Below are 72089 nucleotides of genomic sequence, written 5' to 3'. Positions count from 1 at the left end.
TAAATCCTAGTGCATACCACAATCCTAGTGCATGTCAGGTATGTTTGCATTGTATTGTTTATCTTGTCATATCTTATTCATGCCTTGCATTCTGTTTGAGGAACTGCTTATTTTATCCCCCATACTTTCTCTTGTTTTCTTGAGAAACATCTGCAGATATTTTTTTGGGGATGACAGTTAAAGCACGTCAAGTGGCTGCTTTTCTGTCTTGGTATTTCTAAACCTCTCTCCATGAGGACAGGTTTGGCTTTACCTTACATGCTAGGAATATATGTTATTTCCTTTTCGATAAGCATGTCTTTGTTGTTTTTTTTGTCTCATTTTTCAACAAAAAAAAAAAAAAAAAAAAATTGGGGAGAAGATGCGGAACTTTTTTTTTTTTTTTTTTTTTTTCTTTTGATAGCTTTTCAAATATTGCATGTATTTTTGCCTGATATCTCAGTTCGTTGTGCATTGATTAAATATGCTTATATATGATTGAGAGTTTATGCATGATATCTGCTAAGTTTTTGGCATTTTAATGATAGATAATTACTTTCCTCATGCGATGAAAATGTGCACTATCCAAGGCTCCCCTAAGGTACATCATTTTCCTCTCTGACTTCTTGCTTCTAGAAATTCTAATGAGAGAGATGTCTTTGATTAAGATGGTCAAATTGACCACATGCTAGTTGAACCTAGAGCCTAAAAATTCTAGCACTCTCTAGGTTGCAGCATCACTAGAATCAAGCAGTAACTCTTCAGTTTTTTGTGCTATATGCTTACTTTCACTGCTTCTGTGCTGAAATAAGCCTTGTCCGTCATGGTGCAAGTAAAATTTTACCTTGTCCTTCATGGTACAAATAAAACAATTAGGTGCTGCATCTTATGGGGAGTGTATCAGATGAGGGTGGCTAGGCCCTAGTAAGATAAGGTTTGACTTTTGGCTGATCTTTCATTGATTTTCTCTCTTGTTTGGAAAATCTGGTTGTTTTTTGTCATATTAGTGAATTTCATACCTTATTGGGAAAAGTCTTCACACACACACACGCATTGCATGAGTTGAGTAATCTATTTAAAATTTCTATCTGCAGGGAAATTTGTGCTTATTGAATACTTAACTCTTATTTATATCTTTGCATATTTTTGCAATGCTATTTGACTGTTTTATCAGTTGATTGTACATGCGTGTTTTGAAACTAACTTTTGGCAAAAATATTTTTCTGCAAATTTTCCTCAAGTTTTAGATTTTTAGTGTGAAGCGTTCAGACGGACCTATTCCTACGTCCAGATGAGCGCAGTCTTGCCATACGCTGTCCTAGCAGTAGCCGTTCGGACGGTTTTGTGACATGTCCGGACGGGATCTCTACAAGTTTAAGACTTGCGTCTCTTTCTCTGCCATACACACATATTTGCATTCTTATTGATTTATCATGACATGTTGTATGTTTTTTCTCGGGGATTTCTCCCGATATTTTAGCATTCTTTGCACATCTCTTCTCATCCCATGATCTTCATTGTGTCTTCCATTATTCTTTTGAGTTTTTGTGCTTTTAGAATATTGGAATATTTATTGATAGGGATATTTTCTTGAGATAGTGTGCATGAAAATCCTATTATGTCTATGTGTTGGGTTGATATTGATCAGCTGGATTGCGATCTTTATTTTTGTAATACTTGGGCATTCAATTGACAGCTGTCATAATACCACTTTCTTTTTGGGACTAACAGGATCTAATATTTATTTGTGGTGTTATTTTTGAAAATATTTATGTTTAAATCTTTTCAGGAATATTTTGTCCAACAGCTCCCAGCACAATATCTAACAGATGGATCCTTTGAAAAACTAACCATTGTTGATGTCGATTATTCAAATTCCAAAGGTCTCAGGATTAAGATGAGCTTTTTCCCCTAACTCATGTAGACCATTCCGTAGCATTCCCTCAGATCTTTATCAATTAGAGGTTCAGTGGTGAATCTCCTCATTTATCTTGCAAACCAGTTGCTTAGAGGATGTCAATCTACAGATAACTAGTTTCAGGCTTTGCAAAATCAAGAGATTGAAGGTTTTCAGTCCATGGTTCCCGGCTTCCTGAGATAGAAGCGAAAGTAGTACAAATCCAGCTTTTTATACGGATTTCTCTCCATTACTTGATTTCAGTGGATCAGCAGGATTTGATACTTGGAGGATTCTTGTTTCTCTCTTTTAGGCCACTTGCAGACACGTCTCCAGTTTCTTATTGATTAGGATTTTAGAACGTTGTTGTCTATGGATATTATTACTCTGTTTACCCTTGTACTTCTGAGACATTAGGGGGAGTAATTGTTGTGTGGTTTTTCTCATTACTCTGTTTTACCCTTTGTCCCTTTGTGACAAAAAAGGGGAGTAATTTTTTATTTGGACCAGGATTGTATTTTTAACCGGTCAAGTGATTTTTGTCTCAGAATGGCCAAATGGGGAGTTTGTTAGTTTTTGTGTTGGCTGCATTTTGTTGGACAAAATCACTTCTATGTAATGTTGCTGCTTTCACAAGGATGCTGCTTTATCCAGAGTCTACTCTTCAGCTATGTTCTTCAAGAAGATTCTGTGAAGTTTTCAAGGAAGTTTATTTCAGTTCCCTATCAGCCATCCGGACGACGTGGTATTCCGTCCGAATGTTCATCGGTCAGCAACATCTGTCTGGACGCCCATCAGTGTCTAGAAGCTTCGACCAGTTCAAGGTTGCATCCGTCCAGACGTAATGGCAAATTGTCCGGACGCTCTTCAAAGTTCGAGAAGATCCCAGTGTTCCAATGAATCCGTCCGGACGACGTGGCTATACCGTCCGGACGCCATTCAGTGTTTAACAAGCATTAGGGTTTCTGCCTCAAGACACAGTTATGGGAAGACAGCTACAACCGTCCCGACGATGTGTGATCCCGTCTGGACGATGTCCTCTATAAGGCAATTCGTGCAAACAAAGTTAAACCGTCCGGACGTCTGTCTTCATGGTCCGGACGACCAAGCATCTTATATGGAAATTGCGTGTACTAGTTCAACCGTCCGAACATCAGCCTTTAGGATCCGGACGCTCAAAGCCTTATTATGGTAATTACGTGCAGCCGAAGTGCAACCGTCCAGACGCTAGGGCAACAACGTCCGGACAAGGCCTTGTTATGGAAGCTTTCAGAAAAGGCGGTTGCAGTTGATCGTCCGGACGCTCGGTCAAGCCGTCCGGACACCCTCCGGTATTTTGGTCATAACTTTTTACTCAAATATCAAATTGGGACAAAATTGGCGTCGTTGGAAAGCTAACAAAAACTTATGTAAATTTATGATCCGAACGGCCATTAGAACTATCTGGATGGTCCCCATCCGGATGGAATCATCAAGCGTTCGGATAGTCCTGTAGAATTTTCCAGAATTGCTTTTCGGACACGGAAACAGTAGCCCGTCCAGATGGCCAAGGCTACTGTCTGGACGAGCATGCCAGATACTCTGTTTTTTACTCGAATTAGGGCTTCTAAAGCCTATAAATAAGGGGTTCTAGGCATTCATTCAATACAGAATTCAGTAGTGAATTCCTTACAGCTTAGAGAGGGGGTTTAGGGAGATATTGAAGATCTGTTAGCTTTCTAGCTTTTACCAGTGTGTGATTTGATCAGATGTGAAGTCTATCTTAGGGGTTGACCCTAAGGTAAAGGATTCCTTTAAAGACCCCTTCAGGTAGGAGACCTGGTTGTGAGGCGTTCGTGTTGGGTTACACGTTAGAGTTCAAGGTACGACCACTACATCAGAGGTATATGAGTGCTACTACTTTATAACTAGCTTTGTCTTCTGAATAGTGGATATCCTGGGTTTGGCTGCCCCGGAGTGGTTTTTCTCTTAATTGAGTTTTCACTTCTTCAACAAAATATTTGTCTCCTTTAATTCCGCATTTAATATTTTGTTGCACGCTATTCACACACACTTGTTAAAATTAGAAGTCCATTTAATTTTTCAAATTCCTTTATGGTTTTAAAGGTGGTGGCAAGTTCATAGTCATGTTACTGAGATCATCGCTGAAGAAGTTCAAGAAGCTATAAGATATTTCTCCATTGTCAAGAAGTTAACCCAGCAAGAAGCCCTGTTGCCAAACCACCTCACAATTTGAAGAAAATTGTCTAAGCATAATTAACCGAATCCATATAAAAAAAATGGCATTCAAAGGTTAAGATTAAGATTCAAGATTTTGAGTTATCTGTAGTTGTATTAATTGTTATAGGTGCAGATCTAAACTGTATACAAGAAGGACTAGTTTCTACAAAGTATTACAGTAAGTCAAAAGAAACTTTGTGTTCTGCTAATGCCAGCAAAATGCAAATTACTTTTGAGATAAGCAAAGCCCATGTTTGCCAAGACAATGTTTGTTTCAAAACAACATTTGTCCTGGTTAAGAATATGACTGATAAAGTCATATTAGGATTACCTTTCATCACCCTGTTGTATCCATTTACAACAGACCATGATGGTTTAATTACCTATCCTACGGATGAAAAGGTTAAGTTTAAATTCTTAATAAGTCCATAAATAAGTCAATTGAATGCTTATAAAAGCAATTCAATTTCTAAGTCTATTAACTTAATCAAGTCAAAAACTCAACAGATAGAGTTTTTACAAGAAAAAATCAAGGTCAAAAGAATTGAAGAACAACTAAGTCAAAAGACCCTCCAACAAAAGATCCAACCCTTTGAAGATAGGATCAAAAGTGAAGTTTGTTCTGATCTCCCTACTGCCTTCTGGCATAGGAAGAAACATACAGTAAGTCTTCCTTATGTCAAAGACTTTGACGAAGGAAAAATCACTACTAAGGCCAGACCAATCCAGATGAGCCAAGAGACTATGGAATTTTGTCAGAATGAAATATAAGATCTATTGTGCAAAGGCATAATTAGTAAAAGCAAGTCTCCTTGGTGTTGCTCAGCCTTCTATGTTCAGAAAAATGCTGAACTAGAAAAGGATCCCCAAGATTAGTCATCAATTATAAGCCCCTTAACAAAGTCTTGGAATGGATTAGATAGCCAATCCCAAACAAAAGAGACCTAATCAATAAGTTAAGTGGATATGTTATCTTAAGTAATTAGGACTAAAGCCCTGAAGTAAGCTTAAGTAACACAGTCACTATTTATGAATAGTATCCTGTCTAGTAGGTGACAAAACACTGCTCACTTATTTGTCTTTTTGTGCTGACAGGTGTGGGCATTGTGGGCTTCAAAAATCATACCCATCGTAAGGGTCTTGAGCATCTTGGAACGGATCTATCTGACTTAGGTGAATGGAAGATTTTGCTATAGAGCCTTCTTCTTCATCTTCTTCGTCGTCATTGGCTTTAATAAATTGCTGCATAAAGTTGTAAATAATTTGCTTGAGGTCTTTCTTAGAGGGCTTCTTTCCTTTAGAGGAGGTAGAAGATTCTGGCTTAAGAACTTGAGGAGACTTTTCAATGGGCTCGGGAGGCTAAGCCTGAACTTGGGTCACTGGAGCTTGAACTTGAGCTATAGGAATAGCTTCTGACTTCATTGGAAACTCAGCATTTAGGCGGGCACGAATTCTAGAGAAGTCGAACTTATCCCACCATTTAATAGATGACTGTCTAGAAATACAGCTCTGGCTTAGAACATATTGTCATTTCAGAATCCACGAAACTTTGTAATGGGCAAAGAAATGGAGTGTTATTGGCAACAGGGCTTCTTGTTGGGTTAACTTCTTGACAGTGGAGAAATATCTTATAGCTTCTTGAACTTCCTTAGGGATGATCTCATTAACGGGACTATGAACTTGCCACCACTTGTGAAACCGTAAAGGAATTGCTCCTTTAAAGTTCTTATCAAAATTAATGAACCAGGAATGGGTATGGGTGTCATTCTGGTGCAGGAGAACCTTGTACCAGGCTTCAATATAATAATGGTAACAGAACTGAATTATATATATATATATATATATATAAACATGTGTTAATGTTTTGATTTTTTTTGGCAGACATACATGTCTAGCACTGCTCCTACTCGAGCACAAGCGTATATAAAGACGTACACAAGGAGAGATGGAATCTACCCAAATGAGCTAACAAGGGAGAGATGTGTAAGTATATTAACTTTTATGTATTTATAAGTTATGTGTGTGATAACTTATTGACTAGAAACATTTGTCTGATGCACTAACATTTAATAAAACATACAGGAGAGGATGGCTGAGCTAATACTGAATGACCCTGCAACACAATATAGTGTGACTCAAGGCACAGTGCGATGAGCACCAAAAGACGAATACGATCAAGCGCCCGAGTAAGCAGGCAGGGTTCGGCAAGTTGGGCCGAATGTTTTGCTTGTGCGGGGGACCACCCAGTCATACTACACACCTTCACAGCCACGAGCATCCAGGCCAACGCAGACCACCTTCACAGAAGAGTATTTTGTTGGAACAATCCAGGATGAGCGAGCAACACGTATGGCATTGGAGGCCCGTATTCGCCAGCTTGAGTCATTACTTTAGGATATGGGCCCTCCACGCCCCAGGCCACTGAGCAAACAAAATCGCCATGTCATAGTTGTCTAGCAACGTGGCAAATTGCCATGTCACTAGTTTCTGGTGACGTGGTGATTTTGCCACGCCATTACAGTCTGGCAACGTGGCAAATTGCCACATCACTATTCGGTGATGTGGCATCAAAGCAACACGTCATTATTGGAACTTACTGACCTCATTCTCAATGACGTGTTGTTCACGTCACCAATGACCCGTCAGCAGCCTTTCGTGACGTGTTAGAGGCTCTGACACGTCACGAACTTCGAGTCAAGATTTTTTTTTTTTGGTGGTGAATGCTAGCGTCTGATGCAGAATCCTAATTCATTAGCAGCGCAAATACTCAAAGAGAAATATTATCCACATACCTCTATAATGGGGGCCACTTTGGGGACGAAGCCGTCCTTTGCATGGAGGAGTTTGATGTCCGCTTCTGAGGTACTTCACCATGAACTTGTGTGGCGAGTTGGAGATGGGATAGATATCCACATCTGGGGTGACAAATGGCTTCCAACCCCAACAACTTTTGCTATCCAATCCCCAAGAAGATTATTGTCGGAGGATGCAAGGGTTATTGAGCTAATTGACCAAGACTCCAACTGGTGGAATTTACCTCTTAAGTCTCTTATCCAAGAAATCTTTCATGAAGAGGAAGCCCACATCATCTGTAAAATTCCGTTAAGCCTTCTGCAATCAAAGGATGTACTAATCTGGCATGGCACCAAGAATTGAGAGTTTTCAATTTGGGGTGCATATCTCATGGAAAAAGAATTGCACAACACAAGGCAAAGTGGGAGTTCTAGGTAGAGGGTAGAAAATAAAGTGTGGAAGATGCTATGGAATCTAAAGTTTCAAATGTGGTCAAAATGTTCATGTGGAGAGCGTGTCATGATATTCTTCCCACTAAAAAGAATCTCCTACGATGAGGTGTGGTATCTGATGCCTTCTATTCGATTTGTGAACGTAAAGAAGAAACTGTCTAGCACATCCTATGGAATTGTCCTTTAGCACAAGATGTGTGGGGATGTGACCCAAAAAGTTTTCAGAAATGCAGAAGTGGGGGAGCGAATTTTGTTCAAATGGTTGAGATATTAAAGGGGAGGTGTGAAATTTCGAAGATGACGGCGGTGGTGGCACTCAAAATATGGCTACAAATTATATTTGTGGTATTGTAGGCAGGGATTTTCATGTCCCTAGCTGAATTGATGTTTTTCTAATAAAAGTTCGAGGTAATTAGCTTTTCCCCCCATGAACTACCAACTTTTACAGATACCCCCACGAACTACCAACTTGACCAAAATAGAGCATTCAACTACCACAGTTACATACTTTGCCCCCTTCCGTCAGTTAGAGTGGTTAAAATAGACAGTCAACGGGTCATGTGCGGTTCACATGCCGTCCAAGCATTTTTCATGCCCTTTTTGCCCTCGGATGTTGAGGTTAAACGATTGTGAATAATAAGCTCATGTAACCTAGCCTAGGGTTTTATTCTTATTCTTTCGAGTTCTTAAAATGTTTACATCATTGTGATAATATAAGGTATTGTACTCTTCAATTTAAATTCTCATCTTTTAGGTAGAATTTATGTATATATTTAGCTTTCAAATCTGTGATATGGGGGATTATAGCTTAAGGTAGCACAAATTGCATTCATAAGCAAATTCTCATAGACTTTGCTAAACAAATGAAGGTATGTTTAAATGTAAGGTGCAAAGTTGATGGGTGTCTTGACTTTAGAAGGTATGATTTTGTTGAATTTTTTCAAAACTGAAAAACTAACCCTTGTTTATATGGCCTCTAATTTGAATAGGCTGGTCGCTTGTGCAGATTCTTCCAATGGAAAGATACTGAGATGTGCGACCATGCGAAACGAGTGTTGGATCGTCTGCAACACAGGGATGCGAGGCTGAACAAAGAGGTTGCAGAATTAAAGGCCAAGCTAGAGATTGAAGCAATTCGATATTGAAAAATTGAAATTGACTTCTAAGTGTGTGTGTGTGTTCACAAAGTGTTAACAAAATAATAACAGTGCGGAATTTAAATAACACAAGAATTTTTGTTAACGAAGTGAAAAACTCAATATGAGAAAAACCACTCCGGGGCAGGCAAACCCAGGATATCCACTATTCAGAAGACAAGACTAGTTACAAAGTAGTAGCACTCATATACCCCTGATGTAGTGGTCATACCTTGCACTCTAACGTGTAACCCAACACGAACGCCTCCCAATCAAGTCTCCTACCTGAAAGGGTCTTCAATGGAATCCTTTACCTTAGGGCCAACCCCTAAGATAGACTTTCGATTAAGTGCAGCAACAACACACATAGCAACGGCTTCAAAGAGATCAACTCAGCTCAATAATCTCACAATATAGCTCTTTAAGCACTAATGGAATTCAATACCAAATTCTTGTTGTTCTCAAGCCTAGGGACCTCTATTTATAGGCTGACGGTTCAAATGAGCGTCTTGCTTGATAAAAATTAGGCGCCATCCGGACGGTAGTCATGAGCCGTTTGGATGGACAACTGTGTGATCAATTGTCCGAGAATTTCGCTGAAATTCTTTCCTGTTTTTGAGCCGCGTCCAGACGGTCGCACTTCCGTTGCAAGTAATTTCCATATAAAGGCTTCACGCGTCTGGACCAAGGGGATGATCGTCCGGACGGTTGATTTGATGCACGCAATTTCCATATCTGATGCACGCTCATCCAAACCATAAGGACCATCGTCCGGACGTTTGGATTTGAATTGCGATACTTGCCTTATGGATGAGCGCGTCCGGACGGGAATCCATGTCGTTCAGACGGCTGCAGCGATCTTCCCATTACTGTGCTTTGGAAAGAAATCCTGAAGCTTGTCGAACACTGAGAATCGTCCGGACGTGCTGCTGAAACATCATGACGGATGCAAGCTGGAGCAGTTCAAAACTTCTCGACACAGTGGAAGGTCCGGACGGAAAGTTCTCGTTGTCCGGATGGATGATGCTTTAGACAGATGGGCATCCGGACGATATGACACGTTGTCCGGACAGCTGGCACTTTGGATATATGGGTGTCCGGACGGTATGACACGTCGTCTGGACGGCTGACAGGGAACCGAATTTTCTGACTTGCAAACTGTGTAGAATCTTCTAGAAGTACTTCTGAATAACGGAATCCCTGTTAAAAAGCATCTTTACAAAGAAGTGATTTTGTCCAACAGAATGTGGCCAATTACAAACTAACAAACTCGCCCTTTGGCCATTCTAGGACAAAAATCACTTGACCGGTTAAAAATACAATCCCGGCCCAAATAAAAATTACTCCCCCTTATTGTCACAAATGGACAAAGGGTAAAATAGAGTAATAAGAAAAACACACAAAAATTACTCCCCCTAAAGGTCTCAGAAGGACTAGGGTAAACAGAGTAATAAAATATCCAGGAGTTTAAAATGTAGCAGATTATCAAGAAGATAAAACAAATGTCTAAAAAGAGTAAAACAACAACAAAATAAAATAAGCTCAAGTAGCCTCGGCCATCGGCGCATCACCCTCATTATCACTGCTGGACGGGTGGTGGAACTTGAGACACTCCCGGAGATCAATCTGATTTTGCTCCACACAGAGGTTGATTGAATGAACCTCCTGCTGCATGGCTAAGATGGACTGCTGCATGGATGACATGGAGAGCTGCATAGAACTCATGCCCCCTGAATAGCGGCCAATGCCTCCATAATCTATGAATAGCTGACATCCGGCTGTGGTGGCCCTACAGTCTAGGAAGAAGACGCCACATCTGGAATGCCGACAGGAATAGGAGGAGGCGGGGGCACATCATCATCCTGCTCATCGCGTCACAGCTGAGCATTTGGCTTCATCAGAGTCTACTTGCTAAGGGGATCCTAGATCTTCATCTTGGCTCGCCAGCAATACTGATGTCTGACTGCAGAATAATCTGTGTGAGTAGGCAGCCAAATGGAAGACTGGCATTGCCCTCATCACGGGCCTCCAAAATAACACCCAAAATATGCTTGCATAGGCAGAACGGCAAGCGAAGACTGATAGCATAGACAAACTGGGCTCTCTTCAAAATCAGGTCACTGTGCCTGACAACAGGCCATAGGTTGTGCTGAACAATCTTGGCCAACATGCAGTGAGGAGCAGATAAGGCACCGATCCTGATGGTGGTGGCGCGCTCTTCTCCCTGGGGAACGACATGAAAGAATTCTCGAAGATCATCCAGAGAAAAAGGTATGACCACCTCATTATATGGGCTGCCATGGATCTGGAGAACAAGGACTCCTATGAATTGACCGATGATCTGGGGATCAATAGTGATAGTATGCTCTCCAACAGTGGACTGAAGCACCAACCCGTGGTCATCATCCTATACCACCTCAAGGTTGGTATGGAACAGCCTGACTAGCCTGGTGTACACAACGCAAGCACATGAGTGTAGATATCCCCAATGATAAGTCTGGATAATGTCGTGGATACTATCCAGAAGAGCCACCATGATATCGGACTGACCACATTCCTTTAGGCAATGACTGGTCGGTCCATAATTTTGGCTCTGGCAGACCCTGCATTTTGGACTGCCTACAGACATGATTCTGCAAAAAGAAACCAACAAGATTTGCCAAGAATAATCCAAAGGAAATAATCTTGTTAATGCACATAGAAAATTCGGCATTATAACAGCAGTAAAAGGGACTGTTCCAAAAATTACAGACAGAAAATATCACAATATAGTCCACAGTAATACTGAACCAGATAATCCCACACAGCATAAAGTTAGAAGAATACCTGGAATGTGAGAGATTGGCACAAAAAGACAAAAGAGAGAGAGATAATGCAAAAACTCGCGAGAAATCGATCACTAGAAGCCAAAGGAGAGATTTTGTGGGGTAGGGAGAAAATGCGGTGGCCATGTTTTATAAAGGCTGTGGGGTCCCTGTCCGGACGGATCATTAACCCCGTCTGGACGCGTGTTGCCTAGTAAACATGCGGACAGGTCACTCGCGTCTGGACGTGTAGCCTTACCATCCGGCGTCAGAGCTGCGCGCGTCCGGTCGTGTAACAGGATTGTCCAGACGACTGAGCCACACCCGTCCGGACGCAAGAAGAGGCCGTCCGGACGCTTCACACTGAAAAGACAAAAACTGAGGAAAAATTTGCAGAAATTATTTTTCCTAAGGTCAACTTCAGAACATGCATGTATAATCAACTGATAAAACAATCAAATAGCATCTTAAAACCAAGCAGAGATATAAAAGAGAGTTCAGAGTTCAATCAGTACAAAGATTTTCCTGTAGACAGAAAATTTAAATAGACAACTCAACTCATGCAATGCGTGTGTGTCTGAAGACTTTTCCCACAAGGTCTGACTTTCACTGATATAACAAAAAGCAACCAGATTTTCTAGACAAGAGAGAAAATCAATGAAAGATTAGTCAAAAGTCAAACCTTATTCAGTACTAGGGCCTAGCCACCCTCATCTGATACACTTCCCTTAAGATGCAGCATCCAATTGATTTACTTGTACCATGAAGGACAAGGTAAATATTTTACTTGCACCATGAAGGACAAGACATTTTGCAAATTTAGCACATAAGTAGAAAATATGCATATATAGTGCAGAATTCATAATAGTAACTGCTTAATTCTTTTGATGCTGCAACCTAAAGAAAATGCCAGAGTTTTTAGGTTCTAGGTTCAACTAGCATTTGGTCAATTTGGCCGTCTTATCAAAAACCTCTTCTCTTATCCAGAATTTCTAGAAACAAATAGTCAGAGAATGAAAGATGTACCTTTAGGGGAGTCTTGGATAGTGTACATTTTCATCGCATGAGGAAAGAAGCTATCCAACTATTGCATATACAGGACAAACACTTGGCAGATATAATCATAAACTCTCAATCATATCTAAGCAAAGTAGATTAATGCATAAAGAATTGAGATATCAGGTGAAAACACATGCAATATCTGATATGCCAAGAAAAGGAAATAATCCTGCAATTTCTCCCCTTTTTTTTTTTAATTAAAAAAAATGCTATATGGAAATGACATCATATGCAAGGCATGATCAAACCTGTGTAAGCTCGATGATGCCAATACAGAAAAACAGTCGCTCGACCTGTTTTTTCTGTCTTCCCCAACAAGTACATACAATGCTCTCTCAAGAGAAATAGGGGGCAAAACAAAACTAGTTCCTAGATTGCATACAAAATATAACAAGTAAAAGTCAAGCAATCAAACCTGATGCCTTAGGATTAGGAACCGAATCCTAGGCATGAACACCTTCTCCTGCTAGGTGTGTCCATTCCCCCTCATGGGGTGAATGTTATTCTTCTTCTTGACCCAAGCTTGCCTTCCAGTGGGTGGTTGCTGGCAGGACTTCATCTGCTGACCCATTCACTCCATCATGCTTTGCATCCAAATAGGGGGCTCTCTGTAGTATTGATCATCTTCCACCTTCTGCGACCTTTTAGAGTGCTTGGATTTGATCTTGGATTTACCACTGTGATTGGCAGGTACAAATCGCTGCTGTGGTCGCTAATGCTTAGATGCCTGGTGCCAAGGTGCATGAGACCAAAAGGCTTGATATCGATGAGCTTGATGCCTTGGTGCTTGCCTCCATGGAGCTTGGTAAAGAGCTTGATACCATGGAGTCTGATGCTGGGTCAGAGGTCTAGTGCCATGATTAGCTTGTCTGGGCACTTCTTTCTTGAGCTTTGCTTTCTGTGCTTTCAAAAAGGAGCACTGAGGTCGGACATGCCCACTTAAACCCCAGTGGTGACATATAGGAGATCTTCTGATGGAAGGGGGCTTTTGAGTGCCCGGAACATCTCCATTGAGCTTGTCCTTCCCTTTATCTTCAACAGTGGGGGGAGGATCTGAGACTACAAGGCTTAACAAAGACAGTCCTGGAGGTAGAGGGAGTGTCAGTAGGAGGAGCTACATACCCGAGACTAGTCTTGTCGGTTGGGCTCTTTTGAATTGATAGCATGTGAGTCAGCTTTTCATGAGTGACTCTCTCTAATTGGAGCTATGTCTCTAGTAACTTCTCCTCTAACTCTTGTATTTTCCGCAGCAAGGAACTCTTCTCAGTCTGCAAACTGTTCATATCATGAAGATGCTGCTTACGTCCGTCCCTCAGTTTTTCATACTCTACATAGAGAGTTTTATACGCCTCCTTGAGTTCATCCCCATTATCGCTGTGCTCTGAGTAATAAGAATCCTCATCTTCAACAAGTGGAGCTACAAAGGCTAGAAATTTTTCTGACTCAGGAGCTTCTTCTTCTTCTGACTCATCACTAAGAGTCACATTGTATGCCTTCCCTTTGCCCTTCTTGAGGTTCCCACAATCAGCTCGTACATGCCCAAATCCTGAGCACTCAAAGCATCTCGGACCTCTGGGATCTTTCTTCTCTGCTTCCTCAGGTTTAGCTTCTTTGGGAGCATTCTTCATCTTTTCAGAAAACTTCTTTTTGAATTGGTCATCTCTTATTAGTCTTTTGAAATTTTTTGGCCAGCCTAGCCACAACTTTTTCTTCCTCCTCAGAGTCATCTTCAGATGAGGCTTCTACCTTTTTCTTGGAAGCCTTCAAGGCAATGGTCTTTAGTTTTTTGACCAGGGGCAAGGATAGCTCATAAGTTTGAAGATATCCCACCAACTCTTAAATCTTCATTTCTTCTAGATCTTTGCTTTCTTCAATTGTAGTCACCTTGATCCTGAAACGCTCAGGCAAAGATCTTAGAATTTTTCGGATGAGTTTTACATCCGAGACGGGCTTCCCAAGACTCACCATGGAGTTTCTTAACTCACTCATTTTGGAGTAAAACTCTCTAAATGTCTCTTCTTCCAACATCTTTATTTCTTCAAATTTGGAAACATGGGCAGCTGTGGGCTTCCCTGCCTGTGAAACACAGGATGAGTTAGTAATTCAAAGTCTATTTACCTATAAGGGTATATGTGTAAAGCTGTATTTACTTACAGCTGTTTGGTTTCCTTTAGGTGATGCCCGAGTATGCACTGAGGGAGCTAGAGTTGTCTTACACCTTTTGGTAGAAGCATGCTACATATGCAACATAAAACAATTAGAAATAACACATATATTTGTAATAAAAAAAAGTTACTGATACCTACAATAAGAGCAGTAGATGCATGTCTTTTTTTGGGCCTTGAAATAGGCTGTGCAAGTGCAGACGACTGTGTAGGCTGTGAATCATCAGGAACTGGCTGAGAAGGAATCTGCAACATAAAACAAACAAAGTTAGTAAAATCATTAACTCGGTTGGCAATGGCATTTTATTATAAACATATATTTAAGAAATAGACTTACATCATCAAATGTCAACTCTGTCAACTCAGTTGCAGTGCTTGTGGGTATACTTGCCCGCGAACTGCTTCGAGTGGACACTTTTTTCCTCCTAGGCAAGTCCTAGCGTTGTGGCCAACCGCTTTGCACTTCGAGCATCTCATTATTACACCACACTTCCTCATGCAATGTGGATTTCTTGGCTCGTCTGGACCCCTTCTCCTAACCTTCTTCGGCCTACCTGGTGTAGCTCTAACAGTAGGTGGATCCACTTCATCTTTGCCGGTTCTTACCCATTGGTCTTCGCTTGGCACTAGGTATATCATTGGGTCGTAAGCCTTCTTGTAACTCTCAACACTATAATACCGATGCAAATACTGTTCAAGTTTGGCGGAATGATATAATATGGTAGAGATGGCATGTGGGCATGGGATGTCAGTCATGTCCCATTGCATGCACCCACAAGTACGATGCATCAGGTCAACGACAAATGCGCCCTTACTACACTCCACTTCAAATAGTCCCTCCCCAGCATACTGAGCAGTGCACTCTCCAGCATCCTTTCCATATTCTTCCAACTTTGCCAATATCTTGAGGCACCATTCCCTAATATACTCCCTTATTCCCTACCTTTTCTTTTGGTACCGCCGCATCAACTTCTTACTAATCATCTCTAGCATGGTAATGATTGGCTTGTCCCAGGCTTTGATAATGTACGAATTGAAGCACTCACATAGGTTGTTCATTATTAAATCGCACTCTGGGGTTGTGTCGAAAAAAGCCCTAGCCCAGATATGTGAGTCAATCTTCTCCACATAATCATGAGCAGCTGGACTCAATTTCTTCAACTCCTCCATTTCCCTGTTGAATCCATTAACGGTGTAGGCAGCAACTGCCTTCCACAACTTGTCCTTCAGCACCAATCCTTTGTGCCCATCACCCCTAAAGTTCGGATACATATGTCTCATGCATATGCGATGCGGGGCACTTGGTAGCACTGCCTCGAAACTTGGAATCAAACCCTAGGCACAAAACAACATAAGACAAATAATTAAAAAAACAACATAGTTAATTACAACCACGAATGTCAATGCACAAGTGAAAATGTATGTAGAAACAACAATAATTTAATATTCAAACTTAACAAACAAACATACCTTCTGCCTATTTAAGATGAATGTCCACCCAATAGATCCATTTGGACCAAGGTCAGCCACTAATGTCTCTAGAAACTAACTCCAACTATCCTTCGTTTCAGCTTCAACTACAGCCATTGCAATGGGATAAATGTTGTCATTCGAATCTCTCCCAACAGCAGCCAACAGTTGCCCCCCATAACGTCCCTTAAGAAAGCAGCCATCAACACCTATCACAGGCCTACAAGCCTGTCTAAAACCGTCCTTGCATACTGCCAAGGACATATACAACCATTGAAAAGTGGGTGAGACATCTAAAGTAGGCCTTTCAACTTTCATCAACATTGTACTTCCTCTATTAGTTTGCCTCACAATTGCACAATAGTCCCATAACCGCTTGTACTGTTCTTTTTGCTTACCTTCTATTTGTTTTTTGGCCTTCTCCTTTGCCTTATACAGTTGTCTAAAACTGACTTCCACATTCCATCTCCTTTTCACATCCTCACAGAGAGCTGTAAATGGATAGTTTGGCTGTGTTTTTTAATTTGTGGACCATCCTATCCGCAATCCACCTAGAATTTACAATCGAAGACTTGTAACATCTTGTACACCGGTGGTTAGGGTTCAGTGACTTAAGCAAAAAAGTCATCTCGCCCAATACAGATGCACCATAAACTTTCCAAGGACAACTCATGGCCCTATTCCTACAAACTCCAATCACCCGGTCCCCATCATTTTTTGTAAACTCAACATCCTTCCCCCTAAACAAATTGTATTCCCTCACAGTTTTCCTGAACTGACCTGCTGAACCAAATGACATGCCCACCTCCAAATGCGGGTCTTCCATGTCCACATCTTGAAACTGAGAAGTCCTAGTAACATACTTAGCCCCATTAATCGCCTCATACTCCTCATCACTTTTAGGAGGAGTTACGAAAATATCACTTCTGGCCAACTTAGAGGATACCTCATCCTCTTCATCATCATCCAATAATTGGGCCGCCAAAGTAGCCAGACCACTTGAGCCACCAACATGAGTGGTCTCTAGTTGAGCTGCCTCCCTATGGGCACCCTCCTCATCACCACTATCTCCATCATTCTCACCAACAGCCTCCTCATCAAACTCAATAAAATCATGCCAATCATCTCCAAATGTGGAAATTTCACCTCCATGGGTTGATGTACCAGCTATTGGTTCATCAACAGTATTCCACGCATCGTCATCATCACTGCCTTCCAGTATGGGTCATTTAAAACCTTACTCGTCATTTCCTCATTTCCACTATTCTCACCCTCTTCACCCTCACCCACATTTGGGCATACTACTTCATCACCAACATTTGCAAAAGAAACCATGTAAAGCATAACAAGTTTTTCACCTAAAAAGGCATCAACCATTTTGATGACATCCTCGTCAGATGTTAATAGAACCAACCCATCTTCTAATTCTTTATAGGGTTCACGATAGTAAACTAGGTCACCTGGTTGGTATCCAAACTTTTTAACTACTGTTTCAATCTCAATAAAAGACAAACGATCCAGGTCATAAGACTATTCGTACAACCCTACATTCCCTCCAACATATGTGCACCTATATCGCCGATCAAACCGACCCCCATAATGAACCCTAAAGATCACTTCATTGTTTGCCATTGTATATGCCGATTGCTTGACACTACACATATAACATATAAACTAATAGAGTACTTGTGAAGATAACTTAATCAAAAATAGAGAAACAATAATAGTAATAAAAATGGAGAAACTATTAAGATCACACTCCATGGTCAATTTTAAGATGATTGCCTTCCTATAGAAACTCAAGTATTGCAAATTACTAAATTCAAAGAGATCATTTGTTGACAAAAAAAAACTTAGAAATAAAATACACTTATTTTCCTGTGTCTAGGTGAGTATCCAAATTGAAGATAGGTTTTCATATCATTTTCAAAAAAAAAAAAAAAAAAATGAATAAAGAATAGTTAATATTTTATTTTTGGTGTATGCATGGAATCCATGAAATGCCAAGGTTTTAATTCATCTTAATTTCTTATTAACTAACATATCAAATGAAGTTGGTTCGTTATTGACTAACTTTATTGTTTTAATATCACAATTAATTAAATAGAGGTCCCACTTAAGTAACTACATATTCAGCATACTTTGTTGCCTAATTTGATGTCATATTCTAGGCAACAGAATCAGTGGCACATTAACCAGTGACTAACTTTACCAGGGTGTCACAAAAACATTCAGCATACTTTGTTGCCTCATTTGATGTCATTTTCTAGGTAACATAATCAATGGCACATTAATCGAACAAGTAAACACTTATGGTTCTTATAGTAGTTATCAGCTGAATTTGTATTATTTACGGTTCTAAGTTACATCTGAACTAGAAACCCACCATGTACTAGAAGTGTTCAAGTTTAAGGTTACTAAATACCTAGTTGATGCTGACAAAAGCAAATTTTAGTCTTTTTTTTTTCCTTTTCTTTTGGCTATCTTCATGAAACAATTAATTAAATAAAGATCCCACTTAAATAACTACATATTTAATCATGTTCTTTGACGAAGAGTTGTTAATAAAATATACAAAAATAGTTGCAGACAATAATGCAAAACTTGTTGAATTACATCTACGTTAGGTCAGAGTGTATACAATAACCCACCATATCCATGTACATTTAGGACCACTTAAGAGAAAAAATTAATCACAAACAAACAAATGTGTACCATCGATAAATAATCACAAACAACCGTGTGGGACCACTGGAGAGAGAAAAAAAAAAAAAAAAAAAAAAAAAAAAAGCAATAAACAATCAACAAACCCATCAACTTTATCGCACAAAACAACAACAACCACACATAATGTCGGAGTGAAATTTTGCTTTCACTTCAACAAGAAAAAACACATTTTTTAATTTAGTAAAAAAGTGAAAGTTGGAAATTACCTAAAACAAGTGCGACCTTTTAGTGCAAATCTTGGTTTGTTTCGAATTTTTAGTGTGACCACGAAGTGTGAATCTTTGGTTCTAGAAGATTTCTAGGGTTTCTGAGAGTGTAGAGGACGTTTTTTTTCTTCTAAGCATGTAGAAGACGAGTTGTGTGGCTCAATGGGTGATTAGGATTCTCTTAGGTTTTCACGGGGCATTCCAGACATTTTAGATGATAAAGTAAGGGCATATATGTAAATCAACATGATTGTATTTTTCAAATTCGTACGTTTTTTAACTGAGGGTATTTTCGTCTTTTCAAAACCACAGCTGAGGGCAAAAGGGGCGTGAAAAATGCTTGGACAGCACGTGAACCGCACATGACCCATTGACCGTCTATTTTAAACACTCTGACTGACGAAAGGGGGCAAAGTATCTAATTGTGGTAGTTGAATGCTCTATTTTGGTCAAGTTGGTAGTTCGTGGGGGATATCTGCAAAAGTTGGTAGTTCATAGGGGGAAAAGGTAATTACCCCTAAAAGTTCCGACTTCTATTGTTAAAAAAAAAAAGAATAACGTCGCTTATAGCCCAAAAAACTAAGGGTGAAAATGCAGTTATCACTTTTAGGTATTCGCATCTGCATTATACGATTTGTAATGACCGGTCAAACGACACAATATTGTCCGCTTTTAGCTCCCCTAAACTAGACTTTCGAAGAGGTCACCCATCCTGGTACTACCTCACAAAAGCACACTTAATTGCGGAGTTCTGATAGATTCATGGCCATCACGGCTTTAAAATGCGTTGTGTCAAGAATGATGTGTTTATACATATAAATACATCCACATTCGCAAGCGATGTGGGATGTCACAATCATCCCCTCTTAGGTCCCGGCGTCCCCGTTGGTGATCCTCATGAGATCACCCAATTCTTTGCATCCCAACGAGTGCCTCCCTAGCGACCCTTATAGGCTTGTGCACGTTCCCCCATCTTAGGCTGGACAATAATTCTGATACCATTTGTAACGACCCACCCCAAACGACAAAATATTATTCACTTTTGGCTCCCCTGAACCAAACGTCCCAAAGGTCACCCATCATGGTACTAGTCTCGCAGAAGCACGCTTAACTGTGGAGTTCTGATAGGTTTATGACCATCATGACTTTAAAATGTATTGTGTCAAGAATGATGTGTTTATACATATAAGCAAGTTTTCATTCCCAGGCGATGTGGGACATCATACAATTACTATCCGCATCCGCATGGACATTCAAACAACACTAATTTAAAAATTAGTGTCTTTTGAACAGTAAACGACGTTATCTAAAGTCGTTTTGTCTAAACGACACTAACAAAAAGGCTTCTAAATTGCCCCCTTTTTTTTTAGTGAATACACGCGAGATGAACGCCATTAAGCAAAAAAATATATATTTTTAATTATTTTTTCTTCCAAAATTCACGATTTAAACTTTTTTTTTTCTTAAAAAAAAAAAAAAAATTTGGCCAATTTAATTAGTTTATCAAGATTTTAAACTTGAAGTTCTCACCATCAATCAATCTCATCTGTATAAAAGGAGACAACCCGCTGGTTAATGGCAGTTTTATTCTATAACCTTTTTGGTACCAGCGAAAAGAGGGAACACAAATTAAATTAATATTAAAAAAATTCAAGAAATAATCATTGTACATCTATCATACATTTTTTTTTTAAAATTAATGAGATTTGTAACATCAACGAGAATTCATACGTGAATCATACAGATTAAATGATTAATTTTTTTTAAAAAATATATATACAAAAAATGTACATATAACATGTCTCAAAAATTATTTTATTTGCGCACACCTACCTATTTTGTACACGTATTGTAGATTGTACACACTCATATGATACGGAGAAAAATGATATTTACATAATAAATTTACATAATATTTAGTTGGTTCGGACGTATATGGAGTGGGATTAATGTGAGTGAAACCCACTAAATAGGTTCCATTTCATGTGAATGTGTTGTATAAAAATGGTAAAAATCTGGTTGTGCAAGAACAACCCTAAAATGGGTCACGTGCATAAGTTCCTGTGTGTACAAAATTTGTGGACAAATATCATTTTCCTTACATAAAACCCATAAGGAACTCAAAATACATTTAAAACCGTTAAACCAGCAGCCATTTCCTTTTCTGAGCGACAGAGCGAGAGAGATTGAATACACCAAGTTAGGGTTTTGTTCACAGAGAAGAAACGGAGAGAGAGAGAGAGAGAGAGAGAGAGAGAGTTAATGGACCGTCTTCGTCCAAGAGAAAGGCACGTCTTTTCTGGCTTTACAAAGGCTGAGGTAATCCAGGCCTGTTCTTTTCCTTTTATTTATTTTTATTTTTATAGTGTAAATGTAGCTGATCTTGTTTATTTGTATTATTTCTTTATGTGGGTATTGATTGTTTTCTGTGATTATGCACAAATATATCTGGAGATTGTATATTTATTGAAGATTGTATGTTATACAATGGTTTTATTTATTTATTTTTTTCATTTTTAACAAAAACAATTTGTTTTAATTTTTGTTTTTTACACTTAAGAAAGTGTTAGGGAGAATATCTTTCAGGAATTGTGTTCGTAATGTCATATATTGTGGACTCTAACACAAATTGCTCCTAATTTAAAACCTGAGAATCCTCCTTGTTATCACACAACACGGGTATTATGGGTGAACCATTATTTAGTTTTCATGGATCTGGCTGAAAGTTTACGAGAATCCTATATTCCTACGTGGGTTCTGATGCAAAATAAATCAATTTGAAAGATTATAATTGTCTGATTGGCAGTAAAACGTGGGTATTGATTGATTACCCTAGTCTTGTGGTACAAACATGAAAGTTAAGCTTATAAGTTGAAGTTAAGTCTCTTGGGTTCAGTTAAAACCGAATCCAAATACTTATATATATATATATAAAAAAAAAAAAAAACGAATCCCAATCGTAGAATTACATGTGCTGGCCGTCTGTGATCGTGATGTCTTAAACTCTAGGTTCTGTTTTACAGCAAACTTGCAGATATTGAGTCATTACCCGCATCCTATGGAATCTATAATTAGCTTGGCAGACTTGACTTAGCATCTCATGTATGTGGATAAATGCATTGAAATAATGATCTTTTAAGTCATGTACAAAACATTTGCCTATAATGCTAAAAAATTTCTCACTTTGTGATTGTGGTCTGAATTCTACCTTCTTTTTCGATGAAAATATTGAAATTTATCCTTATTGTGAACAAGTTCAAAGCATTTCTATGAATTTCAGCTAGTTATCCTCTGGATTTCTCTTAAAATTATCAGAATGATAGAAATAGATAATGTTCTTATGATATTGTGTTTTAATGTGATTTTGAAGTCCCAGCGCTTGAGTTGTGCACTTTGATTAGCTAGTTCATGTTCAACATTGTTTTCTATTGTATTATATTTTCTGTCGCTGCAATGATTTCTAGTCATGATTTTCTATGATGGTTATTTTCTCTAGATTTAATAATTTTTTTTTTTTAAAAAAATAAAATTGTTGTAGGCTTTTACGCTTCTTTTACTTTATTTATGTTTTCTTATATTAATTATTATATTTTTATTTTTTGCTGCTTTTATGATTTTCAGTTTTTTCTTCTAGTTTCTTCTAGGTTATATATATTATGTTTGGTCATATGTGTTACTTTCTTCTTTACTTGCGTTTCTGTCATATCTTTCTCTATTTTCAGATGCAACTTCATGCAGTATCCTGTTTTCTAAACTGATACTCTTATCTGGTTTTGAACTTTTCCTGTCACTTTTTTATAGTATGTTAATTTATATAAGAAACAGTTTCTTCTCTTCGATTGCTTAGTAGCTTTATTGAGAGGGAAAGGCATCATTATTGGAGTATGTGCTTATGGTCTTGTAGGGCATGCGCAAGACCTAGCCCCCCTGAGGAGCTGCATGTTGTTTCATATCATGATTTATGATTAGTTTTTTCCAATTGAAAAGCTAAGAAGGTGTGCCTTCAAAATGCACACATATTTGGTGTGATTTTTATTGTCTCATCTTCATCATGATTATGGGAAAGAAAATCCACTTTGACTTCAGAAATGAATTCAGCGACACAATATCCATTGGGGTGCTTAATTGGTTTGGTGAAAGGCTTTTTGAACCCTTTGTAGTTTTTTTTTTCCCCCCTCTTTTTCCCATAGGTGGAAGAAGATGTCTGGAACTTTATGATCTTTTTCCTACCAAGGCACACAAACTCCCATCGTGTCCATATCACATTGTAGAAAAAAATTGGTTGAAATTTGGATATAATCTAGTTTTTTACCCACTAGATCTCCCAAACTGACGTCCCATTGAGCTCTCTCCTCTCTCCTCTCTCCTCTCTCCTCTCAACTCTCATATTCCTTTTTCTCTCGCCACCCTAGCGGTGGCATGTGAAAGTGTGTCAAGCTAGGGGTTTGCTACGTTTTGTCATCCAGGAGCTCGGTTGTTGTGTGGGGTCAGAGTTTGTGCAACAGAGGTGTGCTTTTAGGTTGCTCTGGTTAGATCGTGAAGGGGCTTTGGTTGGTGGGTTTTGCGACTAAGTGGTTTCCTTCTCCGGCGATGGTACAAGTTTCTTCTGGGTTGACCGTTTAAGTTTGGGTATGGAGAATCGAATCTTCATAGAGGCGAAATCTTTTGCCTTCTAGGTGGATACAGGTACGACAGAGCTCTTGCTACTAGAAAGGAGGAAAAGCTATGCTGGGGCTGTCTCCTTTGGCCCGAGGTGTGTGGCTTGGCTGATAGAGATAGTGGAAGAGGTGTTGAGGCATACTGGAGTCGTCACCGTCAAGAGGCGAGGTAACTGGGCCAGTCGTTTTCTGGAGGTGGTGGTTCAGTTTGAGGGGGGCTGGAGAGGGTTTATCATGCTGCCAGAAGGTCGTGAAGGGCGAGGATAGGGTAGATTCTCCTGGAGTGAGCAAGGTTTTGGCTCTTTTGGAAGCCATGAAAGGTCCTCCCTTTTCTAGCCTTGGTCTTGGGGTGGAGCTATCTTTTGAACCTCCGGTGAAGAAGGCTCCCTCACAGAATCCGTTTCAACAATTAGTTGTAGACAACAGAGAGGTAGATGGTCATGCGGCAACCATTCCTTTAAAAGCTATTGAGGAGGGGGCTAGGGTGATTCAAATCAAGAAGGCACTGCTCTCTCTCCTGTGGGTGTGGAAGGGAAAATTCAAGAAGTTTTTAGGGGAATTGGACCGGATCATGGCTTCATTTTGGGCTGGCCTGGTAAGGTTTGGGCCGCAGTTTGGGCTGGGTTGGGCGCGCAAGCCCGTTACCATTCGCAAGCCTTGCTGGGCTGTTTCCAAACGGACTTGTAAGCCCAATCCCAACATCACGGATGGGTCTAACTCGGATGGGTCTGAGCTGAAGGAGTTGTCAAAGCTTTCAGATCAGGTTCCGAGAACACCAGAGGCGTCGGCAGAGGATTTGTCGAAGGTGTTTCTAATGGTAGGTGTAGTTCCGGTAAATCTGGAGGGGGATTTTAATGGGTCTGGTCCGTTGAGGTTCGATGGTGTCGATGGAGCCACCTCATCGTCGGTTTTCATCCAGACAACACCGGAATCTCAGGTCTCAGTCTTTCCTTTACAGTTATGGCGAGACTCAGTGACAAGGGTATACACATACTGGTAAGTACTTTCCGGCGAGGCTTTCTTAAATCTTAGCAGCCAGTAGTTATGGGTAAAGCTCCAGGTATGGCTTCTTCCTCTGTCCACTCAAATTTTTCTGGGTTGGTTCTGGAAGCTACGGACCCAAGCAAGGCCGTAGATACCTCCCCATCCGTAGTTGGGAATTCTAACACAGTGTAAGCATAGGCTGTGAGTACCCCTCAGAAGGTAAAGGGTGAATGGGAGATTCAAAAGTTGGATTGCTCCGTCAACTATGATTCTAAGGGTGCATCCAATAGGCGGGGGGAAAGGCAAATCTCTGAAACTATTTAGCATCGAGGGCTTTGGTTGTTTTTTTTTGGGCTTTGCTATTTTGTGGGGTTTGGGTTTGAGGGTTTGTGGGGCTTTGGTTGGAGGGCTTGGGTTTTCCGCTCGTTTTGGAGCCTCTTGTATTCAGGGGTGCCTTTCTCTTTTAATAAATTATTATTCATAAAAAAAAGAAAAAAAAAAGAATTTGGATATATAATTGGTTGAATTTATTTATTTATTTATTTATTTTTATTTTTATTTTTATTTTTTATTTTTTATTTTTTATTGTCTATCCTAATGCTACGTTAAAAGCATTGTAGAAAAAAAATGGGGAAATTGCAAAAGCAATCAGGAGAACAATAAAAGTTGATAATAAATGTGCATTGAACTAAATGGACAATATGAGTGGCTTAAGTACATGTGAAAAAAAAGGATGAATGGCTTACTGTATGAAATATGGCAGAAAAATGTCTGTTCAACTTAATATGGTCAACAAGTGAACTACTGGCATGATTGCTCTGCCATGTCAGTTGAAACATTTAAAAGTTATGCATAGCCAATGCTATGGTAAAATGTTTAGGCTATTGTTGAAGAATCTTTTTTGTTTTGTTTGGTATTGTTTTTAACTTTTCTCAAAATTTCAAATACCGAGGAAAGAAGTGTAGAAATTGTGTGGGGGTGGTTTAAAGAATAGTATACCCAAACATGAATTTACAAAAAAATAAAAAAACAATTGAAAAGAGGAGGACACCCAAACATCCTTTGTTTCCAATTTCTCGAATGGTTTCAATTCTGTCTTTCAGGCATTTTCAAAAGCTGCATGGTCCTTACTTTCAGGATTTTTTTGTTGTTGAGATTATTCTCATTACATATTTTTATTTGGTTAATGGTGTGTGCTAAGAAGCATGGTATCCTTGCCACTATCCTTGCAAACAGATTGAGAAAATGGAGAAATTGCTAAAGGAATCGGGAGAACAGTTGCTGAACCGGGAATTTTGTCAAAAAATTGCACAAAGTTTTAAGTGAGTCCTCTTACTTGCCTTGGTTGAATTGTATTATTTGGTTGGAACTCCAATAATGTGATGATTATTGTTTAGAGTTGCTTGTTCAGATGCTAAGCCTTTCACTTTGGCTTGTTATTTCTCTGCAGTCGCTCATCTGGTCGTGCTGGGAAACCTATTGTTAAATGGACTGAGGTGTTTACAGTTTCTATTCTTTATTTTTTTTTGTTTTTCCCATTTATTTATGTCTACTCAAGGATAGGATTATTACTATTTTGTTGCTACAATTAAGACGTGTTCTCTCTGTTTTGTGAACCGCTTCTTTGTTTTGATCACACCTTAAGGTACATAGTTGGTTCCAAAATCAGCAGCAAGATGCACAAGATGCCTCTAAAAATATGCATGTGCTCCCAAAAGCTTGCCCTCCAAACAGGATGGACGGACTTTCGCAGATGCCCCAAGGTCCATCACATAAGTGCTTACTACTTGGTGTTTTGTCTATAGTGTTATATATTAAAACCAAAGGTTTTTATTTTTTACATAGACTTTTACAACTCTGTGGCTGTGTGGACTGTGGAGATAACATGTCAAATCTCCTGGCTTTTGGTTTGTTTACTTATGAGTAAATGGTTTTTGGAAAGCATGGGGGACCCATTGTTATTGAATTCATGGTGCCTTGGTATCTTAAAATATACTGTTGTTACATAAAGCAATGCATCTGTGAATGCAGGAATTGATGGAAAATATTAGAGATAATAAATGCACATTGAAGCAAATGGACAATATGAGTGGCTCAAGTACATGTGAAAAAAAAGGATGAATGGCTTAATGTATGAAATATGGCGGAAAAATGTCTATTCAACTTAATATGGTCAACAAGTGAACTACTGGCATGATTGCTCTGCCATGTCATTTGAAAAATTTGAAATTATGCATAGCCAATGCTATGGTAAAATGTTTATGCTATTGTTGAAGAATCTTTATGCTATTTAGTTGCTTCACTATGTTGTAGAAGATATGTATTTTATGTGGATGAGGGTCTTTTATCGAGCTTCAAAGTGGGGTCTAGGAGTGGTGGTGCTATCAACATTTTTCACCTTTTGTTTGCGGATGACACCTTGATTTTTTGTGAGGCAAATTCTGAACACTTGGGGCATTTTGCGAAGTTTGTTTTTATGCTTTGAAGTGTTTCTGGTCTGAGGATTAATTTGACTAAATTAGACGGATGGCAATGTTATGAACGTTGAAGGTTTGGCTAGCATCTTGGGCTGCAGGGTATCTTCCTTAAGCATGAAGTATCTAGGTTTGCCCTTGGGAGCATCATTTAAAGCCAAGTCTATTTGGGATGACATCATTGAGAAGGTAGAGTGTCGTTTGGCTGAATGGAAGATGATGTAAGGGTGGGAGAGTTACCTTGATTAAAAGTACTTTAACTAATCTTCTTACGTATTTCATGTCCCTTTTCCCCCTTCCTATTGGTGTAGTCAAGCGCCTAGAGAAATTGCAGTGGGATTTTTTGTGGAGTGGTATGGGTGAAGAGTTCAAATTTCACTTGGTCAACTAGCAGAAGGAAGGTTGGGGGTTAGGAATTTACTTTTCTTCAACCGAGCTCTCTTGGGGAAGTGGTTGTGGCACTATGCTCATGAGAGAGAGGCTTTATGGAGGGTGGTTGTGGATTCTAAATATGGCAATGCTTGGGGTGGGTGGTGTTCTAATGAGGTTCATGGGCCGCATGGGGTGGGGCTCTGGAAGAATATTAGAAGGGGTTGGGGGGAGCTGTCTAACCACACTAGATTTGAGATGGGGGATGGCTCCAAACTTCTTTTTTGGCATGATGTTTGGTGTGGGGCTCAAACTCTCAAGATATCTTTTTTCAAACTTGCTTAGCATTGCCCGTTTTAAGGACGCTGCTGTGGCAGACCATTTGGAGCTTTCTAGTGCCTTCTCTCACTTCCTGCATCTAGTGATGGAAGTTTGCTTTAATCATATATGGAAAATTAACTTTCTTAGAGCGGCTCATGATTGGGAGATGAATCACTTTTCCTCGCTCTTCACCTTGTTGTATTCCATTAGAGTGAGACGGGACGATGATGATAGACTTCGTTGGGTTCCTTCCAAGTTAGGGTTATTTGATGTTAAATCTACTATAAGGTTCTTGTTCCCCATGATATCACTCATTTCCCTTGGAGGAGTATTTAGTGGAATAAGGCTCCTTTAAGAGTGGCTTTCTTTGTGTAGTCGGCCTCCTTAGGGAAAATCTTAACCATGGACAATCAAAGGAAACAACATATTATTGTGGTTCAGTGGTGTTGCATGTGCAAAAAGAATGGGGAGTCAGTAGACCAACTTCTTCTCCATTGTGAGATCACAAGTGCTCTTTGGAATACTGTCTTTAGTAGTGTAGGGCTGGTTTGTGTTATGTCGAGAAGGGTGGTAAATATCTTTGCTTGTTGGAGAGTGCCAGGGGCTAGTTTTCAGCTTGATACAATTCTAAAGATGATTCCGCCTTATCTAATGTGATGTCTTTGGAGGGAAAGAAACGGATATAGTTTTGAGGACCACGCAAGGACCTTAGTGGAATCAAAGGATCCTTTAAGACTCTTTCTTTGGCTTGCTACCTTAGATTGTAGTTTTTTAAATTCTCATGCTTTTTTAGATTTCTTCTCCGCTATATGCTAGATTTCTCTCTTGTATACTTTCTGTGTACATGGGTTGCGCTTTTGCGTTTTTTAATGAATTTGCAATTACTTATCACTAAAACAAGTATTTATGTGTTGTCTTCTTTCTTTATTTTATTTTATTTTTTATGTTTTACTTTTTTATTTTTAATGTTGCCATCAACATAATTTTATAAATATTTGTAAAACTTGGTCTATGCTATAAGATGGCAATTTGAAACATGATCATTAAATGATTGTAATTGAATTGAGGATGTCTGAATTGCAGGAACTCAGGACAGTGCTCATGACTGGCTTTTGCTTATTAGATAACTTCTAATTGGTAGTCATCTTGTTTTTGAAAATGGACCTTTGCCTTTTCATATACCTCTTCTTATAACTGATAGTTATCTTATTATGTAAACAAGTATGAGCTTGTGAGTTACTAAAGGTTTGCATTTTCGACTCTGTTTCTACTTTCTAACCACCTAAATGACATATCAAGTAGCCCTTTCTTTTCTAGCTTTGCAGACTTTCTAAACTTGTGTTCTTTTTCTCCATAGTTAGGGTTTTTCTTGTAAATTTCCTGTGTAATTGGGTTGCGCGCATATGCGCTTTTTAATGAAATCGATTTACTTATTTAAAAATAAAATGACATATCAAGTTCACTTTCATGAAACTAAACTGGTTCACTGTAATCTTCTGTAGAAGATAGTTCAAAAGCGGGAGAAAGGATCCCAGAATTGTCAGAGTTGGAATTTGAGGCAAAGTCATCAAAGGATGCGGCGTGGTAAGCCTAATAGTACTTCTGCCATTACTTAATAGTTAGAAGCTTTCGGTTGTCATTTACGATTTTAAGATTACTTTGTTGGATGCATTGACATATAGTTGATTACAGTCTTTCTGTCTGCTGCCAGCGTTGTTAAAGGTCAAAACATGATACAGGGTGTTTTTATCACTGCAAAGACTTGTGGCATAAGCTTTTTATATATTTAGTGATAAATGTTAAAATAAATGCAGGGGGAATATACATTAAGGATAAATGGAGAATAATATTTAGTTGCAGAATTAAATGAAGAAAATGTTTAGTATTTTGTTTTGGGTAAGGTAAGTAATAAGATAAACTAAAAAACAACTGTACAAGAGCACAGATGCATACTCCGGTCGCAAACAACATAAACCAACCTTAGATTGAAGGGATATAACAAATCTCATTCACCAAATGAACAGGACAACAATCGCAACCTACTTATTGAGTCCTCTAATTTACCCATGACCTTTTGGAGTCACCTATTTTCTTGAGATGATACTTGATCATGAAAGGTTTTTACTCCTTCACTAATACATGACCCTGTGGTGAACATTATGGGCCCTCATGGCTTTCTTCTTGAAGATTATGAAATTCCTCTCGCTTCAAATTGCATACCCTGCAACTGCAAGCATAAGTTTTTAGATAACATTGGGAAGGACTTCCATTTAAGATTTTTGAGTTATCTAACACAGTTTCCTCGTAACTCCTATGGTCCTATGGAAAATTGCACTAATCACACAGAAAGTGTCATATGCATTCTGAAAAGGGGCAAGTGATTAACAACAAATGATTAAGATCTTTGATGATTTGCTAACAAAGAACAATAAATCCCCAATAAGATGCCATATGCATGTAGCTTATCTTGTATGATTAACCTATCATGAGCTGCTAGCTATAAGATCAAAGCTTGCCTGGGAATCATCCTGCCATACCAGTTGTATTTTGCCAGTTCACCATTGGACTGCCAGTTCAAGGTATAGAGAATTTGTCGTTAATGTGATCCACCCATTTCACTCTTTCTCTATTTGCCCTAATGGGCTTGAAATAACTAGGAGTAGCTCTTTGTAACTTCAACCATACTAGGAATTGAGTAGATGGCCATCTCCAATTAGAACTCTTAGTCATAGCCTCAACTTTTGATTCCCTCCCTAACCCTAAAGCGTGTAGAATCCCTTCACCAAATTTACAGATTAGGGCCCCCCCATTATCACACCACGAGAAAGCAAATGAACCATCACCAACCTAATATTTAATCTTCTCAACAGCTTGAGATTTTTCTCCTTACTCATGAGCGAACCTGAAATTTTCATGTCCCAGAATTTTTTGTTTTGGATAAAGTACGTAAGCACCCAACATGCTACAGATTGGTCATCGTCACTATAGATATGCCACAAGTATTTCATCATAGCAGCGTGATTCTAATGTTCCGTAGTCTTAATTGCCTAGCCCTCCTTTGGGAAGACAAACTTGCTTCCAAGCAACCTTAGTCCACCTGAGCTAAAGATCATTTCCCCTTTGTATAAGAAGACTGTATGCAGAAATAACAAACCAAATAGAGCATGGATCATTATAGACATTATTTAAGATTTCAAAATATTTGAACTTGTTACACATTTTTGGACTAGACAATCAAAAAATGTGCAAGATTTTTAGATTATTATACGAAAATTGTATACAAAGATAACAAAACAAACAAAGCGTGGATCATTAGTGGTGTAGTTAAATTGAAATCAAAGAGAGAAATGTTTAAAGAGGTAAGATATTGAACAAGTTCTAGCTCAACAGGGTGGGCGTTAAGTTGTGGGTTCAAAACCTGTTGTATGGGTATAACATACAAATAGGACAAAAGATAACATATGAAACTTTGTTTCTCACTCTACTCAATGTAGCCTTAATCTCAACTACAAGGGATCAGCCCATTAATCAAATAAAAGTTCACAGTATGTGGCATCTGAAATGCTTATAGGCACGCCTGAATTTACAAACTAAAAATGCTCAATGTAACTTTTAAATTTCAAGGTCATTATGTTATTACCAACAAAAGAAAGGCTTATGACAACTGCCTATACTGGGGCAGGATTTGGGGCAAATCTGACTTTTATAGTATCAAATCTAGAGTTATCAAAATAATTTGAAACTTTCTATCAACTTTAAAATGAAATAGTGCTTATGAAAATTATATAAACTTTTCTCAGATAAATCTCACTGGCCGTCTTTCATTTCTTGACAGAAAGGTTGTTTGTGTCCTCAGTTAAATGGTTGCAATTTCAGCTCTGAAGGAAGAACTTTGGGGTTTGGTCAGCATTCTATGTCCAAAATGTAGATTCTGCAACCAGCCCCCTTGTATCTACAAAATTATGGTCTTTGAGCCTGCTACCAGAAGCGGGATTAACCTTAGTTATTTTAAATATATTTTTTTAATCCCCATAGGTAGCATTTTTTTTTGGTGATAAATAATGTATATTTCAAAAAAGCGTAGAGAGGTGCAACCCAAAGTATACAGGATGTATACAGGATACCCCTAATCCATAGAGAGAGAAGAACACAAATCTAAAAAATCAGAAAAAGTAGAATCACGTGTACAATAGGTAGCATTTAAACAAGCCCTGAACATCCCACCCCCACTCCCCCTTCCCAATAAAGAAAACACAAAAAAGTAGAAATTTAGACTTAATTAGAAAAAATAAAAATAAAAATTTAAAGGAGCTGAAGGCATCCATATCAGTTGCTGACCTTTTTTGCAGGTATAATAACAAATAACTTGATTCCTTTACTTAAAGGGGTCAGTAGAAAAAGTATTTAGTGAATATAAAAGTAATATATCACCTTTATAGTTGTTTTTTTTTTTTTTTCCTTTTTATAGAAACTTAGTTGAAACTGGCCCCCCGTTTCATTTCATCTTCTGGCTTAGCAGGTATGATGTTGATATGTTCGTTGCTCACAGATTTCTTGGTACAGATGAAGTTGTAAGTCTTTATATCTTAATATTTTGGTTTATTGTTTTGGAAGGATGCTGAATTTACAATAAATGGTAAAATTTTGCATGGGCTTTTAGGTAGAGTTAGGGGTTGAGAAGCGATAGCTGCAACCCCCCCCACCCGAAAACAAATCTAAAGAAAGAGAGAACCGGAGCAAATTACAATGTGTTATGAATACTTAAAAGCCAGTTCCTTATGCACATCTTGCTACCATAATTCATTTGATGAATTTTGTCATTTATTGAAGGAAGTTCGAGTCAGATTTGTTGGATTTGGTGCTGAGGAGGACGAGTGGCTCAATGTGAAAAAGGTGCGGCAACGCTCTGTTCCTCTGGAACATTCAGAATGTCATACAGTGAAAGTTGGAGACATTGTCCTCTGCTTCCAGGTGATTCAAAATGCGTTGTTTATCTTTCCTTCCCAGAAATGGTCTTCATTCTTGTTGTCCCATTTAATATTTGACAGTGTGTTTGGACTTTTAGGAGAGAAGAGATCAAGCAATCTACTATGATGCTCGTGTTTTAGAAATCCAAAGGAGACTCCATGATATAAGAGGCTGCAGGTGCCTTTTCTTGATTCAGTATGACCATGACAACACTGAGGCAAGTATTGTTTACCAAAATGCATTCATATTTTTCAATTGTGCTACTAGTTTTCGAACAAACTAATATGGCAGTGTTCATAATTAGTAAAATGACTAAGCAAAAAAATTGATTTATTAATTTAATTAGTTATTGCATGGCTTGTCAACTATATACTTAATTATTTTACCAATTATATAGATTGTCACGTCAATTTATCTTTTTCAATTACTTTGGGCAATTGATAAGAATGAAAAGGCTCGGTAAACTAAATGTGCGGATACTCCCTTTTACCAGGAGAGAGTTCGTTTGAGGAGATTATGTCGAGTGCGGTAAATCTTTTGGCTAATCTTTCAGATGGCTGTCAATTCTTTTTCTTTTTTTCTTTTTTTCTTTTTTTTCGTGCCGAGCTGCATAGAAGCAGTTGAAGACATAAAAGAGGCAGTAGTATATGTATACCAGGAAATCTATCAGAGATTTTGACAGCTCAATCCTTTTTATGTCCAAGCTGGGTGAGGATATGATAACTCGAGAAGCATATAATTATTATTATTATTATTATATATACATACAGAGGCATGTGCTATGGTATGGTAGTACCACCTCACCATAAATTTTCCGGATGTGGACGTTGATTTCATTGTTAAGTGTACACATTTTGTTTATACAGTGTACACATTGATATGGCTCTAATGGAACCGAATTTACCCCTTTCTGTTGACATTTTGGCCACACTACGACAGATATTATATTCATAGTCACTGTTTAAACTTATCTAGGGTGATTAGAACAGCAAATCTCGCAATAATTGCTTGATAACTGGTATATTTTTCCTTAATATAACGCTCAGAATATATCTGAATTGAGCCAAAAAAAAAACCTTAAGTACCACTCCACATAGGAGAGAAAAAATACATATAAAATCTCACATTGGACTCGGAGTTTTAACAGTGCTACAGGTCTCTACTTGGCTTATCATGGAAGGTCAACTAGATCAATGGATCAAAATATCCGAGAATAACAAATAATTAGATTCTTTTGGCCGTAACAAAAGAGTTAGCAAAAGAACTAATAATACCCTTTTTATTGTCGGGCAATCACTAAATGTGCACTGAAACCTCAAACTCGAATTAATTAAGCACAGTTCCTAGGACAATTCATCTCTCGAATTAAAAATGCCCACTTAAAATCATCCGCCAATATTCAACCCAATCATGAACCAAAAGTTCCATTGGATGGAGACCCTTTGCAATTCATTCCTTAGGCCTTCAATTCTAAAACTTCCTTGTCTTGTCACATAAGCCTTAGAAAAGCAAATAATAAATAATAAATATTAAAATAAAGCTAAATCATTCCCCCACTAAACCCTCGAAGGGACTAGTGGAGGGTGAATGGGTGACTGGCCACCCTCACCAGACCCTTCAGGGTAGGGTAGTCGCACCAGGCCCCAAACAATCAAGAGTCGACTGACTGCTCCCCACAAGACATGGAGTAGTTTTTGCAACCCTATGGGAGTTTCTCACCACCCCATCCAACGCTTTGAGGTTGCTGACCACCGGTGGCCAACTACCATCGCTTTTTATTCAACCTTTTGAACAATCCTCGTCAAGAACACTATCAACTAGAGGTCACAAAATCAATCCAAGCAATTGTACAAAAAGTACTTGTGTCTATTAAATGCTGTTGATTGTTTCCCTCTAGTCATGATGTGGAGACCCGTTTGCCAAAACAGGTAGAAAAGTGTGTAAGCACATACATGTTTATTTAAGCAAATGACCATCATGTTAACTGTTGATTGGAAAAATTAACCATGCGTAAGCTCAGCTCATTCTACAAATTCAGCAACTTGATGGGTGGATATCATCAGCATAAAAGCATTCATAATAAGACAAAGCCTGCCAAAGCTCAGTCTCCTGCCATCTGTGTAAAACTGTGAAATCAAAACTCGTCTAAGTAACAACTTCAGAAAATCATTCATTTTTTCTGAACTTTCAAGGGATACAGTTCAACCTAGCAAACCTGGGATGAGGTCAATGGAGAATCTTGTTTTGACAAATCAAAATTAGTTAAAAAAAAAAAAAAGTTACTAATTCATTTTTAGTCATATCTCTGAGACAGCTCAATCTTTCAGCCGATAATAAAACTAGGTTCAATTCATAATTTTTATAGCAAGATCATGGGACACAATGCTTACTTTCCTACACTCCCCCAGCTTGTCCGAGGAAAGCATCCAGCATGTTTACATATCATTTCTCTCACACACGCACAGGGCAAAATTGCCGCCTTATCGTCACCTATATAGTAGTGCTGCACTTCTACAATCAGAATGAATCTACATGGTTTTAGTATAACATAGAGTTGTCTCCATTGCAGATCACACACACACGGCAAAATTGTCACCTCATCGTCACATGTGGGAACCACCCTCAATACATAGTAGTGCTGCACTTCTACAATCAGAATCTACATGGTCTTCACCTCCCAAAAGGGTATCTGAGATTTACAGACATTAAAAATGAACACCTTGATTCTTGGGAATTATTTCACACGTTGGAACTCCAGGACTATATAAACAGGCATCCTTCTACCAAAACAAATGGGTTGGTATATTTTCCAGTACACCTAGAATAAAAGGAAAGAAAGGACAGAGGACGCTGGAGAAGAATAAAATATGTTCTTTCAATAACATTACTATTTGATCAACAAATGTACAAAAAAGAATGGCCTAGTTCCTTTATAAATAAATTCTTTTACTAATTTAGAAAAAAACGTACTGCATATTGATGTTATTGAATTTAGGACAGACAGTTGAAATATCCATAAATATTTATCATTCTATTCAAATGAAATAATATGGCATTATATTCATAGGAAAAAATTGCTTTTCTCAATGTTGATCTCATTCTCACCCATGAACTAATTCGAGCGTAATCTTCAATACAATTATTTCTACCATCATTACGATTCTTGTTGGTATTCAAACCTAAAATTGATGATCATGTTGCAAATCTCATGAATACCATAGGTCATCCTCTCACAGTGAGTTTTTATCGTCGCCCCGAGGGCCACCATGATCAGTGTATACAGAATGTCAAGTTTCTAAACGTGTAGAATGCATAAAATATGTAATACCCAAGAAAAAAAAAGGCTGCCATCTCTGAAATGATCCTTTTTTTATTCTTTTTCTTTTTTTTGTTCTGGGGGGGGGGGGGGGGGAAAGGGAAGAAAAAATCATCTTGGGGAAAGAAGTATTCCATACCCTTATTCATGGTGATGACCTGGGCATTTCATGGCACCATTGTGGATGAAGGATTTCAGCCACCATGAGTAGATCTCAATAAAGCCAGTCAGATTCCATGACATCCAAACAGATCCTGGATGCATGACATTTACCACATATTCAGCTCGCCTTATCTCCTCTAAAGAAATAATGAAAGCCATCTATGTGCATAATGAAAACAAGTCAAAGGTGGATCCTTACCATAAAGATAAGCTTGGTATGATTAAGCCATAAGAATCTTATGTTGTACCTGAATATAAAATTAAATTAGATTAATCATACTGCAACAATATTCAGATCCTAAACTATCAGAAAAATGCTTTCCACAAACTGCACATCAGAGAACTTTGCATTAAGTTTCCCAGTGACACTCCCAGGACTTACCAGTGGAAGACTAGAGTTTAATCTCGATACCACATTTTTAATAAAAATAAAAAATAAAAATCTACCATGGACACAAGGAGCTTGCCTTCAATATTTCTGCTTCCAAGATCTTGAGCAAAATTACTAACTAATCTTTGATGCTAAAGTACTCTGAAAATAGCACATTCACATTGCCAAGTTTTATGTAAATCAAGGTACACCGGCAAGGTGTCTAAATACTCGGTGTTCAACAACCAATCTAAACCACTACGGAAGCATTTAAAAGAATGCCAAAACATTAGTTGCAACTGACAACCACATCAGCAAATAGCCAACCGCTGCTTCCTCTTAGACAGTCAAATGTAATGTACATTAGCAATAATCATCCATGTATGCATGCCTGTGTCTGTGTATATGTACATACATACACTATAAGAAGATATGCACATGCACATGTGAATATGAAGAAACCTATTATGAAAAAAAAATGATATGAACTTCAGAATTTGAACAGATCATCAGCTTGACAATATGTACCAGAAACCAGTTCAAAATCTAAATCATAGAAACCACTGGGATCATAATCAAAATTGTGAGAAATGAATTGTACTGAAAAAAAAAAAAAAAAAAAAAAGGCTACACTTTAGCAAGGGATAGGAAAAACCAGTTCCATGATTTTGTTACAGACACAAATAGCAATTGCATATACTTGCACAAGCCATGCACATTAAGCGTCATATTGGTCGAAGGGGAGGTGCAAAAGTATTCGATTAAATTATAGCATGAAGAACAATAATAATAAAGAGATCATTACAAACTGTTGCCAAAGTGTACAACCACTTGCTCTCAGTTCAAGTGACACCCCAGAAGTATCTTCGAGTCCAAAAAGGAGAACTTTAAAATAGAAAAAGAGAACAGGCTGAACAGCTGAGAATGTCCAGAGCCCACAGCAAAATGATAATTGTACCTCCGAAAATACCATCAATAATCAGAATGACCTGTGCACATGCCTTCAACCTCGTGATTATTGTTCAAAACTGTACAAACTTTTTAATGACGGGTAGAAGTGATCCCCATTGCAGGTGGATATATGATTTAAAATTAGCCTCACAAGCATTTTGACACAATTGAAAGACAGTGCACGGGTGTTTGTAACAGATGCTATGTGATGGCGGCAATAAAGAAGAGTTTAGCATACATCATCTCCAAAATGCCATGATCAGTAAATTTGCCTTGAGAGGATCCTTAGTACCAAGAAGTACACGCTAAAAGCCAGTCCATGGACCGTAGAAGTGAGTGGTCAAAATAACATAAGTGGCATCCTAACAGAACTTTGGCAGTTCATGAAACAGTACGACCATAGCACATTGATGCAATATAAAGATTCTTTGCCCATTTCTCCTGCATAAACACCATGTAGAAATTTAAGTTTCAGAGACAAATGACAGATATAAAGAAAATAGGGAGAAAATGATAAATCTAAATAGTCTACCTTGACATGTGTGCTAGGAAAAGCAGAAGTTCTGAGAGTCTCTTGAGTTTCATCGGCCGGTTTTCTTCTTGGAACACTGAGAACAAAAGCAGCTTGGTCCAAAGTTGCTGCCATTGATGTGATGCGGTAACCACCGTCCCACCTTCGATGAATACCTTCACTAGGATAGAGAAAATCTAGTTCCACAACCTGGGAAAAAAAAGTCATTTAATTTTTTTGTGCTACGACATAGCATTCCTAGCAAGCAGTGATCCAGATAATCCAACAAAACCTGGTCAGAAAATCCTGCACCACGAGACATAACAATTGCCCATTTACTTCCAGCAGTGGCCATGGCAGTAACATAAAATCCCTCCCTCCATTTTTTGTTGATCCACTTGAACGGAAATGAATCGCTGACTTTATAGGACTGCTGTAAGTACTGTGTCCCTAAATTCAATGAAGCAAAAGAAGTTAAGATGGGCAGATAAAAATCCTGTTAAAATTGATATTGCTCAAAGACATTTTGACTAACCCTTGGACATTACAACTAATGAACTCCCATTATTAGCTCCTGCTATTGCACTGATATAGTAATTCTTTTCCCATTGCTCCATAATCCATTCCTTCACAGAATTAGAAGATAGACAAGATTAATTTGTTGACTTCCAGACTTAAAATGCTGCAGGCATTAGAAATTAACATCTATATAGCACAATTAAGTACAAAATTGCAATGCATTTAATCAACATGTAAATTCTGTAGTTCATAACAACTGCTCTAGATGCAAATAAGACAAGATTTTATATTTCATAGACAACAGTTCTAGATGCAAATTTAACAGATGCAACCTTGTGAAGAAAGCAGGGTGAGAGTTCATGAACTTGGTCAGTAAAGCCAGTGCCAGCATCCATAATAAGGGCCCAAAGGTTTGAACATGAAGACACACTACTGATAAATAACCCATCTTCATTTCCTTTTTCAATGTGTTGGGAGAGCCTTACTTCCGCCACATTATAGTGATATCTGCAACAGGAGAAGAAAACATCAACCTCTTGCCACACACTCGATGATCTTAATGAGTAACATCAATCGCATACCTTTGCTTCATAGGCCGACGAGCATTGTAAACACTAATCCATTGTGTTGCAGGCATCCCCATTCGAATCTTCTTCTTCGGCTGTTCATCATCTTCCTCCTCCATGGTTAATCGTCCTCTCTTATGTCCAACCTGAAATATAAGCTTCAAAATAACAAGATACATGTTAGATAACTCAAATTGATTTTTATTTTTCTTTATTTTTTAGAAAAAAAAAATGAGAGAAAAAAAAAAGGTTTGAAGAATATGTTGTGTAGCTAAAAAATTACCCCAAATTTCCAATTCATTCCCTTGAAAATTGTGTACCATGATCGTTGTGTTTTCCAAAACACTTCAGATTGGTCTTTTTCCCTTACACCATCTAGTGGAGTGACAGAATTGGCTGATGTAGCAATTTTTATAACGATGTTACACTATTTAGAAACTAAAAGGCCAACTTAGCAACCAGAAAAGATCAGCAACATGGCTCAGTAATTCCTCCCACCACCCAAAAAAAAATAAAAATTAGGAGCCTGTTTGGCAACCTGTTTTAGAAACAGTTCTCTGTTTCCAAAACAACAAAGCATGTTTTATAACCATAATGAGGCGTTTGGCTACTTGTTTTAAAATCAAAATCAGGGAAAACAAAAATCAGACGAAACACGAAAACTGGAAACAAGTTCAACCTGTTTTCAGAAACAGGTTGAACTATTTTTTATCGAAACTGATCAAAACACGCGGAAACTTTGTGAGAAACCGTTTTCTTTTAAGTGCACAGTACTCCTATAGTCTTCAAGGTCGGCTGTTCGACTCTTTTCAGCTCCGCTTTCCTTTTCTTTCGTTTTAACGAAGTCACAGAATGCACATTCTCTTTTGTTTGACAGAAGTCACAAAACCCACCTCCCTATTCTTCATCTTCGTCGCACAGTCAGGCCGAGAACCAGACCAAGAGGAGTGGGTGACGCACGGTGCAGGAGAGCTGGTGCATTTCAACTAGAAGGCTCTACGGTGGGCTCACGGCTGGGAGAGACCAAAGCTAGGTGAGATTCTGTTTTCTTTCTTCTCTATGATTTTGGTATATACCCAATTGGTTTAAAGTTAGTAAAGTTGTTTTGGGGATTTATTGTGATTTGGCCGATTGGGTTGAGGTCGATTTCGGTTCCTCGTCAACACCTTGTGAGATTTAGGTTTGACTAGTTGGTTGAAGAAGCTCTAACCGAATGGGTGTTTAAAGGAAAATGTTGTGGTTTGTCTATGATTTTGATTTGTCCCCTATTTCAGTTGGAGGGGACCTAATTGAATTAAGGGTTTGATTTGGGGATTTTTGGGTGTTGATTTTCAATGGTAAGGGCCGGTTATGGCTTGATCGATTGTTGTTTTGCTGTTTGAGATTTTGGGTTTGTTGGTTGGTTATGTAGCAGAAGTAGTGAGGATTGATGAGCTTCCTGTTCAGATTTTCTGGATGGCCGAATGGGTGTGCATAGTTGCTGGGTGTTGTATATTTTGGTAGCTTGATTGTGTTGTGGCTGAATGAGGCTAAGGATCGGAACAAAGGAAACTTTGTTAGAATTTGGTTGGGTTGACCGGTTGAGTGGGGGGAAGGGCTATTTACTTGGTTGTTTTAAGTTGTAGTTGATTGTACTGTGACACTTGAAGAGTAGGCAGTTTAGTGTGTACTGTTTCTATACATAGATTCAATGTACTGTCTTATGAGGTACTGAAGCATCAGAATTAGTTTTCATTTTTTATTTTTAGCATACAATGTTGGCGAGAATGATGATAGGTAGTAAAACTATGATTAGTTTTGGGAACATCATGTTCAGTTACAAGCATCTTTTTAGTCATTTTAGCCCTTTGCTTGGATGGAATATTGCACCATTGCAAAACAATGTGTTGGACAAACTCATCTTTCTAGTCCATCTATTCTTGCCCCCAGTTAAGGATGATATTACTTGCAGGCATGCACTACCTCTGGCACAAGATGGCTGAAACCACGCCTTCTACAGCTGGAGGAGAGACCTTTAACTTAGTTAGCTGAAAGCAACAAATGTCCTTATCAAAGTCCTTGAAAAATTTACATGGAAACTTTTCTTCTTAGAGCTCCTAGGGTTTCAGTTAAGAGAAAGCTCAAAAGCTATAATTTATTGTGGAAAATTTATTCAAGGTCTATGCCATTGGAATGGGAATCGTCTTTATCTAGGGCAGTCAGGTTAATTGCATTAAGAAGTTGAGCAATGCCAATGCCCGGCCTTCCACCATAGGGGTTGGGGTGTAACTCAGGCTAAATTTCATCTGGCTTGATTCTCTACTAGTCAGTTGTAGATCCATTTGGATAGACGTGCTCGACTTTTAAGAATGACCTTGCTATATTTCTTTCCAAATGGATGAATTTTCGCTAGGTTGTGATTCCGACTTCCTTGACTGATGCAACTTATAATTGTGAATCATGAAATTCATTGTCGTGTTATGTCTTGGCATGAGATATATCTGAAGTTTGTTAAAATAGTTTCTTTTAGCTATTGATATAATAAGCATTTATATAACTGCATATTGTGGTTTTCTTGTTCTCTTTCTAGGGTGAGTGGGTCCTGAATGTTGTGGATGATTGGATTCCATGTGAAGCGCCTGGTAAACCCGCATTTGCCACCAGCAGGAAGTTCAATGAGCTCTGGGTCTCTATATTGGAGAAGGCATATGCCAAATTATATTGGAGAAGGCATACGCCAATTTCATAATATTATGCAGAAGAATTTTCCACAACAACTACACATGTGGCTTGTGTACGTCATCGCATTAATTCAAACTCTTCAAGAGTTATCTCCTCAAGACTTATCAACACAAGCACTGAAGATAAAGATAAAGAGGAAGATAGCATAAGATGTCATTTTATCTTTGCAATTGCAGTAACTGTATATATCAAAGCTTTCTCGATTCTATTGTTAACACTTATCAAATACTCTGTAATTATCTATTTATACTAAATAAAAATGCAATAGAAAATTCATTCTGCCAAAATCTAATTCAATTTATTGATTACTTCTATCTCAATTTGTGTACTATTGTATGTATGTTGGTGTAATACAAAGAATCATTTTTTTTTTTTTTGTCTTTTTTTATCCTCCTAAAGTTTTTGTGACTTTTAAAATCACAATATTAAAATTCAATAGTGATTCATCCCAAAGCTAATGGTGATTTTGAAAGCAACATCAACTTTAAGAGGATAACAAGAAGAATAAAAAATAGTTCCTAGCATATTACTCCTATAAAAAGAAGACAAATCTAATGACATAAATTTAACAAAATTCTGTTTGGAAATCACCCAATAAATGGAAAAACAAAAAATTGAAAACAAAAAATATATAGAAACGCCAAACAGTTTTCTATTTTCTTGTTAAATGAAAACTGTTTTGAAAACAATTGTCCAAACGCCTCATGTACTGTTTTCTGTTTTCAAAACTATTTTTGAAAGCAGTTTACCAAACACTTTTTTAAAGAAAAAACAACAGAAAACAATTTTTTGTTTTTGTTCTCTAAAACAATTCTCAAACACAAAAACAGAAACCGATTTACCAAACGAGCTCTAGATGTCTTGGTTGCTGGTTAGGCTTTCTTGGTTTCAAAATGTGCCACATCATAAAAAAGAAGTCCAACACTGAATTCTACCACTTCAGTAGATGGTGTAAAGGAAACAAAAAAAAAAAAAATAGTAAAATGAAGATTTTTGTAAAAACATAGACCAATTTGACAGGCGAAATATTCAAGGATTAAACTAGAAATTTAGGTGATTTTCAGGGACAATACATATACTTTAACTTTTAGAAATATATCTAGAGCTATCATGCAGTTGCAAGAACACTAAAAGTACCTTTTGAGCACCATCAGTGTTTATTGGCCTTACATCTGGATTTGGACCGACAATCCCATCAAAGAGAGAGATATATTTTGCATAGTTAGGTTCTTCGTCAAACTTCAAATTTACCACATACTCAACAAACTGCCGGAAAGGCTGCGGACAAAAGCAACACAGAGTTTCTGGGGACGTGGCCATTTTCTTCTTGCTAACAAGGAATCCTTTATTTTCTCCCTAAAGAAAACACATTGTTAGAAGAAAAAGCACAGTTACATACAAACTTAACCCCATTGAATTTTGAAAATTTAGAACCTGATATCCTTGCCACGGCAACCGGCCACGGAGAAGAAAAACAAGAGTGTAAGCAAGAGATTCTAGGTCATCTCTCCTGCTACCAGTTCTACCAAGATGAGCATGTACACTAGCATACCGGACAGTTCCCCTGGATCACAATATCATACAGCAATAAGAAATACAAGAGTTTCATGGTAAGCTAAGTTCGGCAGACTTACAGTTAAATTATTATTTTACCTGAAAACATCAGGACGTTGATCATACTCAACATGCAAGCCAGTTGTACTGTCTCGCCACCTGGTGGCTGTAAGGTCAAGACATACAGAGAGTAACAACACATCAGTACTTCAACTTCCCGGCCTAGTAAAAAGATGCCACAGGAAGGGAACAACAATTTAACTTACCTAATCCAAGGTCCACAAGAAATAGCTTTTTTTCTTCAGGAGTCCTAGGAGGACCAAGCAAAAAATTCTCAGGTTTTACATCCCCATGGACATATCTGCCAATGAGATCAGCAGCAACATCATAACCACACATGCATTGCAATGATGGGAGACCACTCAAACACTAACCATTCTTATCATGTACTAGCTGGCATGATTTAAGTGCAATAATTATGGAATACTGTCTCACATTGTTTAATGTAAAGGTTGATGGGCCCTGAGAAGAAAGCAATTGCTCTTCAACTATGGCACCCACAATACCCAGATAATATTCACCACACTGCCATCACATCTATAAACAGGTCCCTACAAAATAACGGGGTGTGAGGGCTTCGTGGACATTGCGCCCATGTGCCATAACTATAGGATCTAATAGTCTGAGGAGATTCCAGTGTCAAAAAACTAACTCTAATCCGTTTAACAAGAAACAATTTATATTTGTAGTTAAAGAAACAGAACATAATCAGAATTGAAATAAAAGTATCACCCCCTAGAGTGCATCTTCTCTAATATGGAGATAGCCTCAATGGCAATACATGCCACCATGTCAATAGACATCCTGTAGTCAAAAAGATAGAAGTAAACATTAGATAGGCAACAATTGATCCATTCCTGAATGAATAAAAAGAACGATGAATTTCAGCCATCAATTTCAAAAAGAAGCTTACGTGTGTGAGTTATTATTCCAAACATCCCACAAACTTGGCCCAAGCATATCCATGACCTGGAATCAATATAGAATTATCTTAGGCATTCTAAAACCAGAACTAATACACTATGACTTCATTACTATGAAATCAAAAGGAACGTATGAAAGTGAGCAACACATACCATAATATAGTAGTCACCTTGCCTGCCCTTATAATGAGCTCGTGGAACACCATGACTACCACCAAGTGCGCTGCACAAAACCCGTTAAAAGTTGAATTAAAACAATACACACACAAATATAGCAAGACTTCTACAGTGAAAATGCAATGTACAGATCAAACATATAACAAGCACTGATAAGAGCCTCACTTGTAAACTTGCCACTCATATGGCGGTCCATAATTACATCCTTTACTACTCCTATGCTCAAATTTTAAAGCTACCTGAAAATTTAGAGAGATCACGCACTCATGTTAACACCGAAAGTATCCAACATATTTACTAAAGAAAGCAGATACACCATATAGCAAACATGTATACCTCTACAGCTCCAGGGCCAGTTCTTTCGTTTGAATTAGTAGGACCAACGCGTCGACCAACATACACTTGTCCAAAGCCTCCTTTTCCCAATTTTTTATCTACTCTGTACACTGGGGAACCACCGACTTGGACCTGTTGTAAACAAATCAAATAATACAATGAGATCTCAGAAAGCAAAACAATATTGCATGCAAGTTATAACTAACCCATGAAAATCACGGTTCTTGCCATTGCATTTCCTCCCCAAGTTTTTATTGCTTATTACTATGAATCCAGGCAATCTAGCTCCAACTGACTAATTTTGCAATTTAAAAAAAAAAAAAACAACCCAGAGAGGCAATTATCAAGACCTTAAGCAAATTGGGGGATGAAGAAGAATGAACATGCAAAAAAGAAAAAGAGAATCAAACTCAGATAGACGAATATCTGTATTAAAAATTTGAATTTTTTTTACTTTATTTCCTAACAACCAAACAGAGCAAGACTCCAAAAACCAAAAGCTTTCCTCATTTTTCTTCATCAAGAACACAAGGGAGCTGCGATATTTAGCTCTCAAAACGCACAGCTGTGAGCTCACCTCACTCGACAAAGCCCATAGGTTCTGATATTGAAAAACAGGTAAACAGAACACTCACAATCAAATTTTCATTCCCACCCCTTTCCCTCAGCTTTCCCACCATCCAAACAGAAACTCAGAAAAAATAAAAAACGAAACACGAAACAGGAAATTAGAGAATAGAAAGACACCTTCTCAGGGAGAGGAGCAGTGCTGCCGTCATCCTCGGCCCCCGGGCCCTTGTCTCCGCTCCGGCCTCCGGCGCCGCCGCTATCGCAATCATCCATGGCTTTTTCCTCAACTTCCTCTCTCAAAACTCTAATGCCCTCCTCTCCTCCTTCTTCGTCCTTCAACGACCTCGTTTCGGTGACGACCTTGCGGCCTCTCCTCCTCACACAGACGCCGATCGCGTTCTTGTTACTCGTCCGGTTCCCCTTCTCGAGCGAGTTCGAACGTTCAGTAGCTTGTTCTTGTTGTCGGGTTGGGTAATCGGGTTCGGATCAGGGTTGTTGGATGACTGTTTCGTGCGTTCTCGGCTACGCAGCTCAGGCATCGTAAGGGTGATCCATGAAGAGGGAGAGGGCTTGGTGACGATGTGGAACCAGTAGATTCATGAAGCTTCTAGAACATAATCGATCTCACTGTGGCTATGTCTTTGTGAAATACAAATTACAAAAGGTTGTGAGCCCAAGAGAGAGAAAATTGAAATCTTCGAGTTGGGAGATGTGTGGAGGGAAATCAAAAAGCAATTGGGAATTCTACAGATTTCTATAGAGCCCTGAGAGATATAATAATAAAGAGGAACGGCTTTCTCTTGGTTTTATTTTTCCTTCTTTATTTATTTATTTTTTAATTCTTTTGGCTTTCTTTCTTGAAATAGAGATTATTATTTATTATTATTCTTCTTTTCAAATGCCAAGTTCTACGAAGTAAGTAGTGATTTGTATACAGGGGAATATGAGATAAGAAATGAATCATCGAGGGTGATGTATATATTATTATTGGAGTTGGTAATATATAACATTACTCTAAATTTTAAAACAAACTTCTTTATTTTGGGTAATGTTATAGTGGTATGATAAGTTTATAATTCTTGTACAACTCTAACAACTTTTTTAAAGATCAACCGTTAGATATGTAGGACCCACATGTAGGAAAATAGGATCCTCATCATAACCATTGCCACCTGCATCATCAACAAAATCTATGCAATTGTGGGTTATTACGAGTTAATATATGAGTCCACTGTCTCAATAAGTATAAAAGTTACTAACTTTTCACTGTGAGTCGACTTTCCATTGTATACATGAGTTTACAATAATAGTTATTATTGGTTTAAACATTTCTTTTTAAAATACTTGTAGTTGATGAAGTAAACACTGCAGTTATGAAAATCATTTAAACGTAATATCTTAGCTATGCGTATATTTGCACATCCCAAACTTGTGCTTGGAAAGTGGAAACGTACACATACAAACCCATCCAAGTTTACACTTCATACAATATAATTTAATTATATCCATATACATACATTTCACCACCTTTTGGTAAAACACGAGCATACAAGCATATCTAAGCATAAAATTATATAGTCTCTTAACTCAGCAACACCCATATACATGCATTTCATCCCTTTTTGGTGAAATACAAGCATATAAGCATGTATAAGCATGAAATTATAAAACATCATGTGCATATAGTTGTAACTGTATGCATATGTTATGTCTCATTTAAACTCATATACATACTCATACATTTAGTATGCAATCTCAAATAAATAAATAACATAAACCGTTATGCCATGCATGTTGTCATTCATTTCTTTCATTTTCATTTTCACTCATTATATAGACAGGGGACTTGCTCCCACCGGGGACTTTCTTCCTGCTTGTCCAACCCTTTTGTTGAACGGGTGAGACTTGCTTCCACCGAAAACTTTCTCTCTACTTGTTATTCCTTTATATCTTTTTTTTTTTTTTATAGCTTTATTCACTAATGGGTAAGACTTGCTCCCGCCAGGGACTTTCTTCCTGCTCAACCAACCCTTTTGTTGAACGGGTGGGACTTACTCCCACGGGAAATTTCTCCCTCTTCATCAACCTTTATACATTATCATCTTAATTTTCTTGTTCTTTTTATTCATTCTCATTCTCATGTACATGTCTGTGATGCATTCTTTAAAATCATTATTTCCTTTACTTTCATGCTCATGCTCATGTAACATTTACATTTATTTTTAATACCATTCAACGGACATTCATCATCATTTGTAAACCAAAGCAAATAAACATAAATTATCCATCAAAGCATATCTCAACACAATTGAAATCATCGAAAGTAATCATGTAATAATATAGCATCACAACATATCATGGGCTCATGTGAAACAATCATATCATACTTTGGAAACTCATTCTTTTGTTTAGCAAGTAAAATATTCACTAAACATTAAAACATTAAACCATAAAAGCATTTAAAACCTAGTATCTTTGCTCAATAAATAATATACTTATAACTTTACGCTTGATGTCAATGAACGACTCTAACTCCAAAGCTTGCAATGCCCAACTATATTAGTACATTGCAAACACACTATTAAATACTAATCACAACTCTACTTTACTCTATACAACACAATGACACTTGAATATCACAAATGTCATCTACCCATGTTGTGACAACCTGATTCAATGCATTTTTTTTAACCCAATTATGACAATAATCTATACATACCCACCATCATCTCATCAATGAACATATCATATAAGAGATTAACACATAGCAGCATAAACATTAACTTAACAAAAACTTACATAACATATACAAAGCTAACAAATACATCTGTATCATTAAAGCTTGAACGTTGTATCCGTTACATTGCAAAGAATGACAATACAAAAATGTCACATGCAACACAAGCCATATATATATGTACCATAAAGCGCTATGAATATGATAAAAGATATACAAAAGATTGACTAAGCCATGCGTCAAACCAAAAACGGCCAGCATCCCATGATCTCTATCATAATAACCTAAGTATGTGGCTACCGGATCCTTATCCAAATCCTCGGTACCTGTAGCAACAATATCATCTAAGCGATCGTGGAATGACCACGTTCGCCCAACCATAAAACGTCATAATTCAGTTACACCAATATACATGTGTCCCGACCTCTTGAGTAGCGAAATGCCAGTATATAAGCATATCTAAGCATGAAATGTATGAAAACATCATATGCAACTAGCTGTAATGGTATACATATGCTTTGTCTCAATCAGACGCATATTCATACTGATATATCTAGCATGATAACCCTAATAATTCACAACATATTTTCCATCATAAATTATGTAAGGCATGCAGAATGTAAAGTAGTGACTCATGAAAATCTTAAGAATAACGAGATAATAATAAAAGCAAAGATGATCACTCATGATGGTCCAAGACCATCACGAGGACAATAAAAGTAAAGACAATCTCTCATGATGATTCAAGACTATCACGATACAATAAAAGTAAAGACAATTTATATCATATTTTACTTTACTTCTTTTATCTCATAAGCTTATTGGGCCATAAAATAATACAAACAAGTAAAGATAATATTTGATAAGCGCCGAATGTTGCGCATTCAAGCCCCTTAACTTGCATATGTCAATTTCTTAGCATTGTTATTTGTTTGATTTTATGTTGTTTTATTGTTTTCGGGTTTTAAATAAAGATGCAATTAATTCTATTGATTTTGGGCTTAAAGCACACTTTGAGAAGACCTAAAAGATATAGTTAAGCTTAACCAATCATAATAGAAGACCTATATGATGTGGTTAAGTTTAATCAAATCAAGGAAATGATTAAATTGAAAATTCTCCAATAAGAGTCAAAATTGGATTGGATTCAAATTTAGATTATGTACACGTCTCAGTATTTTGATCATAACTTTATGCTCAAGTCTCAGATTGCAATGAAATTGGTGGCATTGGAAAGCTAATAAATGCAAAAAATATGTCAAAAATAGCTTTATCTTAATTCTGACGTTTACTATGCCAAAATCGCCCTGCAATAAAAAACTACAAATCTAGACGAATTTGGAATCATTTTCCTACGTGGATTGAATTTTCAATCTCCTACTTGGACTAAAAGACTAAGCTCCAATTTTTCTTGGATTCTTAGGGCTAACGAGGCCTCTCTTAAAGTATGTTGTAAGCCCAAAATCAATGAAATTAATTGCATCTTTATTTAAAACCTTAAAACAATAAAATAACACAAAATCAAACAAAGAACAATGCTAAGGAATTAACATATGCAAGTTAAGGGGCTTGAATGTGCAACATTCGGCGTTTATCAATATCAATATAAAAGAATAGATGCCAAGTGACTCACATGATATTGTTTTGAAAGTTTAATGTTCAAACTCATATCTTTAAATTTTTTTGAACTTGATATGGTTGAAGTTACTCATAAGTTCTCTTAAGAATATCAAAGAGACAACTCCATGTATCAAGAGCACTTACCAAGATGATTTGAAAGAAAAACCTCCAAAATCTTCCAAGGTGGCTGTGTATGGTGTTGCTTAGATAAGGAAGTGATTTTTGAACATCAAGCTACAATATATGCTATGAATGGTGATGGAACACCCTAATCCAACAATTCTGCATAGAAGCATACTTTCTATTTCTAATATTCTCAAATGAATCTGTCACAATAATTCCATAGGTTAACAAGGGCATCTATAACCTTCAAGCATTAATCAATATTATTCAAAAATCACTCGAGTTCCATAAAAACAAGACATTTAATCTTAATACTCCCGAATAAAGTTTAAATATCTCTATTAATGCACATAAGTTCCATAAGTCACTTCATTATATTTACACCATTACATATCTATGAAAAGTTGATAAACATACATCAAGCCTATACATAAAAATAAATCACATAGGATTTTTTTTTTTTTTTCCATCTAACTAGTCACCAAAAATCTCTCCAAGATATGCAAGATTTCGCGAAGCTCCAAGATCCTCACATTTCCCTGGTATAGATACTATTAAGAGTCTTTGCTATCTTTGAAAAAATGTAAATATTATATAATGAGTAACCTCAGTAAGTAGAAATAATTAATCAAGGGAGTGATGTCGAGCCCTTTATCAATTGAAATTATGCACATAACTTAATAAAACAATTCTCACTATTTTCAAAACAAGATATGAAATATTACATTTGTAGCATTTAATAACTATGAGAATAATTTGTGTACATAAGTAACCATTCTTACTGTGAGAAATAAAATAATGCAATGATTCAAATCTATTAAAACCATATCCCAAATGTGATACACTCGTTGTCAAACGTTTTCGCCTCATTTGACTGGGTTGTGTGGTCCCCAAATTGATATTGAAACTTCTTCTCGGGCAAGAAGAAGCGACCTTCCTTGGAGTCTCTAGCCATGGGACTGCCCATATAATTTTAGAGGAATTCACCCATGACCAATTTCTATGTTGCCTCTCCCTCCAAAGCACACATATTTGCACAATCCAAAAATTTAGGATCTAAATACTCGACATCCTTATACAAGGACTTGATACGATACCGAGGTTATAAATCTCACTATGCCATAGGGAGTTTTCAAATAATAATCAAGATGCTCACAGTTAATCAGGGGTGAGCATGGGGCGGGGCGGGGGGGGGGGGGGCGGGGATTGGCTTTTTTTGCCCCCGCCCCGCAGGCGTGCGGGTTCCCCAAAGGGAACCCGCGCCCCGCGAAAAATTCCCAGCAACCGTGCGGGGCGGGTGGGCTCGGGGTGGGGATGAACGGGGCGGGGATCCCCGCGGGGATGAAGCACAACATTTTCTTCAGAAGATTCACAACAAAATCCCCAGCTAAAACGAGATCCGGCCGAAAAAATGAGCAGGTGGTCGGGATTGAGTCGGGGTGAGAGAAAGAGAGATTCGGCCGGAAACCCACACACACCGGCCGGATCTCTCTCTGTCGCAGGTGGTCAGGGTGAGAGAAAGAGAGATCCGGCCGGAAACCCACGCACACCGGCCGGATCTCTCTCTGTCGCATGTGGTTGGGTATGGGTTGGGGTGAGAGAAAGAGAGATCCAGCCAGATCTCTCTCTATCGCCGGAGGTCGGGGTTGGGTCAAGGTCGAGACTGAGAGAAAGAGAGATCCAGCAGTTCGCGACTTTGTGGGTGGTGGCCGGTGAGCGTGGGCAGCTGGATGTGGGCGTCATGGGGTGCGGCGTGGGCAGCTGGGCGTGGCCGCGTGGGCGTCGTAGCGTGGGCAGCTGGGCGACGACCAGGTAGAATTGCTCGTCCTCAAGACGCTCTTGTCGGCGGTTACCGGAGTGATGTGGGCTTACCGGCTTACTGGGCAGTGGGCAGTAAGGGGGGGCTACGGCGCAAGTAAGGTCAGGGAGTTAGAGAAGAGAGGTTAGAAGTTAGGGACCTAGGGTTTGTTTTTGTTTCTGCCGAGCGCCGCTGTCTTCCTCTTTTTTTCTTTTTTTTTTTAAATATGTGGGGCGGGTGCGGGGCGGGGCGGGGACCCGAGAAAATTCAAGGGTCCCCCCCGCAACCCGTCCCGCACCGCGCGGGGGGGCCAAAAACAGCCCCAAAACCCGCCCCATGGGTGCGGGTTTTGGGCTTTGCGGGGAGGGTTAGGGCGGTTTTTGCGGGGCGGGGTGGGTTTTGCGGGGATCTGCTCAGCCCTACAGTTAATATTAATCATTCATAAATCATATATAAGGTGCCGATGTCCACTTCTAGAAAACTCAATGTCAAATTTTATCATAAAAATAGCATCGATCGCATTAGCAATCCAATGCCTCTCCAAATCAACAATACAATTCATACTTATAAAATTTCACATATAAATTCCACAATGGAACCATTATATCAATCTCACATTATGCATTAGCATTATCAAAATATAGCTCGACTAACTATTTGCATTTACTTTGAGAATCAATGATAATTAGACATGCACATGTACATACACCCAATACAATTCATTTGAAAATCTTTACTTCTGGGCATATTATTTTCATAAAATCATTGATTAATCAGTTCTACTTACCTTATGCCTCAGCTTATGCCACTTGTTTCAAAAATAAAATAATTAATTATCAATACCTAAATAAAAAAAAAATACATATTATTTAAGCTATAAATTCTTAAAAGCCAAATTTTCACTTTAATCTTTTATCTCCATCTTTTTATCTCTCACATTTCCCAAATTTTGTCTTTTTCTTACATTTTCCATTTTCCTTTTCATTCACATTCTTATATGACCATTTCTTTTTTTTTTTTTTTCTTTTACTCTCTCTCTCTCTCTCTCTATTTAAATTTCTCTTTGTTTCACCACATAAGCTCATTCTTGCTCTTCCTTTGTTTTTCAATATTTTAAACTCTACCCATCTCTTAGGTCTTGTTTGGTTTGCAGAATAAACCTCTGGAATGAAATAATTAACTATTCCTATGGAATAGTCATTCTTATGTTTGGTAGAGATCTATTCTTTGGAATAGTTATTCCCATTGGAATACCTATTCTCTTACGAAGATGAATACCTATTCCTCTAAAAAATGAGAGGAATAGCTATTCCAATGGGAATAGACTAGATTTTCCAATAAAAAATAAAAAATAAAAAAAACCACTATTATTTTTTATTTTCTATCATTTTTTTTTCAAAAAAAAAAAGAGAGGAAAAAACGAAATCCCAACCCCCCCTTAACAGTGGCTGGCCGACCACGGTCCCCAATGGGTGGTCGGCCAGCCACATATAGCTCGCACCACCCTCGGCGCAATTTGGGGATGGCCGGCCACCTCGGATGGGCTTCAGGGGTGGGCGCGGGCCACCCCTGGAGACCACTCCGGGGGTGGTTGTAGCCACCCCTTGGCTATTTCATGGGTGGCCAACCACCCATTGTTGTGATCGACCACCCTATAGTTTTCAAATTTTATTTTATTTTATTTTTATAATTTATGTTATATATATATATATATATATATATATATATATATATATATATATATATATATATATATATATATATATATATATATATATATATAATGTAGTGTTTTTTTAGTAATTTTGATTGTATTCCAATTAATGTATATGAGTTGTTACCAAACTAAAGATTAAGAATAACCATTCCATTCCACCACATTCTATTCATAGGAATAGCTATTCCTTTTCCTAATGGAATAGTCATTCCGCAAACCAAACTAGGCCTTATACTCTAATTTTCTCTCTTCCACACTCTGTCGCTCACCCCAATTAGTAACTCAAAATCAATCTAAATAGAAACTCTACCTCAGTCTACCAAAATACCTGCCAAACCTTCCTCACAAGTCTACCCGATCACCTAAATCAAATCCCAGTGAAAAATTCAAACACCCATATTTTCTCCATAATCAAAGACACTAAATCAAACTACAATTTCTTTCCAAAACACTAAAATAATCAAATAAATTAAAGACAATGAAATTTTCACATTGGAAGAGGAAATTTCTACCTCCACCGGTTATCTTCTCTCCCTATCTTCTTCCCTTTTTTTTCTTTTTTTTTTTCCTCTTCCTCTTCTTCTTTTCTTTTATTTCTCTCCTGCGTCTCTCTCTCTCCTCTCCCTCTCTCTTCTCTTTCTTCTCTTTTTCTTTTCTCTTCTCTGTTTCATTCAGCCCCTACTCTTTTTTTTTTTTTTTGGGTAAATGTCTAATAAAATCCCTGAGTCGAAGCGCCATTTGAGTTCGATCCCTCACTTTTTGAAGTCATTATTCGGTGCTTAACTTTTTCAGGAATTTGAAACAGATCCTTCTGTCATTTTTTCATCCATTTGTCTAACTTCTGTTAGGGTGAGTTATCATTTGTCCACGTAGGCATAGACAACTCATACTAAAAACAACGCCGTTTTATTTTTCGACTTTACATGTCAGCCCCAACCTGTGCAAAATTTATTTTAAGCATAAACCTGAGGCTTGAAAACAGTCAACTCTTGGGGAAGGATGCTTAGAAAAGAAAAAAAAATTGGAAGAAGGAGAAGGCGTGGGTGGAATGGAAGCCATATCCGATCAAACCCATGCAAATAAGGTTGAGTATCGGTAATTTTTCTACACCTTAGTTTCAGTTATGGTTTCTTGCTAAAAGTTCCCCAATCTGATTGTTTAGGGTTTGCAATCACCGTCAGGGTTTGCAATTACCGCCACGGTCGTCCTCTTCAATGTTGTCACCTAGGGACGGAGCCAGAAGTTCTTATGGGCAGTGGCCAGTGGCCAAAAAAATTTTTTGGTAGGGCCAATAGACTAAATTATTATTTTTTACCTTATATATATATATATATATATATATTTTAATTTTTAATTTTTTTTCCAACCTTATAAATTTTTCCTTTAAGAAATTGGATGTGGGGGGGGGGGGGGGGGGGGGGGGGGGGGAGCATGGCCCCTGCCAGCCCCCCTCCCTCCATCCCTGGATCTATGTGAATGTATGTATAATCGGGCAATGTCGTTTTTTTAGGTGTGCTATGTATGACGCTTATTGTGTTTTTTTTTTTGGTTTGGCAGTCGGGCAATGAGCCTTTTTTTTTGGGTTTGACAAAAAGACATGTCCCCGAGGAAAGAAATTACTGCCTCAATTGCGTAATGAATTTAAATGCTTGAAAGAAGAGGTTATACAACTTAGAGCATGGAAGAGGCAGCTTACTCAAATGTTGGTGTGTTTGACAGTTGTGTTTATTGCTTTTGTGGGACTATGGTTGATGGGGTGTAAGGCCATACATTGACAGTGTATGTAATGGTAGTGTATAACGCCCGAGAAAATAGAAGATTAAATTATGATAATATATATATATATATATATATATATATTAATTGAACAAACTCAACATTTCCATTGGTGATTTTTAGTTCACGTAAGGGACTCAATTTACTTACACTTAGTTCTTAAATATTTTTTTTTTTAAAAAAGACTAAGATTAAAAATCCTTAGTAGAGAAGAAAGAACTAGACTTTACATAATAGAATTGAATAGTGCATATGGGTGATTACAACCAAGGTTTAATTTTCATTTTTAATTTTGTAGCCAATATGATTAAAAACCATGACTGCCTTATTTTAAGCAAAGCTCAGTCCATACTCGCCGTCTCTCTACAATCCCACCTGTATGTAAACCCAACCCAGTAGCTACAGGAATCAAAAGCATAGAAAAACTAAGGAAATCAAATTTTAATTAGTTAGGATCAAATCCTAGTTAGTAGGAGATAAGAGTTATTGCTCGATTCGTACCCCTCAAGTCAACAATCGGACACCTGCAAATCTCCTGTCCATTGATGGAGTTAAGCGCTGGAATCATTCTAACCCTTTTGTTTGCTATAAAAGAGAGCTTCGGGTGATGGGTTTTCATGTACACAAGCCAAGGGTCTCTCTTTCTTTGCACATCAAATTTTCTGCAGTTCTTATTTCTTAGTTTAGTGTAGAAATTAGGGGAAATTCTCTTCATTTTTCCCTGTTTCTCAATTGATTAGAACCCACAAGAAGCTGCACCTAAAACACTAACCAAATCATAGAAATAAAGAACAGACCTCATTTACTTTTCTTTTGTGTGTCCGGTTTGTGGAAGAGAAGTGAGGATAAAAAAAAAAAAAAAAAAAAAAAAAAAAAAAAAAAAAAATCAGAAGCTTTGTCTTCCCTTTGGCAAGCCATGACTTCCCCTATTTTTTGTGTCTTTTTCAGTTTTGATTTTCTTCTGCTAAACAAACTCACACTCCATCTCTTCGGTAGTCTACAGTAAATAGGAGAGAAGGGCAGCAACACAGCCTGATCTAGAAGACCCAGTAAGTTCCGTCGTGTGTGTACCGAATCAAGGAGCTTTATGATTATATATATATATATATATATATAAGTAATTGATGAACAGATAACATGTGTGAGGGTTGGGCGTCAGACATGTGTGTGTATGAGATAAAGACCTGTGTGTGAGAAAAAGATGAGATGTGGACGTGTGTGTGTGTTAAATGTGTGTCTGTGTGTAAGTGTTAAAAACGTGTATGTGAAGTGATAAAAACATGTGTAAAACTAATATATGTCCTAATAATTAATCTGTGTGTGAGAGTGATGCAGATATGTAGATGTTGCAAATGTGTGTGTGAGTTAAGACACGTGTGTTAATAATATATGCATGTGTGTTGTATATGCATGTGTGTTGTATTGGAGAAAAACGTGTGTTAGATGTGAGGTAGGCGTGTGTCTGTGTTTGTGTTACAGGTGTGTGTGTGAGTTAAAGTGATGTAGATTATTGTTATGCGTGAATATATATATATATATATATATATATATATATATATATATATATATATATATATATATATATATATATATATATATTTATATATGTGGTTGGGTTAATTTGTAATGAAGTAAAAATATTTTCAAAATGCCGTTATGTCGCCCAACTATTTTTAAATTATAGGCATTTGATATAATAATGTCGTTACTCTGCCCATTTGTTTACAAATCTATTATTAATATTATTAAAGAAGTCACTAAGCCTATTTTGTATAAAGTACATATGTTTTAGTGTTAAAACAGTTACTATGCTCAATTGTACCAAATATAGTTATGATTATTGTTATGCTCATCAATAAAAATAGGGTGATGAATAATTATGTGATTTAAATACTTGTTTAAAATAATATAGTGACTTAATGCTTGAAATATTAATAAAGACTATAATAAACCAAAGAATTAAAGTGTTAGTAATAGTATCATCAGATTTTAGATTTTATGTTAATCATTGCATAAATATGACTATGCAGTTATCTTTCTTTGGAATCTATTTTTGGAAGCAAAAACTGTAAGTATTTCTATAATACTAACTGAGAGGGATGCTGAATTTTGATAACGTCTTGTTTATAGATTTATTTATTTATTTGTTTGCGCATGTGGTTTTGCATATTTTATTTTATTTTTTTATTTTTTAATTAATGAAATTATGCAACAAAGATGGCAGAACCACTAGTGGGTATAAATCCCGTGAAAGATTAATATTGAAAAATCGGAGGTGTTCGGGGTGAACATATAAGCTATTAGTGTGAGGAGCTGGCACTCTAGAAACCTGTTAAAAGGCATGAGACTGCAACGAGATGAGTGAAAGAAAAATGATCTTTTAAGACTCGCATAAAATTATTACCATCATTGCTTTATAGATATATTTATATTAAATCTATGACTATGACTCATGACCATATATATTAATTGTATATACATATAAATATGAAGTTATATTGCATTGTGCTTTCCTTTTTAAATTAATTTATAAGCATCATGTTATTAAAAACAGTGGACTCACTTATATGTATATGGGATTGTGGTCCTATCCACAATCTTGTAGATAATTATGCAGGTGTTGAAGCTGAGGAGAATATCAGGATCTTTGTTATGATCTTGACATCTAAGGCAAACTATTGCCTCATTTTGTATGGACTACCCTAATTAGTCCTCTACCTTCCCTTATGCTTACTTTTGGTATGTTTATTATATTAAGATTAATAACAACATTAAGACAATATTTGTAAATTATTCAACGCCGCATGTGGCGTATATTATATCATTTTGTATGTAATTAATGTGTAGAACTACTCATTTTATATCAATCTGACGTATTTTTAGAAGTTCTGAAGTGTTTTGAGAATTTTAATCTAGTCTTTAAAAAAAAAAAAAGATACACGTATTTTTTCCGCTACTATTATCGCACATCTAATGTCGTAATGTCACGTAAATATTTAGTTATATTTACTTACGCCTTTTTGTAAAAAGTGGGGCATTACATAGTGCTTGTAATGTTTTTATTTGTTTGTAATGGTATCGTCAGGTTTGGAATTTTTGGATGCTTGATGGAGCGAATCTACCACTCCCATTTTGTGACTTTGGATCATTGTATAATATGTTACTCCCATTATGTGGAATGTGCATTTGAATTATTTAATTCACTTTTTTCGTGAATCTACCACTCCCATCTGGACCACATGCACCCTAAAACTAATACTCAATAAACTATTTATGTTTGTCATCAACATAAATACACCACATAATTGTTTAGGGTAACACCTAGGCAATAAGTTAATAAACAAAACTCAGGGACCACATGCATCCCAAAACAAAGACTCCATCCCTTTATATATATGTTTGTCATCAACATAAATACATTCAAAATACCAACACAAGAACAATACTAATCTATACTATAATTCCAATACATCCACAAAAATATTGTTCATACCACCAACATAATACATCTATTGTTTATCCAAAATAGCAACATTCACCTAAATAACGAGATACATAGATTGTTCATACCACTAACATAATACATCTATTGTTTATCCAAAATAGCAACATTCACCTAAATAACGAAATACATAGATTGTTCATCAAACCACAAACCATTCCACCAACCAACACGAGTGTTTAGATCATTACAAAAAAGTCAACAACAATATGTTCATTGAGTAGCCATTGTCTTGCCCCTACTTCTTCGAACACGGGTTAGCACTGGTTGGGATGACGCAGCTTCATTTTGGGATACCTAGAACATAGCAAGGAATAAGAACTTGAACAATACTAAATTTGGTAATTGAAGAATATAACTATATTAAACTTACATTTGAAGAAGTTTCAGCAGTCTTCCTCTTCTTTGGGTTCCATCTCTTTCGATTAAGGTTTAGGGGTAGATGGCAACCCTTGTAGTTGTGACCCTTACCCCCATAGTTTCTACATGTGACCACATATCCACTATGGATTATCTTGTATGGTTAGTAGGCTCATCGGGTGCCCTTCTCCTACCTTTTCTTGGACGTCCAGGCTAAACTCTATCAACTGGAGGCAAAATTTCAACATAGGCATCAACATCTGGCCACTCTTCAGACCCTAGCATAGCATGTACTTGTGGTTCGTATGCCTGCATGCATTTCTCCATCATGTAATATCCATCTAAATATTACTCAGGCCTCTATGTGTGCATGTAAATGGCAGCACAAGCATGTGCATAAGGGATACCATTGAGCTTCCATCTCCCACATGAGCATGTACCTTGATCCAAATTCACTATTCGTTGTGCGTTGAACATGTGGTCAACCTCGAACTCCAACTCATTCCGCCATCTACACATACAGTTCCTTGCTTCATCTTTGGATCTTTCCAACTTCTTCTGAATTTTGGGACATTTTGTGAGTAGCGGCTCGGACTCCGTCTCTTTTTTGCTGGAATCTTGTCATCAATTGCATCTGAATCATTTCTAGCATAGTCAAAAGTGGCTTGTCCCTAGACTTTTGATCCATGCATTGAATGTCTCCGTAAGATTATTCAAAAGCATATCACTCTTCGAATGTGTAGAAAAGGCATGTCTAGATCATAATGCAGGGTTGACATCATTAAGATACTTATAGGCACCGGTATCCATACCTGCTATCACTTTCATGTGATGCTGAAAAGCCAATGCATTTGATGCTCTTGTAGCTCCCCACAACTCATCCTTAAATGCTTTTCCTTATTATCCCTTTGACTTGAAGTTTGCATGTAGGTGACGCACATAAAACCGATGCTCAGTATGTGGCAACAAATGATTTATTGTGGGACTAAGCCCCTACACATTTGCAAAGAATTCTATCAATAAAGTCAAGAAAAACAAAAAAAAAAAAAAAACAAAAAAAAAAAGAGAGAAGAGTAAACATGACTTCCTCATTACCTTTTGTTGATCAGACATAACAGTCCACCCGTGACCTTCGCCACTTTCCACATAAATATCATCAATAAGAAGTCCTATAAACCACTCTCAAGATGCCCTTGTCTCACCCTCTGCAACAGTATACGCAATGGGGAACATATCATCATTCCCATCCTTCCCAATGGCACACAACTATTTCCCCTTTAAGGTGGCAAGCATCCAAGCATACGACTTGCCTACAACCATACTTGAAACATTTCTTGCATGCATCTAAGCATATATAAAACCTTTAGAAATAAGATCCCTCTATTTTCACGTATGCACTATTGTTGGGATTTGACCTCAATATGGCTTCACAATACTTTCTTGCATAGCAGTATTGCTCCAAATGACTACCATAGATTGCCTTTAGTGCAATCTTTTTTGCTCTCCAGCATCGGCCTACGGGAAAATCAATATTGTGATCCCTCTTCACCCTGTCTTGGAATGCGTATGGGGTCCATGTGGCATCATCCTTGAAATTAGACATATCCTTGGTGGCAAGAAACTGCACGTCATCCCTTGTATTCTTATATTGATTCCCCGCATTGATGGTCTGGTCTGAATGTTTTTATCTGTATTGATTCTTTCTTTGCTTCCAAAGATGCATGAATCCTCCAATCACAACCTTGACCTTGCTCCTTGCAAACTGCACTCACCTTCACCCTATCATTGTGTTTGTATTTGAAATCAAACCATGTTGCACAACATACCATTTTAGTGCATTTTTAAAGACACATATATTAACAAACAACAGACCCTTCTCCAACACAATTGGTATTCTCATGTCATGGTTCTCATTAAACTCCCGATACCTCCTCTTTCTTCAACTTGTAGCCGAATGTTTGACATCCCTTTTTGCTGAACAATTGATGTCAGGTAGTGAGTCTATTTTGACATAGCTAGGAGTTAGAATATGTTTAGCTTGAGATCGGAAACTATTATTAAATCCTTTCTCAGATTTTGAGGTCAGTGGATACTAGGAAGATTGTATGGAGGAATCTTACGACCAAGGTAAGTAAAAATAACACAAATGCTTGTTATTTCAATTCTTCATGACATGATTATTTTCTTACCAAACTTGCATGCTCACATGAAGTACATTTTAAGAATGACGTGAACTTCATTTTTTTTTCGATGAATAATGAAACAATAAAATATATGAGTTTTTGTAATTGCATGCATGTAAAAGACAATAGATAATTGAATTGTTTGACATTGTACATTGTGTACGGGATAACGACCATGGGCTACTATTATACAAGTTGAACCTATGGATCAATGAGATTTATTTTTATTGTTTGGCTTTAGATGTAATACTTTTTAAGTGACCGATGCACCATGTACAGATGAGGTCACAATTACGACATCATTAGTGGTGTGGATCACCCAATGTTTAAATTTAGTTGGAATATTAACGATTTCGGTATGCGTGCTTCACCGGGGCACCAGTTGTAACATCCAAGATAGTATATAATTGTTAAAAACATGAATTAGCCTAATTAAGTGAGTAATTAGGTAAAATGAGAAAAAAATAACACTTAGGAACTATCAAAGTTAGAAATTCTGGGTTGGGTGTCCGGACGGGGCACTTGTTGTGTACGGATGGGTCAGGCAATAGGGTCCTGTCCGCTTCTGTGTCTGGATGGCTTGTGAACAGATCTTCCCAAGAGTTCTAGTTTCACGCCTGTCCGGATGGGACAATTTCATGTCTGGACAGCTTTGGCTGAGAGTTTCAGTTTCATGCACGTCTAAATGGGACATTTGGGTGTCCGGACGGGTTAACTCGAGTGTTGATAGGTGTGATTTCACGCATGCATGTTCGGACGGGCAACTTAAGCTTCCGAATAGGCGTGGGTATAAAAATGCACTAAACAAGTTTTGGACCCCATCTTCCTCTCATCTCATCTGGAAATCTCCCATTCTCTTTCATACAGTTTGCTATAAACTATTGATTCTTGAAGTTTGAAGCCTCTAAACTCTAATCCGACTTCATAAACACGTTTCTAAGCACGAAATCGTTGTTTTCACTTATCAATTTGAGGTAAATCCACAAACCCTAGCTTTTTTTCCATTTATGTTGATTTTTAGGTGGTTTGGGATTAATCTCTCAATTTCTTTTAGGTATTGTGTATTGTGTGGTGTTCTAAACAAATTTCAAGCATTGGGTTTCATCTTTAGCGAGAAATCTAGGTAAGACCCAAAACCCTAGATTTTTACCAAGTATTGTAAATTGATAAATTTTGTGTCTAACCCTAAGATTATCTTATGGGTTAGTGTTATTAGTTAATGGGTTGTCAATTGGAATCCTAGAAATTCTATGATTTTTCCAAGGGTGTTGATTATTGAGAAAATCAAGAACCTAAGTGGGGTTTAAAGTTAGAAATGTGTTAAGTTAGCTTTAATGTGTCTTTACCATACATTGTACACTGGTCCATTCAGTGGAGAATTCCTTCTCAAGCCGTAAACCAAGTAGCCAATGAGAGTATTCAACTCACTGAGAAAAGATACTACATTTGGTGAGGTTTTATGATGAATAAAATGTTATATTAATCTAAATTTTCAGAGGCATTGATATTTTGAGATGATATATGCTTGAGATTGCTTTTAATACCTTCAATTATATTGAGTTATGATTTGATGATAATTTGTGAGATTTGGAATATGTTTATGGAAATGTGAACAAGTTATGTTTTTAGATGATTTCAAATTATTTGAGATTTCATGTACATTGAGAATGATATGAAAAGTACGAATTACTTAGAGTTACGTAAATGTGTGAAAGCATATATATGATGATTATGGCACGGATGCATAGCATGAACACAATCATTAATGCTGAACACAAGACCAAGAGTTCGAGTCCCTTGGTAGAGCAAGTGTAAGATTTAGGGTAGGGTTAAAGTCCCATGACATCAGAAACAAGACCGGGGGTTCGAGTCCCATGGCACACAGCAACCAGTTCAAGTGTAAAACTAGTTGGGTGAAAGTTTAATTGGCGTCAGCAACAAAAACAAGGAAAACGGATGTAAGGCAAGCATGGCGTGATGTATGACATGATTTATGATGTTTTAATGGCTAGATGTATCAGTATGCCTATGAGTTTGAATGGAACAGAATATATGCATACAGTTACAGCTAGATTGCATGGAATGTTTTATATGGAATTTCATGCTAGACTTATCAATATGCCTATGAGTTTGAATGGAACAAAACATATGTATAAAGTTATGACTAGAGTGAGTATGATATTTTGTAAGACTTCATGCATAGATGTGCTTAGATGCATGTATTTTTCAAAGATTTGAAAATAGTCGTATCTATGTATGGCTGGGTTATGATACCACTCATTTTCTGCTTAGACGTATCCATATGCTTGTATATCTCGAAGGTTGGAAAGCTTGTATATGAATATAACTAAGTCACTTGATATATGTATAATGTGCATGTTAAGTAGTAAGAATTTTCTTGTTACAAAGTGCCTGTGTTTACTGTATCAGCTACAAAACATTTTAAAAGAAAGATTCACACTAATAGTAGTTGTTACAATAAACGTAAGGTAGAAAGTAAAAGAGTTGGCTCATTGTGAAAACTTAGTGAGTTTTATTTTTCTGAGTTTGTGGACTTATATTTCTACCTATGCGAATGTGACTACCACCACGATTGTGTAGATATTGATGCTTCGGCTGTAGGTACCGCAGATGTCGATGAGGACCCTATGGCGTTGTATTTGGGATACTACGACTGAAACTCTTTGCAACATTTGTACATGTTGGACTTGTGGATAGTCCATTTTTTATAGAGACATGTTGTATATGGCTTGTGTCGCATGTGACTCCTATTTTGTATAGACATTATTTTGATGTAAGTATTATTTGATTAAGCCTTTATCAAATAGACAATTAAATGGCTCTGCTGTTGAAATTACTTTACTTTATATTTATGACAAAAGTTCCACTGCTACAGTTTTATCTATGATATATTATGCCTATGTTATGTGGTGTATTAGGATGATTTTAGCTTGTGACTATTCGTCATGCCACTGTGATGAATTATTGTTTAAAAAAAAAAATATGGGTCGTCACATCGGTGTTGTACTACGAGTCTTTCAGGACAATGCCAACCTTAACAAGAAGGGGTTAAGGGCTTAGATAGACCATATGAAGTTAAATTATGACATGTTTCTCTTAATTATCATATACTATATCTATATTGTATCATCATGTTATTTTATCATCGAAATGAGAATCTCACCTTATTATTGCTTGTGATTTGCAAAGCTTTTACTAAATAATTGAGTTCACCACATAATAACACATTATCCTTGTGTATTATACTTACTAAGTCATGGCCGTACGCCTGTATCTTTCCACCTGTAAAATATTGTTATTTTATAGTCAGCCTGCTTAGCGATGTTGGAACCGAAGGTGAAGAAACCCTTTTTGAAAAATATAAAGACTTCTAAATTATGGTGTGTGTGTGTGTGAACAACGTGTAACAAAATATCAAAAGTGCGGAATTTAAATGAGACAGATATTTTGTTGGCGAAGTAGAAAATCAATTAAGAGAAAGACCACTTCGGGGCAGTCAAACTTAGGAATTACACTATTCAGAAGACAAAGCTAGTACAAAGACAGTAACACTCAATACCTTTATGCAGCGATCGTATCTTGCACTCTGACACGTAACCCAACATGAATGCCTCCCAACCAAGTCACCTACTTGAATGGGTCTTCAATAGATTCATTTACCTTAGGGCTCCTCCCTAAGATAGACTTCACACGAACACAATAACAGCACATCGGCAACAACTAGAGAGATAGCAGATCTTCACAATATCTCCCTAAACACCCTCTCTAAGCTATAGATAATTCAATACTGAATTCTGTAAAGAATACATGCATAGAGGACTCTATTTATAGGCTTAGAAGATCTAAAACGAGTCTGTCTCTGATTTCTCTAGGCGGCATCCAGACGGAAGCATAGCTTGTTTGGATGGTCAGCTGTGCAATCGCCTTTCCATAACGCGGTTCACGCTTTTCCATATTAAGGCCATGTCCGGACGATGTTGACCTAGAGTTCGGACGGATGCAAATTGTCTGCACGTAATTTTCTTATCAAGGACTGCATCCGGATGGTGTTGCCCTATAGTCTAGATGGATGCAGACTATCTTCCCAATCCGTGTCTGTAAAGGAAAACTGGAATCTTCTTGAACTCTGAAAAGCGTCCGGACTTGTTGGCATGGCGTCCAGACGAATGCAACCTGGAACTGTTCAGAAGCTTCTCGACATTGATGGGCGTCCGGACGCATCACTGGGCCGTTCGAACGGAAAAAAAGGATCCGACTTTTTTTGAGTTGGAATCTGCACAAAATCTTCCTGGAACACTAAAATAGCCTTCTTGAAGCTTGAGACACTGAAACTTGTCATGATAAGGCTTTTTCCGTATTAGAGAAATAAATTCTAAATACTTTGAATAATCTGAAATATACATCATCCCTGTTTAAAACAACAACATTACATAATAGTGATTTTGTCAACATAATGCAGCCAACAAAACTAACAAACTCCCAATTTGGCCATTATGGGACAAAAATCACTTGACCGGTTTAAAAATACATTCACGGTCCAAAAATAAAAATACTCCCCCTTTTTGTCTCAAAAGGACAAAGGGTAAACAGAGTATAGAAAGACCACAGTTATAAAATACTCTCCCTTGATGTCTCAAAAGGACAATGATAAACAGAGTATATGAAATCCACAGACAAAAAGTTCTAAAATCTAAAAATAATAGGGATAATAGAGAAGTGTCTGCAAGTAACCCAAATAATTAGAAGTTTGTAAAACAACAGATAGAGGAAAGGAATAAACATCCTCCATGTACCAAATCCTGATGATCCACTGAAAGTAAGTGACGGAGAGAGATCCGTACATTAAACTGGATTTGTGCTACTTTGGCTTTTAGCTCCTGAAGCTGGGTACCATAGACTGAAAACCTTTAGTCACTTGAGTCTGCAAAGCCTGAAACTGATAATCTGCAGATTGAAATCCTCTAGTCAATTGGTCTGCAAGACAAATGAGAAGATTCACCACTGAACCTTTAACTATTGCAGATTTGGAGGAAGATGCTACAGAAGGCTTTGTATGAGCTGGGGGAACAAGCTCATCTAAATCCTGAGACCTTTGGAAATTAAATATATGACTTCAACAATAGTCTTTTTTTCAAAGGATCCATCTATCGGATGTTGTGTTGGAAGCCGCCGGCTGACATATTCCTTAAAAGATTTAAGCAGAAATATTTCCAAAAATACCACTACCAAGAAAGATTAGATCATGTTAGTTCCAAAAACAATGTGGTATTATTACAGCTGTTAATTGGATGCCAAAACAATTTACACAAGTAAAGCAGCAATATTCCAATCAATAAATATTCCAATATTCTAAAAAGCACAAAAACTTAAAAGAACAAACGAAGACACAGAGAATATCATGGAATGAGAAGCGATGTGCAGAGAATGCTAAAATTTCGGGAGAAATCGCGAGAAAAACACTTAACATGACATGATCTCAATTAGCGTACGGCTGGCTAAGAAAGAAAGCGGAGGAAAAATACATGTAAGGATCACGTTCGGATGTGTTACCAACTCGTCCGGACGGTTCACTGCCAGATTAGCAATCGGCAGGGCCACTTGCGTTCGGACTGTAAGCCAAGTCCGTCCGGATGCTTCACACTGAAAAGTTGAAAAATAGAGAAAAATTTGTAGAAAAATATTTTCCCTAAAGTTAGCTTCAGAATACGCATGTATAAATAACTGATAAGACAGTCAAATAGCAATTCAAAAATGTGCAAAGATATAATTGAGAGTTAAATATTCAATAAGCACAAATTTCCCTGCAGATAGAAATTTTAAATAGATTTCTCAATTCATGCAATGCGTGTGTGTGTGAAAGGTTTCTCAATAAGGTATGAAGCTCGCTGATATGATTTAAAACAACTGAATTTTCTAAACAAGAGAGAAAATCAATGTTAGATCAGTCAAAAGTCAAACCATATTTTACTAGGGCCTAGTCACCCTCATCTGATACACTCCCCCCCTAAGATGCAACACTTTTCTTTTACTTAGTCCTTTAGTGATTGTCTATTTTCGTAATGATTTGGTCACTGACTGTTTCTTTATGGACAAGTTTAAAAACAGATTTATAGCACAATAAGCAGTGGATCTTATCAAATATCCATATATACTGAAATTTAAATGCTTTTTATCACTTGGTGCTGCAGCCTAGAAAGAATGCCAGAATTTATGGGTTCTAGGTTCAACTAGCGAGTTGGTCAATTTGACAATCTTAGGCAATAAAAAAAATCTCTCATCAGAATTTTCAGAAGCTCAAAAATCAGAGTGTAAAAAAAATGTACCTTGGGGGAGCTTTGGATAGTGTATAAGTTTTTCATCGCATGAGAAAAGCAACTATCTAGCATTAAGATACAACATGAAAACTTAGCAGATATCAGACATAAACTCTCAATCGTATATAAGCATATTCAATTAATGCACAATGAACTGAGATATCAGGCAAAAAGACATGCAATATCTGAAAAGCTATCAAAAGAAAAAGAAAAAAAAAAAAAAAAAATCTGCATCTTCTACTCCTTTTTTTTTTTTTTTTTCTTTTTTTTTTTTTAATGTTGAAAAAACAGAAAAACAACAAAGACATGCTGTGAGGAAAAGAAACAATATATAGTCCTAGCATGTGAGGTAAAATCAAACCTGTCCTCAAGGAGAGAGGTTTAGAAATACCAAGACAGAAAAGCAGCCGCTCAACGTACTTTATCTGTCATCCCCAAAAAATATTTGCGGAAGTTTCTCAAGAAAACAAGAGAAAATATGGGGATAGAATAAATGGTTCCTCAGATAGAATGCAAGGCATGAATAAAATATGACATGATAAATAATGCAATGCAAACGTACCTGACATGTACTAGGATTTAGGAACCAAAATCCTAGGCATGGTGAGACTGCACCTCTACTAGGTGAGTCGATTCCCCCTCAAGGGGTGAATGGTCTCATCATTCCTTACCCATACCTTCTTTAGCTAAGAAGTAGGGTTCTAAGCCATGTCCAATTTGTCCAAACTGACTAGGACATTCTTTATCATGTAGACAAAGCTCTTCATAGATCTGAATTTCCTTGGGTTTGTGAGGCTTCTCTCTGAAGTATTTGGCCTTGATGTCTCCATTCTTGCCATTGTGACGGCATGAGGGAGAACCCCTTTGAGGGTATTGCCACTTTTGCCGATAAGCATGATGAAGCTTGGAAGGTTTAGAGTTAAACTTACATGTCTTTGGCTCTTGTTTCTTGATCCGAGGCTTCTGATGCCGAATCTAATGACAGTGTGGCCTGATGTGTCCTATGACACCACAGTGATGGCAGGTAGGCTGACTTTGTCTGCTAAAATTCTTATTGACATGCTTTACAATTTGAGGGTTAGCATTCTTACACAAAATAAAGTTCTTACATTCTTGAAATAAATGTCTCCTATGGGGGCGGGACATATTTATCAGAAGAAGTATTCTCAATTTTGCCTTTTTTAGGAGCAACCTGCTTAGTCCAAAGCCTATGGGATTACAACAAATAACAATTTGGTCTAATATGACCAACTTTCCCACAATTATGACAAGTAGGAATAAATTTACATTGTGTTCTTGATTCCTTGGACTTAGGCTTCACACAGTTATTCAAGCAAGAATTTTCAACATTATTTAAACAAGCTGTATCTACTATCATAGGCTTAATAACAACATAATCTAATTCGAAATCAGAAGCATTTGAAGTAGAAGCACTCAAATCATCAACAATTAAGTCAGGCTTGTTAGAAATATCTGTATGAATACTAAGCATGCCTTTTAAATTATCACTAGAAATTTTTTCCAAGAGATCTTCAAATTTTTTTTAATTTATTCTCAAGTGTATCAATAGTGTTAAATAGCATGGTATTCTCAGATTTCAAAGAGTTAATTAAAGCATGTGATTTAGACAGTTTAATTATTAAAGACTATTTTTCTTGCTTAACCTTTTTGAGCTCTTTATTGGAATTTTTAGAAATTTTACTCAATTTAAAAAAATCCTCAAGAAGCTCATTATCAGAATTCTCTTCAGATAACATAGAAGAATTCATGATAAAAGAAGTCACAAAAATATGGATCACACTAAGGAAATTAATCCAAACACGAGTGTACCTGCCCTGATACCAATTGAAAAATATAAAGACTTCTAAATTACGGTGTGTGTGTGTGTGTGTGAACAATGTGTAACAAAATATCAAAAGTGCGGAATTTAAATGAGACAGATATTTTGTAAGCAAAGTAGAAACTCAATTAAGAGAAAAACCACTCCAGGGTAGCCAAACTCAGGAATTCCACTATTCAGAAGATAAAGCTAGTACAAAGACAGTAACACTCACATACCCTTATGCAGAGATCATATCTTACACTCTGACACGTAACCCAATGTGCATGCCTCCCAACCAAGTCACCTACTTGAAGGGTTCTTCAATAAATTCCTTTACCTTAGGGCTCCTCTCTAAGATAGACTTCACACGAACACAATAACAGTACATCGACAACTGCTAGAGAGCTAGTAGATCTTCACAATATCTCCCTAAACACCATCTCTAAGCTATAGAAAATTCAATACCGAATTCTATAAAGAATACATGCCTATAGACCTCTATTTATAGGCTTAGAAGACCTAAAATGAGTCTGTCTCTGATTTCTCTAGGCGGCATCCGAACGGAAGCATAGCGCATCTGGACGGTCAGCTGTGCAACCTCTTTTCCATAATGCGCTTCATGCTTTTCCATTAAGGCAGTGTTCGGACGATGTTTCCCTAGAGTCCGGATGGTTGCAAATTGTCTGCATGTAATTTCCTTATCAAGGACTATGTCCGGACAGTGTTGCCTTGCCGTCCTAATTTTCTTATCAAGGACTGAGTCCAAACAATGTTGCCCTGTCGTCCGGACGGATGTAAACTGTCTTCCCAATTTGTGTCTGTAAAGGAAAACTGGAATCTTCTTGAACTCTGAAGAGCATCCGGATGTGTTGCCATGACGTCTGGACGGGTGCAGCCTGAAACTGTTCAGAAGCTTCTCGACACTGATGGCGTCCGGACGCATCACTGGGCCATCCGGACAGAAATAAAGGATCCGACTTTTTCTGAGTTGGAATCTGCACAGAATCTTCCTGGAACGCTAAAATAGCCTTCTTGAAGCTTGAGACATTGAAACTTGTCATAATAAGGCTTTTTCCGTATTAGAGAAATAAACTCTAAATACTTTGAAGATTCTATTTACGGCATCCTTGTTTAAAACAACAACATTACATAATAGTGATTTTGTCAACAAAATGTAGCCAACAAAACTAGCACTTTTTCCTGAAAGCTCTAGAGGACTTATTGCAGATTTTTTTTCCGACTACTCATTGTAATTACTGCTTTTGGGTGACGTTGCAAACTTAATGTTTGAGACATGTTTATCTATTAAGGTTTAGTTTGGATCTTTATAATAATGATGTGTATAGTATAATTCAACCAATGTGATGATTCTTAGTAGATGTTATAGTTTTAATTATTAATGTTGATAGAATAATAGAAAATCATATGTTTCTTCTGCTTAGTTTATTTTTTTATTATTATTATTTTGAGGAGTAGAGGATCCCTTGAGATTTATTTATTTGGTAAATAGGTTTGGGAGGCGCACAAGAGTTAATTTACAGTTGGTGATGAGTGCCAAAAAGTGTATATTTGGACCCCTTAATTTACATTAGTTAAACCTTTAGCTTTGTTATTTTCTAATGCTTTGGTTAGTTTTAGTGTTTTTTTATATTTTGTAGGACAATAAGAGAGAAATGATACAATTCAAGCAAAATACAAGGAAATTCGGATGCAGCAGACCACTACATTTAGACTGATCATAACAGGACCAAAAGATATCCGTTTTGGGAGTTTCTTAGGTCTAAATTGAAGTTCAAGATGTCAGCTTTCCAACGCAACAAGTTTCAGCCAATTTGGAGATGCATGGAAAAAGATATGGCTGTTTGAATTTCAGTCGTCGGATCATCCCGAAAATCCGGAACCATCTCTCTTAATATTTTTCTTTTGCCTCATTCCTTGTCTCCCCAAAGCTAGAGCCAATACACGTTTTTCTCCACATTCTCAGCCACTTAATCACCTTTTTTCCCCCACTCAACATAAAGAAGCATCTTTCCATAAAACACTCACCGCTCATTCCATAAAACACTCACCACTCATTCCATAAAACACTCATCACTCATACATAAAATAACACCCACTCACCCATTCCACACAAACCACTTGGCTATAAAAGGAGACCAAGGCTGAAAATCAAAGGGGGGAGGAGAGGCATGAGCCTCTTTGTACATAACTTCTTGCTTCTCTTCTTCTTGTAGATTATTTTCTTTCCTTTTGTAACTCTTTGATTTTTATGCTTTCAATTTAATGTTTTAAGTTGTAGTTATTTTATCCATGAGTAGCTAATTTCTCAACTAAGGTTGAGGATGAAACCTCACCTTTGAAGAGCAATTATATTTTTATGTGAGTGTATACCATCCGATTTAATTAGATTTAATATTTCCAATATTCTACTTCTTTTCAATTGTTGAGATGAATACTTGGGTATCTCTTGTGATTTCCGGATACAAGTGATGATTTGAGAATAGTCTCATTTAATTGATTGCTTGGATTTTTCGTTTATCAAAATATTGGATATTCATTGTGTTTCGTTCTACGGATACATTTGATGATTTGGTTAAAAACCGGATATCTTTTGTGATTTGTGCAAAAGAACGGATTCATTGAATGATTTAATTAATTTTTTAAGCATAGTAGAATACACAAAAGATTTGTAAAGTGA

General features: G+C 37.4%; 2 protein-coding genes across 9 annotated transcripts; one reads left to right on the top strand and one right to left on the bottom strand.

Moving 5' to 3' along the window:
* The first annotated feature begins 21038 nt into the window (after positions 1-21038).
* LOC133871353 (protein SAWADEE HOMEODOMAIN HOMOLOG 1-like) lies at positions 21039-33599 on the top strand. Of its 8 annotated transcripts, none has more exons than XM_062308795.1 (9): positions 21039-21227; positions 25787-25872; positions 26001-26046; positions 26196-26313; positions 29217-29298; positions 32234-32285; positions 32545-32685; positions 32780-32899; positions 33176-33599. In XM_062308795.1, exons 1-9 carry the CDS (start codon positions 21171-21173, stop codon positions 33212-33214), a joined length of 741 nt encoding a protein of 246 aa, XP_062164779.1. In that variant the 5' UTR covers positions 21039-21170; the 3' UTR covers positions 33215-33599. The 8 variants fall into 8 exon arrangements, with proteins under 8 accessions (XP_062164779.1, XP_062164778.1, XP_062164777.1 ...); XM_062308794.1 differs by having other exon boundaries at positions 21039-21236; XM_062308793.1 differs by having other exon boundaries at positions 21039-21236; positions 32231-32285.
* A 3673-nt stretch (positions 33600-37272) lies between these two features.
* On the bottom strand, positions 37273-46192 carry LOC133871352 (casein kinase 1-like protein HD16). The gene is given in 17 exon segments (XM_062308787.1): positions 37273-37922; positions 38014-38202; positions 38285-38442; positions 38528-38618; positions 38844-39018; positions 39093-39235; positions 42936-43154; positions 43233-43362; positions 43452-43518; positions 43619-43713; positions 44145-44216; positions 44326-44381; positions 44489-44558; positions 44678-44751; positions 44849-44980; positions 45596-45837; positions 45840-46192. Coding segments are annotated over 17 exon segments (2091 nt in total). The 5' UTR covers positions 45958-46192; the 3' UTR covers positions 37273-37862.
* Between the last annotated feature and the right edge of the window lie 25897 nt (positions 46193-72089).

The sequence above is a fragment of the Alnus glutinosa genome, chromosome 6 (genome assembly GCF_958979055.1).
Source record: "Alnus glutinosa chromosome 6, dhAlnGlut1.1, whole genome shotgun sequence".
NCBI classification, from domain to species: Eukaryota; Viridiplantae; Streptophyta; class Magnoliopsida; order Fagales; family Betulaceae; genus Alnus; species Alnus glutinosa.
This window is presented reverse-complemented; position numbering and strand designations above follow the sequence as displayed.

What these genes read in the sequence shown, in the direction of transcription:
- LOC133871353 (XM_062308788.1), top strand. Translation starts at nt 21,171, where the DNA reads ATGGACCGTCTTCGTCCAAGAGAAAGGCACGTCTTTTCTGGCTTTACA. An exon ending in ACTTTCGCAGATGCCCCAAG is followed by an intron (nt 26,314 to 29,216) that starts GTCCATCACATA and finishes AATCTTCTGTAG; the next exon opens with AAGATAGTTCAAAAGCGGGA. An exon ending in TCATCAAAGGATGCGGCGTG is followed by an intron (nt 29,299 to 32,230) that starts GTAAGCCTAATA and finishes CTTCTGGCTTAG; the next exon opens with CAGGTATGATGTTGATATGT.